General features: G+C 40.9%; 2 protein-coding genes, 1 long non-coding RNA gene and 1 pseudogene across 4 annotated transcripts; 3 read left to right on the top strand and 1 right to left on the bottom strand.

The window, feature by feature from the left end:
* The first annotated feature begins 15,183 nt into the window (after positions 1 to 15,183).
* Positions 15,184 to 26,972, top strand: LOC143104513 (inter-alpha-trypsin inhibitor heavy chain H3-like). 2 transcript variants are annotated; one of them, XM_076268614.1, is made up of 22 exons: positions 15,184 to 15,310; positions 15,415 to 15,444; positions 15,584 to 15,607; positions 16,007 to 16,161; positions 16,415 to 16,519; positions 16,625 to 16,787; positions 16,951 to 17,061; positions 17,190 to 17,318; positions 17,413 to 17,529; positions 17,633 to 17,801; positions 18,118 to 18,243; positions 18,430 to 18,611; positions 18,888 to 19,073; positions 20,250 to 20,386; positions 20,514 to 20,674; positions 20,975 to 21,001; positions 22,829 to 22,909; positions 24,201 to 24,332; positions 24,622 to 24,823; positions 25,201 to 25,373; positions 26,136 to 26,247; positions 26,571 to 26,972. In XM_076268614.1, the coding sequence occupies exons 1-22, from the start codon at positions 15,212 to 15,214 to the stop codon at positions 26,698 to 26,700; spliced, it is 2,751 nt and encodes a 916-aa protein (XP_076124729.1). In that variant the 5' UTR covers positions 15,184 to 15,211; the 3' UTR covers positions 26,701 to 26,972. The 2 variants fall into 2 exon arrangements, with proteins under 2 accessions (XP_076124729.1, XP_076124730.1); XM_076268615.1 differs by having other exon boundaries at positions 22,832 to 22,909.
* Positions 26,973 to 32,745: 5,773 nt separating this feature from the next.
* On the bottom strand, positions 32,746 to 35,749 carry LOC143104516 (uncharacterized). Its single transcript, XR_012983083.1, has 5 exons — positions 35,676 to 35,749; positions 34,105 to 34,351; positions 33,826 to 33,984; positions 33,633 to 33,728; positions 32,746 to 33,125 (listed from the first exon to the last, which is right to left on the bottom strand). It is a non-coding gene; the product is annotated as an uncharacterized LOC143104516 (long non-coding RNA).
* A 1,668-nt stretch (positions 35,750 to 37,417) lies between these two features.
* On the top strand, positions 37,418 to 53,868 carry LOC143104569 (inter-alpha-trypsin inhibitor heavy chain H3-like). Its single transcript, XM_076268686.1, has 17 exons — positions 37,418 to 37,575; positions 37,873 to 37,977; positions 38,167 to 38,329; positions 38,425 to 38,532; positions 41,060 to 41,188; positions 44,003 to 44,027; positions 44,643 to 44,815; positions 45,341 to 45,531; positions 46,347 to 46,463; positions 47,625 to 47,785; positions 49,563 to 49,589; positions 49,674 to 49,721; positions 52,246 to 52,359; positions 52,556 to 52,757; positions 52,909 to 53,081; positions 53,536 to 53,647; positions 53,739 to 53,868. Exons 1-17 carry the CDS (start codon positions 37,481 to 37,483, stop codon positions 53,866 to 53,868), a joined length of 2,073 nt encoding a protein of 690 aa, XP_076124801.1. The 5' UTR covers positions 37,418 to 37,480.
* Positions 53,869 to 69,809: 15,941 nt separating this feature from the next.
* The window catches only part of LOC143104570 (H-2 class II histocompatibility antigen, I-E alpha chain-like), a 4,295-nt pseudogene continuing 2,015 nt past the window's right edge, over positions 69,810 to 72,089 (top strand).

Genomic DNA, 72,089 nt, shown 5'->3' on the forward strand with positions numbered 1-72,089 from the left:
GTAAATGCACATTAAGCAGACTACATAAGAATAAGTATATATACTCTTTTGATCCCGTGGGGGAAATTTTGTCTCTGCATTTATCCCAATCCATGAATTAGTGAAACACACTCAGCACACAGTGAGGTGAAGCACACACGAATCCCGGCGCAGTGAGCTGCCTGCATCAACAGCGGCGCTCGGGGGAGCAGTGAGGGGTTAGGTGCCTTGCTCAAGGGCACTTCAGCCGTTCCTACTGGCCGGGGTTCGAACCGGCAACCGCCCGGTTACAAGTCCGAAGCACTAACCAGTAGGCCACGGCTGCCCCCACATGCGCAGGACAAGCAAATAAACGAGAAAAGCACACCATTTTTCTCTCTCCTTCTCCCTCATACATGACAAAACCAAATTTGTCTTCATTCCCGTTCCTCCTCTCCCTCTGTCTGCACGGGAATGTTTTCACAACACTGCGCTGCATTTCCTTATCCATACTGCAGGTGTCCTGCTGCTCTCCTCTCCAACATGTTTCATAATGGGCGGCTCTGTTCACCCCCCCCCCCACGCCCCCCTTGATTAACGTGATTGATTTGGGCTTCTGAAATGTGCCTGTCACCTTGACTGATCTCCCCATCCTGTGAGTCATCCTCCTCCTTCTCCTCCACCTCTGTTTCTCTCTCTCTGCGTACGTTTTTGATGAACGGCAGTGATGAGCTCTTGACAGAGGAGCAGTTATGGCTTTTTTAATTTAGCCTCTGCTTCCCCCTCCTCGCTCTCCCCTGCGCAGTGACAGAGACGCATGGCGAGGGGGGGGAGGGGGGGGGGGGGCGCTGGACAGTAATGGTGCGTCTCAGTCGTAGATGCCCATTGCCTGTAATACTCCCTCCAATCTCCGCCACCACCCTCAAGAGGTGGTGGTGGTGGTGGGGAGGTGCAGAGAGGAGTGCTGTGGCTGTTTGGTGCGTTTCCTGCGGCGTCTCCTGCGGCGGCCCGAGGTGTGAGGTGTTATTGAGAGCCGGCGCGTTATCTCGTCCCGCGCCCTCCCACTCTCCTCCCCCTGCTTTGATAAAGCTAACTACCACCGGCAGGCTCCTGGGCAGCCATCAGCCACAGCCTCTTGTGTGGGCCATAACTCATCTGCAACACAGCTCTTATCACTCTGCACTCGCTCCCTCCCCAGCCCCACCGCCCCCACACACCCAGCCCAATCCCCCATCTCCGCCACTCATTTCTCTGTGTTCCTGTGGGTCTGAGGTTGACGGTCTCCGCAGAGGGTGTGAATAAGCGAATGAGGCATTGATATATGAACTACGCTATGAGTGTGTCTATTTGTGTGTACGTGCAATTGTGTGTGTGTGTGTGTGTGTGTGTGTGAGTACGCTTATATGTGCTTTCGCACATGTGTGCGCGCACAAGTGTCTGTGCACACATATTTGTGACCATGCCAGGTTGAATTAATGCGGTGTGCTGCGCTTGTCTGGGTGTTACTTTATCACGTGAAGGGCATCGTTACGGCTGCATCTCTGTCTCTTCCACTGCAACCTCCAGCGCCGCACCCCACCCCACCTCACCCCACCCACCAGCCCGCCAGCTTCTGCTCCCATCTACCCGTGCACGCGTACGGCTCTTCCCTCTGTCATCTCGGCCTATCAATCAAAAATGTATTAAGTCCAAAGTGGGGCCGATCAAAGGCAGAATTCCTCCAAGGAGAGGAGATAAGCCCTATCTCATTAATAAGTGCTTCACCATCAGAAGGGGCCAGCACTTCCCACCACACCCATGCTCCTCGCCTTTGATATCTAATTATCCATCCCTTTCACTCCGACACCCTCAGGAGGAGAGCAAAGTGACGGCTCGGCGCTCAGCACCCCGATCACGTGTACGCCGTCGTGCATAAGCACATGTTACATTTGAAGAAAAATGGAGAAATAAAAAATGTGAAAACATGCTGGAGACTTGCACGATCATCCTTTAGAGTGGAGCTCTACTACAGTGCGGAGAGATTCTGTAGCCAAGACTACATACAGTAGCTAGTGTTTGCGTCGACGTGAATGGCTTTGCGCCTGAATGAGTCTGAATGACTAGCCTTTGTTACCCAGTGATGTTACCCAATGACTGCTGACATCCCCCGCTGAACGAAGGCGAAAGGCAAACGACATGCAACGAGATGACACTTGGGCCTGGGCCAAAATGTCAGCGGCTCGTCCCCCTCGCTCAATTTACAATGCAAGAAAGGGGGGGGGGAGATAGTGCAGTATTTTAGCATGTACAATGGAAACATCCACTAGACTGGAGTGGGAATTCAGGGGCTACAGTTTCCTCCTTTCTTTCTTTTTTTTTTTTTTGAAAGATGGATCCATTTAGGGGTGAAGAGAGATGCGAGATACAGAACCATAACAGAGGGATGCTGATTGGAGGAGAAATACGATGGTGAGCTACAGTACAGTGATAGCGACTGCAATGACGAAGAGAGAGAGAGAGAGAAAAAAAAAGACAGAGAAGGACAGAGAGCTGGGGAGTGGAGGGATTGAGAGAAATGGACAAAAGAAAACAGGAGAAATGAAATGGGGTGAGACAGGGAGACAGAAGAAATCAGAGAAAGGTAAAATAGGGGAGAAAGAACGAAAGACAGAAGAAAGAAAGAAAGAAAGAGTGAGGGCCGTTCCCCTTCCCCACCCCACTCCCGCCCCTCCTCCACCCCTGCCTGGCTCTCCTTGGCTTTCTGTAAGAGTAGCTTGGAGAGATAAGGGCTAAAAGGGCCGTCAGTCTGTTTTTGAACAATCTGCTCTCAGTGTGCCTCTCTCTCTCTCTGTCTCATCCCCTTCACTCAGCTACTGTTACTCCCTGGCTAATGGCACCACTCAGATTTCCATTGATGCCGCGGCCGATACAGTCCATCTCAGGCCTGTACAGTTTTACTGACAGGTCCCACGCCAGTGCTCGCTCGGTTTGAGGCCTGACAGCACGGCTGTCTCGGAAAAAAACAACAACACCACAACAAACATACAGTACGGGACTTGGCCATTCGTGTGACTGATGCAAAGCGAGCAAACTATGCAGAATGAATGGACACCACATCGCTATTGCTACAATCCTTTAGCTGAAAGTGAGTGGTGGGCCAAAACTCACACCGATGAGTTTCATCTGCAGCGGTGAAGGAGACAACTTCCCATCCATCTGTATCACTGCGGCAGGCTCACCAAATACAGGCCTGGACTCTCGTTTCACACACAGGCTCCTCATGCATTGCATTAAGCAACCTTAAAATCAGGAGAAAAAAAAAGACACATCACAACATTTGAAATCATTCCTCGGGTGAAATGTGTTAAGTTGCTACAGTCGGAAAGTGCCATGTGCCATTAAGACACACCGTCACGTGCCATAGGGGCCTGCAGGCTGCTGGATTGCCATGTCTGTATTGCTTGGTCATGGCTGTGAGTGTGTGCGTGTGTGTGTGTGGAATGTAGAGCGCACATGGAGGCACAAGCCAGCATTTCTTGTGCCGTGACGACCCCGTAGCAGCGTGACAGGACCGTGATAACGCGGTAAGCGAAAAGATGACTGCGACAACATTTGTAACATTTCGTTAAAGAAAATCCCACACACATTGAGGATTTACATGCTGGTCACCCTGACAAAGTATGCAAACACATAGCCTCTGGGTCCTTGTATAACATTCATGTTTACTAAAAGGAATACATATATAATTACACATATTTAAGCACACACACATACAAAATGACAAACACACACACAAGGATTTGTAATTGTGTGTGTGCACAAGGAGGTACAAATAGAAATTCATGGCGTGTTGCAAACACTACTCCCTAATCACTAAAGGCAGAGCGAAGACAAACACACACACCCGGGACTTAAAACCAGAGAAAAAAATACACAAGAAAATAAAACCCCATGCAGTGAACAAAAACTCAAAGACCCGCTTCAGAGACACGTGCGTCTCTTCATCTTTTTCCATTCCGCCTGTGAACATACTCCTTTTAAACAGCCGTGTGTGTGTGTGTGTGTGTGTGTGTGTGCGCGTGGAACACACACACACAGGTCGCAATGTTTACAAAAAAGGGAGAAATTTTAATCCAATCAGAGACTTTTTTTCTACTTCTAACTTCTCTTTCATTTCAGCTTAGGATTGAAATAAATAATAATGAAACTAATTAAATTATAGAAAATATCATCTTAATGTGTGGCTTTTTAAAGAACAGAAAGGCACACAAGTAAAAGACAAATCCTTCTTGAAAAGGGCTGTGAGAATTAGTTTCTGTGGTTTTAAATATTTCATTAAATTAGACTGTTTTCAATACATATGGCATACTTCTTTGACCATAACATAATGAAATATTTAAAAACAAATGTCATGGAAAACCTTTTATGAATTACTGAGCAAAGTGTTTGCACAGTGTTGTTTCAAAGTTTCAATTGTTTGCTTGATCGTTCGGTGTGTGTGTGGCAGTCATATGAATAACGAAACAGAATGAAGTGCAGTAACATTTAAGCATGAAGAATGCTCAAACTGCCCACCCCCCTCCCCTCTCCACCCTGTGACCTGCAGTTGTTCTGATGGCCGGAGGCTTGAATAACTGTCTGGTGCCAGCCTGCTGGGCCCAGGGGCTTCTGGGAGATGAGGCAAGGGTCGAAAAGAGGGCTACGAGCAGAGAGAGGGAGGGATACATGGAAAGGGAAAAAAGGGGGGCGTGTTAGCAGGAAAAGTAGTTGTTGGAAGGGCGTAGAGAGGGGCTATGGAAAGTGGCAGAAGAACACTTTATTCTCAGCTCATCTTAATACATTTACAGCTGACCTCTGACAGAAGTGATGGCAGAAGTGTGTGTCTGTGTGTGTGTGTGTGTGTGTGTGTGTGTGTGTCTATGGGAATAAGGAACAAACAGTGACTTCAACCCAAACACAAAGAGCTTGTGGAAAACAGAGGAGTGCAGGACAGGTTCACACTCTTACCGATACTAGGCACGATTCCAAAACCTCAATCACCCCTCACACACATAGGGATCCACACCAAGATCAACCTTTAAAGGAACATTCCGGTATTTAGCACTTTAGTTCATCCAAAACAAACCAGAAAAGGGACTCAGAGTGGTGGACACCGAAATTTTGACGATTGGTCCTGTCTCGACTTTTCTGACTCGTTTTGAATCGCTTTTGACTACTCAGTGGCTGCCAACAGGTATACTGTAGTGTAGGCTACTCAAACATGTCCTAAAACAACCCTTAATCGCTTTTAAACTGTGCAACTCACCGAGTGGTTAGTGGTGTTCGTTGATTATTAAAAGCAAATATATCGGCACAATGTATGATTTCCAGCCGTCTTATTTGCTATTGTGGAACTATTTATTCAGACACCTCACAACCGCTCAATATTTGAACCTGAAGCATAGATGGTGGCGCAGTAATATCAACGTGCAATGAGTCTTCCAACAGAAATCAATGGGATTTTACAAAATGGCAAATAAAACACGACATAAACTGTATTTTGCTACGCTACTTTTTTTGGAACATCAACGAACACCACTAACCACTCAGTGAGGTGCACAGTTTTGAAAACGAACGTTAAGGGTTGTTTTAGGACATGTTTGAGTAGCCTACAGTATGCCTGTTGGCAGCCACTCTGAGTAGTCAAAAGCGATTCAAAACGAGTCAGAAATGTCGAGACAGGACGAATCGTCAAAATTTCGGTGTCCACCACTCTAGTTCATCCAAAACAAACCAGAAAAGGGACTCAAAGTGCTAAATACCGGAATTTTCCTTTAAGCCCAAGACAAACTTGGGGATCACACTGATAAGACGTGTTGCTGGTCATGGCACTCACTGTGACTATGTGACTGCCCTTCCTCTCTCTCTCTCTGTCAGACACACAAGAAGAGGCATCCCCCTCAGGGCAGGTTGCTAAGTTCTGACTCTGGGCACATGGGGGGTGGGGGTGAGGGGTGAGGAGGAGGGTGAGAGGGAGAGTGAGGGGCTCCCTGGGTGGTTTGGCCCGGATGACAACGGCAGGCCCTGCTTCAAGAACGGTCTGGTTGTGATTTTGGGTCAGACTCCAAGCTGTTGCTGTCTGATTGTTTTCCCCAGGATTCCTGGGTGAAAGAGGGGTCAGGGGGTGGTTCATTCACTGTGTTCTGGGGAGTGAAGTTGGGAGTGTGTGTGTGTGTGTGTGTGTGTGTGGGGGGGGGGTACTTCAGAGGGAGACACTCACCACCCTATTCCTTTCCAAAAACAAACAAACAATGTTGTCCTCTGGTCTGGCTGGCCTGATCTGATGTGTGCCTCTGGCCAAAATGAAAACTGGCACACTAAAAACATTCAATGCTTTCATGACATGGGGATGCCCTCTAGACATGCCTTAAGAGACAGACTGTGATCAGAGGCAAGAGCATATCGTTTACTAAACAAAAAAAATATCCAACAAGGTAGCTCTGCACCTCATTGAAAATGTGTAAGATTCAGTCTTTTGACCTCAGACACATGCGAGGACACTAACAGAATGAAACTCTAGACAACAAAACAAGACATCTAACAAGAAGCTAACCATCAAGATATCCCTCTCCAAGATCCTTATTCTGTAGACATTTGTCATGTCTTTAAACATGGATGACTCTCCCGTTTGCAAACTGTTGTCACTTGCTAAGTGACTACATTGAGGAGAGGCAGAATATGATTAGGTCTCTGTGAGGTCACTCGGAGGTCAACATAACGCCAGGAAAAAATGGAAGCAGATGGTGGTGGCTGAACGCCTCCGAATCAACGCTTCACATCTTCAGAGCCACATATTTTCTCTGGTTGAGATGAGGGCTTATGTTGGTTTAGGGCTGAAGGTAACTCACATGTTTTCCTGTAAGACCAGACAGTCTGCCGGTGCGACAGGGCTCTCAATGATGAAGAGCAGTCAGTGCTTTTTAAAGTGAGCGCCAACTGTCTGCTTCTACAACTTCACTGCGCTACACGCAAAACATTCTGGAGGGAAAAAAATTATTGCGTAGTACGAGTAATAATTCAGATAAGCAACATTTAAGAAATGACAAATCTTCACTTTTGAGTGAAGCATAGCGACCCAGGGTAGCCACACGCCCACGCACAAACACACACACACACACACACACACACACACACACACACACACTTTCCTCATGCGCAGCAATCCTGTCGTCCGCCTGTCTGCCTTCTCATTTACTTTCATACTTTCTATTTTTGAGTTTTTGTTTGCTTGTTTTTTTCTTATCACGCCATCTGGAATTCAACTCCATGGTTCTGATAAACATGGGCACCATTCCGTCTCTCTCTCTCTCTCTTTTTCTCTCTCTCTCTCACTCTCCTTCTGCTGTGCCCAGATGTAATTGTGATTTAACAGAAGCATGACGGTGAGGGCAGAAGACATTCAGCATGTGAAAACAAACAAACACGACACCAACATAAATAAATTTGAAATATGTACAGCATCTTATCATCAGAAAACAACACATACACACACACAAACACATCCAGAATGATATGTGTTTCTGTGTGTGTGTGTGTGTGTGTGTGTGTGTGTGTGCGTGCACATGTGTGTGTGTAATCGGGAACCTAAGAAACAACTTCCTTGTCCTCCTTGATTAGGAGTTAAGAGGATGACCTTCTCTCACAGGGGTCAATACAGAGCTGCTTTCTAAAGCAGCCTGACCCCCCGAGGGCTGGTTTGTGCTCCGCTCCACGCCGAGCCGAGCCCAGCAGACTACTGTACACTGTGCCAGCATGGAGGAGGGCCCCAGCAGAAGGCACGTCTCACTCGGTGCAATCAACCCTCCATTAACTCTCACAGACGAACAACACCGCATTAAAAAAAGGGTGTAGGAATGAGAGAATGACAGGAGGGGTAGAGGGACACATAAAAAGATGGAAAGAGAATAAGACATGTGAGATATGGACAAGTATATAGAAATATATGGATAGTTTTTTGTTTTTACAGAAAGAGGGGGGAAAGCATGAAGCTGCTTAAATAAAGATAAGAAGTAAATACCAGAGAAATAGTAAGCACAGGAAAAAAGTTGTGAGAAGAGAGAAAATAAGGAGCGAAAAATTTGAAACAGAGAAATAGTGAGTGAGAGAGAGAGAGAACGAGAGTGAGGGTGTGACTCACATGGCTGTGCATGGCAGCTAAACTGAACTTTATTAAGAAATAAAGAACAGAGAAAAAGTAAACACAAGAGAAAAGATGTGAGAAAAGAGAGAAAACAGGGAGCGAAAGAAGAAAGAGAGAGTGAGAGAGAGAGAATAAGAATGAGAGTGAGGGTGTGAGTCGCATGGCTGCGTGGCGGCTAAACTGGGTCAGATAAAGTGCGCGGCGTCGGCGGCAGCAGCAGCAGCAGCCATGTGGGCGCTCGCGGCAGCGGCGGTCAGGTGTGTCCAAACAGCGGCGGCGTGAGACAGACAGGCGGGCCGACTGGCGTCAGCGACCACACGCGTGTCCCCCGTCGCGCCAGGCCTGGCCGCACGCCTCCGAGGGGGCCCGCATACCGCCGCTCCCACACACTATGCGTGCGCACAATGGGCGCTCAGTCTCCCGCATCACGCACCAGCGGCGCCAGCAATGCCAAAAATTCAAACGGGGACAAAAGGTAAAACACGGCGAGGGAGTGGGGAGGAGAGGCTGCAGGCCAGCAGAGAGACGTGGGGAGGGGTAACAAGGTAGAAGTAGGGGTCCTGGGGCCCCAACATGAAGCCCAGCAGAGAGACGTGGGGAGGGGTAACAAGGTAGAAGTAGGGGTCCTGGGGCCCCAACATGAGGCCCAGCAGAGAGACGTGGGGAGGGGTAACAAGGTAGAAGTAGGGGTCCTGGGGCCCCAACATGAGGCCCAGCAGAGAGACGTGGGGAGGGGTAACAAGGTAGAAGTAGGGGTCCTGGGGCCCCAACATGAGGCCCAGCAGAGAGACGTGGGGAGGGGTAACAAGGTAGAAGTAGGGGTCCTGGGGCCCCAACATGACACTTGCCGTCTCTACTCACAGAGTTGTGTGCTCACACATACACAGATATTGGCTACTTACATTTCTACACATAGACACAGACAAACAGACCCACACACACACACACACACACACACACAAACACACACAGAAAATTCACACACACAGAGTGATCAAAGCATACTGATCAGCAGTCACACTAATGCACATGGACCTCTGTAACTGCTCATCTTCAGGCCTGTCTGTCTATCTCCTGCACTCCTTACCAATGGATTAAATTTCAAATGGGCTTGTCATGATGTGCTCTGTCAATGGCCTCTCCCCTGTGTATGGGTTTAAATAAAGCCTGGGACTGTTCCTACCTTCCAAACCAAGCAGTTCCCCTGAACGGCATGTTATTATAGTGACTGAAATTTGTTCAGATGCAATTACCATACTTGATACATTTAGTTGAGAATACGCCATGTATGAAATTACAGGTAAATGTTTTTGAAGTTAAAATGTTTAATGTATATATATATATATATATATATATATATATATATATATAATAAAATGAACTACATATAAGTAGAATAGTAGAACAGAAGTAGTACATAAACAAGTAGTACATAAACATATAAGACTGTTGAAATAATGGATTCTGTGCCCTGAAAAAAATGGTAAAAAAATGTTTTTCTCAAAAAGAAAGTTTTAGTGTGCTTTTGTTTGATTCTGCACAGGGCTGGATGAAGAGATTGGGAATAGTGCCACACCACTTCATGACCTAATTAATTTCAGAATTACACCAAAAATAGTTACATAAACAAACTTCAGAAAGCGGGGAAAAATAAGGGCCAATGTGTGATAAATTGGCATTTTTCTCTTTAGAAAATACTGATGGAGATGGTGTAGTTCTATTTGACTTCATCCAGCCTGGTTCTAAGCATTGCAGGGGAGTATGCGCATTAGTGTGACTTATGGCAACTCAAAATCCGGATGTCCACTTATGAATAGTTTGAGTTTGACAAAACAGGCAACCTGTGAATTTTTGTGCAACCTCATGTTAATTGATTTTTGCAGTGACCAATCTCTTAAGACAGTAAGCCCCAAATATGTGGACGCTTTTACCACACGTAGGCCATCATCTAAGTAGCCTATGGGTGACAAGTTTGACTTGATTTTTATTTTTGTGAATCACAGTTGCATTGAGAGACCATTCAAATAGCTTGCTATTTTTGGCATTTGCTTCATTCATGAATGATTATAAAGGTAGTGCTGGCTGTTTCTAACAAAATACAGGCACTGACATTGTGTGGCCTAATAGTCTACTTCATCCTACGCCCCCAAATCGTGCAGGTTTTAGTTACAATCACCTTCCCGTCAAGGCTCCATGAAATAGCCCACTAAAGAAAGTAGCCTAGACATCCTGAAGAAACGTTAGAATATTGAGAGGGAACACAAAATGAACCCACTTTAGCTAGCATATAATGCTTCCCTGCCAGGCATTACATTTGATAAGTAATAGCCTATAATGTTAAGTGACTGAATCGAGGAATATTATTTAGGCTACACGTTGATTGACCTCTTCAACGTGGTCATTTTCTAATTAGACAAGGCGATATTGTGTTTAACCACCAGATATCCTCAGGAAACAAAGTAGTCAAAGGACAAGCCAGTAGCAACTACAAAACATATACTTACACAAGCACCTGGCATTCAATTCGTGTCGTTGGTAAAGCGCCATGCTTTTTGCTTGAGGTCTAAGCTTCTTAATATTTATTTGGGCCTCTTCAACATGTGAACATGTGCCTTGATTGTAATCTTCTGCTGCCATCTTGTGGTGAATAAACATATTGACACGAGACTCAATTTATGTAGGGTAAATTTGAGTTTTTAAAAAGAAAGTCAAATTAGTCTAAAACTGACTCACAGCACAAACTAGAGTAGAGAGGACATTATCCACATGTATATATTGCCAGGTTATTTTAATTACTCACCAATATTAATGCAACAACAACCAAGACACATTGAGACAAGATCCTTCATAATATATGACAATGGGAGTTCTAACTTCTAGAATTTTTTTTAGACTACCAGTCCAGCAAACTAAAATATTATTGTGAGACAGAAATATTGTGAATATTAAAACATTTCATATATCATGCATATCAGAGACAAACACCTGGAAAACATGTTCTTGATGATATTGCTTGAAATATATTTCACAACATGTAGAATAAACTTATATATTGTTTGATACAGGGTCTGATGGTTGGTTCCTCCCACACCTTCAGTCACTCAGGAGCACATCTGGTCTGAATTAACACGGCTTAGAACCTCCCCAGCCCCCCAGATTTCCCAACTCCCTCTAAGAAAATCCAGCTCAACTCCTGAACTTCCGACATGACTTGGGTCAGCGCTTGTGTCCTCGACCCACAAGGAAACACATCACAGGCATCTGATGAAATGGAAATGGACTGCATTTATATAGCGCTTTTTTCAACTCCTGCGAGCACCCAAAGCACTTTAAATTCTCATGCCTCACATTCACCCATTCACACACACACACCAATGGCGGAGGCTGCCATGCAAGGCGCCAGCCTGCTCATCGGGAGCACTGGGGTTAAGTGTCTTGCTCGTGGACACCTCAACAGGGTCAGGAGGAGTTGGGCTTGAACCAGCAACCTTCCTGTTGCTGGACGACTCCTCTACCGCCTGCTGCCCCTGATTAGGGCTGTAGAGAAAAAACACACTGTAGAAATCGCACGCACACATGCACACACACAAATACAATCTCTGTCTCTTTCTCTCTCTCTCTCTCACACACACACACACACACACACACACACACACACACACACACACACACACACACACACACACAGGCTATTGCTGCATGGGTTCACCCAATAACCAATGTCTCAGCTCCCGCGATAGGCAGTCTGCGCTTTTTCCTCCCTGCAGCCTGTTTGTACATACATGTATGCCTGAGGTGGGCGCAAAAATGTTAGTACATCTGGCCCTGAGCACTCACTCAACCTCAGCTGCTCTCCAAATATGCATTGTGTTACTGACATAAAAATAGCTGTTACATTACATTACAGGTAATGATTTATGTCCTTCGTGTGTGTGTGTGTGTGTGTGTGTGTGTGTGTGTGTGTGTGTGTGTGTGTGTGTGTGTGTGTGTGTGTGTGTGTGTGTGTCTGTGTCTGTGTGTGTGTGTGTGTGTGTGCGTGTGCATGTGTGTGTATCATATGTGTACTGCATATGAAATAGATTTAAATTGTGTAAAAATGTTATGCAAACCAGTTATGGAATTGTATTATACTGTCTCTGGCAGTCCAGAATATGACAGATAGTGGCAGTATCTAGCAGAGAGTGTAAGTTTGACTGGAAGAGGAGATGTCATTCCAAACATATATCCTCATTTCACCTATGTTACACTGTGACCATGCTGTCTGGATATTGTTATGAGTATGACTCCATAAAATGATTATAATCTCCAGTATCTCCTCTATAAACATTTGATTCTCAGTGCATGCCTGAAAGCAGCTGCAACGCATACTTTGCATGAGTGTTTGTTTGTGGGAAAGTGATGTCTAGGTGTGAAGTATTTTTGAGAAGCTTTTTTTATCCCCTCTGATGACCCTTGGCCATAATATAACAATAAACAATATTTGCTATTATGTTTTAGGTGGTGGTGTTGAGGTTGAGCATGCATACACAACTATCCTGTTTCACACGTCATAGTCTGGCTGTTGCCTGCCCGTCCCGGTCCCACCGGGTTTGGTGACACAGAGGGGAGGGGAGCCACACCCATGGACTGGTCGAGATGCAACGTCTGTCTGACCCGAGAACGCAGTGCTGCCTGAATCACTCACGCACACGCATACACACACACACACACACACACACACACACACACACACACACAAACACACACACACACACACACACACACACACACACACTCACACTGGATAGTGTTAACACACAGATAGAGAGGACGCCTGTCCTGTGTCTTATACTCTCAACCCCATGGGAGTGCTGACATTAGGACCTCTTGGGGAAACAATACATATATTTGGGACAGACACTTTTGTGTTTGTGAAACATTTGACGGCACAAACTTTGTAGATTTTACAAAAAAAACAAAACAATTTATGTTATGATCAAAACACAATGTTTATGTCTAACGCAGTGCATGTAGGCCTAGGTTCTTGAAAACTCGTACACCAATCATATGTCCGGCCACAAGCTGGGAGATGATCATGCTTTTATAAAGGCACATACACTGATGCATTGTGCTGTTAGCAATACTGTAATGGGACAGCGCTTCAGTTTACAGTCTTCAGTCTTATTAAGTCTAATTTACGATCTTCTCTCACTCTATTACGTTTGCTTTATCCATTAAGTAGGCCATTCTCAGCACAGCACAGTACCGTATATATGGTATGCCATTTAATTTCTACTTGTTCATATACCAGCTTAAGTTTTTATCATTCACATAAGGTTGACTTCCGATCAGCAAGTATGTTTGACCATAAAAAGGCTGGTGATTCAGTCTGGCTAAAAGTGGGGTAGTTGCCTTCACTGGTCTGTAGTATCCTCCCTGGCAGTGACATCATATCTGAGAAGTTGACTTCAGCCTTGTTAAAGTAGGAGGAGTGAACAAATATAAGCTGGCAAACAAAAACACCCACTCTCATACTTTACATGTTGCATACACACACACACACACACACACACACACACACACACACACACACACAGAGCAAAAGCATACACTTTCCCTCTGAGGCTCTGGCAGCCAAGCGGTTAGATCAAGTCTGCTGGACGTGGTCCTCCAGTCTTAGCACACAGACTCATTGATATCCTCCCCTCCCTCACAGGCCACGTGTGCTCCCTCTCTCACTCTCTCTTACTGTTGCTCTCTCTCTCTCTTACTCTGTTTTACTCTCACTCTCTCTTTTACTCTCTCTCTCTTTTTCTGTAGCCCTCCAGCTTTGCTCAATACAGATATCACAGAAACTTCACTTTAGAACCGCAGTCGAATGAATGGCAATAATTGAGATAAATGAGTCATTTGGACACAAGTTACATAAGCAGTGGCCACAGCAGAAGATTAGTAAAAGCATGCCCAAAAAAGTGTTCTGAGGTGGGAGGCAAGGGGTACTATCAATATAGGATGCCAACAAAACGGCTTCTGTGAGCCGTGAAGTGAGGTGATGGCTTGGGCAGCAGAATCGTGAAGCGGGGGCCTTCTCTCTGTACTGAGGTCTTTTTCAGCTGAGCTGAAGACATTATGGGCATTGGGTGAGAAGGTTGGGTGGCACGACAAAGCTGCCACTGTTCTTACCTCACGATCTGGTACAGCTGAGTCATATTCCTAAACTGGAATATTACCCTGTATTTATATTACTGTATGCTAAATAAACAATATGTGTGTCGGTTCACAGGGATGCAGGATAATAGAAAGTTATCACAACCTCTATTTACAGGATCTTGTGGGATTTTCTATCATCATCAAGGGAATGCATACATCAACTATCTGCTAGCATAATAGGAGTGTATATTTGCATGATTGAAGTAGTTCCAAAGCATGTCACAGACAGTAAGAGCTCTGTGACCACGAGTCACCTTAGCACTTGACTACAACAGGAACCAATTTCAGTTGAATAATAAACTAATTGGTTATATAAATCTATAAACCAACTCATCCATATGTATACCTTTGTTCACAGAGCTAATTCTGTCGGCATCTGGAAAGTTAACTTTAAACTGACTGTAAACTGTAAACTGACTTTTCTTTTTGTCAGCCCATTGAGACTACTGTTGTAAGACTGCAAGGACATTACTTATGCCGTCTGGATATTCAGTGAAAAAAAAAAGTTTTTAAAGTCTACAACAATTCTAAATGACTCACTAAAACAACTAAAATCTGTTATTTGGGTATACTGAGGTAGGGGAGCAGACGTTAGAAAATGATCTATGTTACAGTACTGCTTCCAAAATACTGAGAACCTCTTAAAAAATCGACAGTGCAACGCTTTGAAAATAATGTGAGTTTATGGCCAGTTCAAATACACATACAAGCACACACAGACACATACCTAAGTGTAAGTTAGATTTTCTGGTCACTACAAAGAACTCAGTGTTAGCGATCTCCGACTCTCTCTCTCTCTCTCTCTCTCTCTGCAAAGGGGGCACAGGCCTGAGACCCGCCCCAACAGACTGCAGTAAAGCAGTGGTGAAGTAGTGCAGTCAGTGAGTGTTGAGCTCAGGCTGAATCATGTCTGTAGTCAGGACTGTGCTGCTGCTCTGGGTCTGTGTAGGTCCATGGGTCAGTACTTATGGCGCTCTGGTTATCTCTAGGGACACCAAAGTGCAGGTAAGTTGCCAGCAATATGCTATTTAATGACTTTATCAAGTATGGGCCCGGTAATTGGCCTAATATTTGAGAGACAGAGATGTTGATGGTTTGATCTCTTTCAGGACAATCCTGACAGGACCAGACATATTACGGTATGATGTTTCACTTTTCAAAGTTGATAAAACTGCTAAATGTCAGAAATTTATGGTCAGTTCTATCACTCTCAGACAGTGAATTTGTAACCAAAATCACTGCACCAAGTGGGTTGACATTTTTTATTTTTCCTGACAGAAACGCAGTGTCAGTGATGTAGAGGTAAGAGACTTGTGCTCCGTTTATTATTTTAAGAGAAACAAACATGTCTTTTAGTGAAAGTTTTGAGGTCGAAATGTTCATACAGTCTTAAATTTGAATTGGTATGGTAATGGTACACTATGTTATATAATATATAATTATCTTACAATCAAGTAACATGTATTTTTTCAGTTTATTCCAATCGATTAATCATTTTGCTTGTCCCTTGGTCAGACAACCACTGTTGTTTTAACACATTGACCAACACACTGCATGTTCTCAAAGCTGTTCACACACCCAGATGTTGGTCAGGCTTTGAGTGACTCATAGGGTTTCTTCTGTGGAACAGCTTAGGTCATTGTAATTCTCTTCCGTTTAATGATGCTATTATGGTAATTAGGGGATCTTGCTCTGCAACAGATTGAAGTGCAGAGTATGAAGGTCGACTGCAAGGTGGCGTCTCGCTTTGCTCACACGGTCATGACCACAGTGGCGAAGAACAAGGGCAACTCATCGAAGGAAATATTCTTTGAAGTGGACCTTCCAAAGACTGCTTTCATCACCAACTTCAGCATGTTAGTCAACCATTGAGAATCCTGATCCCATTCCAGAATGTACAGGATGTTTAACAGGATACAACTTCGATGACCCTATTAAGATAGATTTAATTCTAAACACTATTCAATACTAGAGACCACATTTGGTCACACAGTTGATGTCCTAAACCTCTCATTTACTGTAAATAGATCTGTTTTGTTATTGCGTGTTATGTTAGATATCTGTGTCCTATAAGCATCTGTTTATCGAATGGTGTTGTTTGCATTGTAGGGAGATAGATGGAGAGACCTATGTGGGAGAGGTGAAGGAGAAGGAGAAGGCCAAGAAGCAGTATGAAAAGGCTGTGTCTTCGGGACAGACCGCTGGACTGGTCAAGTATGTTGATTTAGACGTGGAGTTCTGACATCTTGGGTGTTTCTTTCATTCTCTCTTGTATGTATTGTTTTACATGTTTGTGTGTTTTTTCTTGTAACACACCAGGGCATCAGGCAGAAAGATGGAGAAATTCTCCGTTTCAGTGAACATTGCGGCCTACAGCAACGTCACATTCACACTGACCTATGAGGAGCTGCTGAAGCGGCGGTTGGGCAAATATGAGATTATGACCCGGGTCAAGCCCAACCAGTTAGTTCAGAATTTTGAGGCGAGTTTAAGATGTTGTGAAATGATTTTCCATTACCTTTTTAGAGTAAAGTATGCTTATGATGCCATGAATTAATTCATACATATATAATTACTTATACATACTGTATGTTTTCAACTTTTCATCATAATGACTAATAACAACTGGTATGCTACATTATTAGATTGTGGCAGACATCTACGAGCCTCAAGGAATTGCCTTCCTGGATGCTTATGGGACATTTATTACCAATGAGCTACTGCCCCTGGTAGAGAAAACTGTGACTGACAAAAAGGTAGGGGAATACCAAAGACGTGAGGGAGTCATCATGCCATTTTCATTCAAGAATATACACATCCATTTTGCATATACCGGTAATCCAGAATTTAAAAAAAAATTCCAATTCTCTCGGACCTCCACCAGGCTCATGTGTCCTTCAGTCCAACACTGGACCAGCAGAGAAAATGCCCTGACTGTGACGGCACTCTGATCGATGGAGACTTCCTCATAAAGTATGATGTGAACCGTGCTGAAAGTTTTGGCGACATTCAGGCAAGAAAAATGTTGACATTTTCATTTAATTATAATTTTCTTCAGCCTCAAAATAAAATCGGCTTCATCTCATGGATTATCATTCCTATTCCAGATAGTTAATGGCTACTTTGTGCATTATTTTGCACCTGCTGGCTTGCCCCGAGTTCCCAAAAATGTCATGTTTGTGATAGACATCAGTGGATCAATGAGTGGGCAGAAAATGGACCAGGTGAGAAAAGATGGAACTTCAACTGAATGTCCTCAACAAATAATTTGCTGTTTCCAAACCTCCTGGTCTTACTGTCTGAATCTTGTCCATTGCATTTCCTCAGACGAGAAAGGCTTTGTTGACCATCTTGAATGAGCTGCATGAAGATGACTACTTTGGACTGGTTCTATTTGATGACAACATTGAACCGTGGAGGCCATCCCTGACCAAGGCCACAGAGGGCAATGTGACAGCGGCAAAGGAATTTGTCAAAACTATTGAGGATAGAGGCAGTGAGTATGTCCAAAATATTCAAAAACAGAGCTCACACATTCTAATTAAACAACAACAGCAACAACAATAATAACAACAATAATATTAACAACAATAGCAATAATAAATTATAACATTATTTATTTAGTGGTTTGCTTGTATTTATTTTCATATTCATTCAATCTTTTTTTCTGGAGTTTGAGAATCTAACAAACCAAAATGACATTAGTAAGATCACAGGAAATGGGTAAATATTAAGAATGAAACAGAATATTGTAGAGATTGCACTACTTACATTAACTTCCAGTTGTTTTGTATTGCTGCCGCCTCCCAAAGCTACAAACATCAATGATGCAGTTCTCAAAGCAGTGGAAATGCTGATCACAGACACACAACAGAACCTGCTCCCAGAGAATAGTGTATCTATGGTCATCCTACTTACAGATGGACAACCCACTGCTGGTACGTAAGATCACAAAGAAAGCATTCCCTAATTTGCATTTTGAAACATAACAATACATAGGCTACAAACTACAGACTAATTAGATGGTGTCATTAAAAACAAAAAGAAATCTCTGCATGATGAGATGTCAAGTTTTTGTGTTCCCAGAAAACACAAAAACAACATTGATTTCTTTCCCTGAGCAGGAGAGACAGACACTGTGGTAATCCAGGAGAACGTCCTGGCAGCCATTGACAATAACGTGACCCTGTTCTGCCTGGGCTTCGGTTACGACCTGGACTACGGCTTTCTGGATTCCATGGCAAAGCAGAATGACGGACTGGCCCGCAGGATCTATGAGGCATCAGATGCGGCTGTGCAGCTGCAGGTGAATTTCCACTCAAAGAGCTCTTTCATCATTCATATACATTTCCACAATTATAAATATCATAGAAATATATTCTTATCTCATTCCATTCATTGAATATAGAAGAAATTCTACTTTGGACACTACATTACTGGTATATGTTCAATATGACTACTCAGCTCACTACTAGCTTATGATGATGAGCAACCTCAGGAAACAAAAAAAAAGAAAAACCTAAATTCAGTTAAAGTCAATGTTACACGCTTTCAATCAAACTAAACTAATGCTTTCCTCCAGGGATTTTATGAGGAGGTGGCCAGTCCCCTTCTCTCTGATGTGCACTTCAGATACCCTGAAGACGTGGTAAACTCCCTCACCAACAGCCACTTTAAGCAGCTTTTCAATGGCTCCGAGATTGTGGTGGCGGGACAACTGAATGAAAATGATGTGGAAAACTTCCTCATAGAAGTGTCAGCACATGGGGTGAGAATCTCCAAGGGCTTTATATGAGTGTTACTATAAATCAAGATTTTGGGCATAGTAGGCTAGGCTATAAGCCTGTGATTGCACAATTACAGGCTGATGATTGCCGATAGGAAGAGACTTGGAAGAATAAAAGTGTGCACATTGTGTTCAGTTTAAGTCTGTAAGAAAATACACTAGGAACTATTACTATTACTATTACCTCTATTTGATCCAAAAATGTCCCACAACACAACACACTGTCCATGGGAAAACTTATTTTGGTGGGACTGTTTCTGCTAAAGATGGTGGTTTATGCAGGACCTTAGGGGCAAAGAATAACCTAAAGGCTAACAAGCTAATTTTGGTGATGATTTGAAAATACAACTTCAAAAGATCTGGAGGGGAGGTCTACATTTACATTTATTCATTTAGCAGATGCTTTTATCCAAAGAGACATACATGTTTATTATATGACAGGGGCCATTGTCCCCTTGCAACTCGAGGTTAAGTGCCTTTCTCAAGGGCACAATGGTGGAAGCTGGGAATTGAACCCACACCTTTTCAGCCTACTGCATGCTAGCAGCTTCTTAGCTACTACACTACCATAACCCTTATATGAGGTCTATTCACAAGTTTCCTGGGAGGTTACTGGGGAAATGTTTGTGGGACACACTTCCGGTGGAGTTGTGTGGCCGCCCACTACGCCTGATGCCTCAGCTGTGTATTTAGCTGATCAGCAGCTGGCAGACTAATCAAATTGCTGTATAGTCGCTCTGTTGCTGAATGATATTATGGCTTTAAAAGCTTGGGAACAACGTGTGCCGTTAGAGGATGTACTTACAACCGGACAAAACTAAATAATTGGTTGAAATTGGAGTGTTTTGTCCACAAGCCGAAAAAGAAAGCAGAGCGTTCGTGCCCGAAATGGTACAGCTTCCATCCACTTCCCAATGACGTCGAGGCTAAAAGAAAATGGCTGAAAAACGTGAACTTAAAACATCCTCTGAAATGTTATGTCTGTTCGTTTCATTTTGTGGACAAAGCGCTAACTGAAGAAAACACTTACCCAACGATTTATCTGGTTATGTGAAGCCACTTGAGAAGAAACGGTGGAAACTGAACTTGTGGATACTGCAACACCCAGACTGGAAAGCAGTTTGTGTTGCTCAATCACACCTCTGCGTCTTTGTTCAGGTGGACGAGTATGTGGTCCAGGGCCAGGCCACAGCACAGGAGTGGGACATCATGTTCCCAGACCAGGAGTACATCTTTGGGGAGTTTACAGAGCGCCTGTGGGCCTACCTCACCATTGAGCAGCTCCTGGACAGGAAGTCAGTTTTGTTTGTTTCTTCAGGGAGGCCACATACCCCATTTCTATAGAGGGATAATAGATAGTAGTCTCTTTCCTATTAACATTTATATCATAATATTATTGATGTCATCATGTTACTCTTTCAGAGATAAGGGTTCACCAGAGGAAAGGGCCAATGCTACTGCAGAGGCTCTGGACCTTTCCCTCAAGTACAGCTTCGTCACTCCCCTCACATCCATGGTGGTCACAAAGCCAGAGAACGAGGAAAATCCAGATGATGTACTCATCGCAGACAAACTCACCGAGGGTATGAACTTGATAGAGCTAAAACAAGGGAGAAGTAGACTAATGACACTGAAACTGGAGGGAAGTGAATGAACTCACCTTGAGCCGACGGTGTTCCATAAACTTTTGTACAGCAAATTGGTGCCTTAAGGTCAAAAAGGCAAACTATCATGACTTGGAAGATATACATAATATAATATGATAATATAATATTATATAATATGATGTGTGTGTGTGTGTGAGTGTGTGTGTGTGTGGAGATAGAAAATAATATTCCATGTGTCTAATGTCAACTCTAACCAATTGTTATGCCATCTTACAGACCAGAGAGTTGGCCCTCATCCCCCAGGTAGGAGTGAATATTGAGGAAAGCAGGGGTGTCACTAGACCTAAAACTCTACTGAGGCACAGTCCAATCTAATGATAATAATAATAAAGAGTGTCTATTTACACCCCTGGTGCGAATAGCCTTGGCCACACAGCTGAGCTATTCACACCCTGTGACATAACAACAAAAAGACGTTGCTCACATACACAAAAAACATGGTGGATATTCGTTTTTTCGCCAGCAGAAAGTGAAGAATTCTGAAAGGTTTCGGCACTAATATCTGTTCAAATTAAGTTTTAGATTGAAAAGTTGTGTTTTATTTTCATAATCTTGGTTCAGTGAACACATACAACCGTCAGTTTGTTAGTTAACAGAAATTTCGTGAATATGACGTTCAGGCCTATAAACTATAAGATTACCTGCAAACACAATCTACTTGTGAAAACAGTGCATGTGTGCATGTGTACCAACGTCTCTGGAGAGAGGCGTGCAATTTGAACAAGAAATCGGTTCTCAAACGGAAGTTTTGATTGCAACAATTAGCTAGTTCATGCACCAGGGTGTAAATAGCATACAGTATTACATACACCAGGGTACGAATAGCATCCACTTCTAACTATACATTGATGCAAACAGCATACCTTATTCAGAGTGTCTATTACACAGCTGAGCTATTCACACCCTGTTACGTAACAACAAAAAAACATGTTGCTTGTTTTTTTTATTATTATTACATTGTGTGATCAATATGCCAAAATAAATGCACAGGGGTGCAAATAGCATACACTGATATTTGTACCAGACGGGGTATTAATAGAACACATTGCTGTGTGCACTGGGGTGCAAATAGCATACATTGATATTTGTACCAGACTGGGTACAAATAGGACACATTGCTGTGTGCACCGGGGGACGAATAGAATTCACTTCTAATTGCACCAGGGTATGAATAGCATACACTGCTAAATGTACCAGGGGTACAAATAGCCTTACCCTAATAATAATCTGCTGCCAAAGAGGCAACAGGCAGGGATGGGCAAAATTACATCAACATTTATCTTAAAATAAAATATGAAATACCCTAATATGAAGTGTATCAAAATAAACTACACAATACAATAGCCACATCATGTATTAAAATAAAATACTGTATTTTTGTCTGAATTTATTTTCAGAACACTAAAAATACTTCAAAGGGAGCATCACTTTGCAAACCTTCCATATCTGTCTATTTAGTCTATTCCTTCACCAGTACACTGACTCTGTTGATTAACAGTTTGGTTAATTGATTGAGAGCAACAGCTTTTCTCTGCCAATGAGACATGCCATGAATCTGCAAACAGTCAACAGTCAACAAGCTACAGTATGCTGATCTGCCTGTTACATCTCATAGCCTAAATACTGTATCAGAGATTTACTCAAAAAGTCACAACTGAACTTATCAAGTGGTTCAAACTAACCACTGAACCTACTGAGAGCCACACAATGTGTGCGAGCTTAAAGCACCCCAATACTAGGCTATTACCTGAATCAACCACATAATTGGTACCATGTTTTCCGATTGGATGTTCATGCTTATTTGCCTATTGATGACTGATGTTTCCAAGAAAAATAAATTACCAATATGAAAGGTATATACATATTTGAAATACATGTATCATAAATACTGCCCATCCCTGGCAACAGGAGCTAGATAAAAACCTTAACTTATTTACTGGTGCACAGCAGTTCAATACTGGGACATGTGCCCCAGTAAAAGGGGTCTAGTGACGCCCATGGATGAAAGTTAAACATAGAGTCAAATCTGCCTATGATGCTGTCACTGACTGGGACTCTCGTCTCTTGTAGCAGGTGTGTTATATGCAGGTGGTCAACCTCTTGCCTTCCTCAGAGTGGGCTCTGCATCCTATCCTCCATCATCTTATTTCGGTAAGTGCATGTAAATAGCCTCCATCTCTCTTGCACAAAGGATCTCATCAAAGGATAATATAGCCTACTGATACCATGTGGTGGTGGTAGCGTAGTGGCTAGAAAAGTTGTGGGTTCAATTCACGGCTTCCACAATTTATAGCCTATAGCTTAGGTTTAGTCAGAGTTTTTCCTATTTTTTCCCCTTTTTTTTTCTTCAGTAGGCTAAATTTGTGTCAATGATTCATGGGACACTGAAAGACCAAGCTGCACGAAACTTGGTGGGCATGAACCATTGTTTTTCATTTTGATCTGTCACCCACCTAAGCCGCACCGGGCCCCCGAAAAATAGGGTAGGCCGGACACACTTTTCTGTGAAAATCTCGAGAACCGTAGGGCCTAGGATGACCAACTTTTTTTGGCTGACATGTTCAAAACTGTAACTACGAAATTTGTAGTGTAGGATCATTATGATACCCTCTGAATGCATGGTAAGTTTTGTGGAATTCCCATACAATAAGTAAGGGATAACAACCACTGAGGTGTCCTGTTATATGGAATTAATGGACGAGGGGAAGGCAAAGAACTGGCAAATTCTATGAATTCCGTATAACGGGACACCTCGAAGGCCCTCTTATCACCTGGAGAGAAGAACTACTCTTTTCTGATTGGCTGGTGGGGTGGCTATTAATTCTGAATAACAGGACACCTATGAAGTAGATCTGGTAAAAAAAAGTTTAATCACCGTTCCATAACAAATGAATGAACCGATAAATGAATATTATGTGTACATTTAGTGACTGTACACCAATCGGCCTATATGGCCGGACACAGTTTTCTGTGAATATCTCGAGAACCGTAGGGCCTAAGATGAAATCGTAGGTATCTTTGGCTGACGGGTTCAAAACTCCTGATCATTATGACACCCTCTGAATGCATGCCCAGTTTTGTGGAATTCCGTTCATGAAAGGTCATATCAGCCGCACACGCACACACACACGCACACACACGCACACACACAAAATAGGCTACACACACTATGCACACATTCTGTTACATACTGTAACCAAATGCTGCAAAAGTAGGGGATGGAGTTAGCCTGGGTGCCAGCCAAACCTAGCCCCGCCCAGAACATTTGAGGTACCGCTTTGCTGTACATCTAGTTCTTGCATGAGTTGCAGGAAAATTCAAACACTATACTATATTACACTATACTAACTCTACTACGCTAAACATGCGGCAGAATGGACATGTATCAATGCTGTTCTACATCAAATCTTGTGATTTCTAATGTTCATGTTGTTTATATAAGATGACTCCTATCCTCTTGTGGATGGAGACCCTCATTTCATCATTGAGTTGCCAGAGAAGAATGATGCCCTGTGTTTTAACATCAACGACGAACCAGGCACTGTTCTAAACCTGGTGAGAGATCCTGAGCTTGGTAAGAAAAGCCTTTATAGACAATTTTCATGGTACTGTACACTAACAATTCTCATTTCACCAATGCACATGTATGAAAATACACATACACACACACACACACACACACACACACACACACACACACACACACACACAGAGTATTAGAGAGGGGGGAGGGTAAGAAAGAGAGAAAGAGTTCACAGGATGTGACACTGTTTGAGGTGTACTGGCATGAAGCCGTTAAGTTTTCATTTACACAACTAAATTACTTTTTACATTTCCTTACATGATGTCACCCCAACACACAGGTATTGTGGTGAATGGTGAAACCATTGGGGACAAGAAGACTGATTCTGGGAGCAAAGTGAACACATACTTTGGTCGCTTTGGTATAGTTCATGAGAAGTTAGGCGTCAGGCTGATGGTGAGCACAAAAGAAATATCTGTTGCCCAGGACAGCAGAATGGTCAAACTTCAGTGGTCCCACTCAGCTTCCGTTAAAGGTGCCAAGTGAGTACCAAAAGTGTTAATTTCTTAAAGCAACAATATCACTTATTAGGCTATAGCTTCACTATCAGCATTGCAAGACACTGTGTTCTTTCCTGAAGTAACTGTTGTCCAATTTAGACTTGAACTGTGCAACATCAGATCCATACATAAGTTTCATACATAAGTTGTTAGCTGGATGAGTACTATCCCCATGATGTTAAAATAAGCTGATATTACTTGGTTGCTGTGTTGTTCCATTTAGACCTTACAATAGTAGTGCTGTGTCATGATGATGTTCACATTGGTTCACAGAAGCACAAATTGGTATAAAAGTGTATAAAATAGCATTCATGCAATACGCAACATGCCCATATAACTGGACATTCTCTGCCCAACAGCATAGACCTGCATATCACAAAGGATCGTAGTCTGACGGTGACTCTGAAAGACTCTGTGAAGTTTGTCATCATTCTGCACAAGGTGTGGAAGAAGCACCCGTACCACCAGGACTACTTGGGGTTCTACACCATAGACAGCCACCTGCTCTCCCCCAGGGTCCACGGACTGCTGGGTAAGAAGTGGCCTGGGACCTTAAAGGATTTTGTAAATTCTGGTGATTTTAAGGAAAAAAACAAACAAAAAAAAAAACAATCGGTTTTACTTAGCTCTGAAGATGCCTGTCGGCTTCTGTCAGCAACTTGAGTAGGTAAAACCAATTTTTTTTCTTACTTTGACCAATGGCGATCTAGGTGAAAAATCACTGTATCTATTTTGTTTGGCATATCATAACCATGTTAAGGGTTAATACAATACACACTGCCCATTCTGACCACCATATATTGACAATGCCACTTGTTCCATTTATTCTACCATATCAAACAGGTCACCTGGATCTGCTACATTTAAATACAATCTGTTAGCCTTGAAGATGGGGGTTTTCATTTGTTAATCCATTCCCTAGTTTGTTAAAAAATAACTGTAAGGTCATCATCATTATCGTCTGACATCAGTATAGTGCTATCTCTCCTTGCAGTTCCATAATGGATCATATTCTCTATGTTTACATATCATGTTTTGTTTGATTTGTTTTCCTACATTTTTTTCTAAATTAAATCACTGCAACTCCAAGATAGAGATTCTCATGACCTTGATTGCTCATTGTGCCCCTGATATGCTATACTTTATATATAAACACCATGTGAACATGTTAAAAAGTTAAAATTGTCTATGGAGAGGGTCTTAACAGCATTACTCTTGTATGTTTTGTGGTTGTGGATGTTAAATTGATATTGGTATGTTTGTATTAATAGTTTACTTTATCTTGACCCATCAGGCCAGTTTTATCATGGTGTGCAGTTTGAGGTTAGTGACACATACCCAGGGAAGGACCCAGAAAAACCTGATGCTTCAATGTTCATTAAGGGGAACAAACTAACTGTGACCAGGTAAGCAAACATAAATTAGAAGCATACAAACCTAATTTAAACATATTTGTTAATCATGTCTGGATTGTATTCAGCTGTAAGCCTACAGTCTGTATATCTTTCAATGTCTTGCTGTTTTGATCTGCATTTTCATAATATGGATGTCTAAGTTCTGACTTCCAGATTTACATTGCTGGTATCCCATGCAGTAAATCACCAGAGCCATTTTGGGCACTGTACAGTATACTTGGTATCTCAGTGGACTTACAGACTCAGTAAGCCTAGAGGATACCTTAAATATGCAAAGCATTGCAAACTTGAAATATGTAATTACTTTCCCTCAGAGGCTGGCAGAGAGACTTCCGTAGAGATGTGAAGAACGGAGAGAAAGTGCCCTGCTGGTTTGTACACAACAATGGAACTGGACTCATCGATGGGAGCCCTGAGGACTATGTGATGTCCAGCCTTATCTAGCTCGGTAAAAAAAAAAAAACCTCTATGTAAAAAGGACCAAGCACTCGTATCCAAAACTAAAATAACAGAAAATACATGAATTTGTCTCTTCAAGGTAATGTCAAAATGATTACTGTATAAGTGAAAAAAATGAATGGAGCGCAGAGTATTTAGTGATATAAGAAAGGACAAATGAAAAAGGCGATGGCATATACAGTAGTATACAGTATTTATGTATGAGATAAAAAGTAAATGATTTCTTATGTGTTACGATGCTTTCCACAATGTCACTCCTATTAAATGATTACTGTACTTATAAATAATTGTATCATTTATTTCACATCGTGTTTTACAATTATGCATAGGAAGACTTTAAACAACAGTAACTACAACATTACAATACTGCTTTGAGATCTCATTAATATTGGCATATGGAGTAGCCTACACACATGACATTTCAGTTGGAATGCAAAAAAAGTTCTAGTGCCTTTGATAGCTCAAATCTCTTGCATTAAGTGTTTGTACCTCTAGCTATTAAGTCATCTTTGTTTTCATGTCCCAAGGATACTGTGTAGACATAAACTATTAACAGCTTAATTCTCAATACCAATTTCAGGTGTTTGCCTGAAATTGCACAGTGCTTCAGAGGCCACGTTTCCCACATAATAAGGCCTTTAATCAAATTATTCTGATGCAGTCATTTTGAATTGAGACAAATAAGATCAATTTGATCATAAAGCACTACACATATTTTACATGAAAGATGTTGTCATGTATTGATTCCCAAGAGTCCAAGGTTTCAAATGGTGACAACACAACAATATAATGCATAAAAAGGACTTAGAATGTTGATCATTTGCACGAAAGCCTCTCAATGCGCGCGTTTGTTTCCGGCAGAGCCTGGGCCCACTTCCCCGAAAGCATCTTAAGCCTAAGAGCGTCGTAAAGTCCCTCTTACGAACGTCTTAAGATTTGCCGACTGTTTCCCGAAACCATCGTAGCTTAAGAGCGTCGTGAAAACACTCGTAGATCTACGAGTGCTCCAGAGTACTCGTTACCGTTACCGAAAACCCTCTTAAGAGCGTGTCTCCGTCGTTATCGGGTACCAGGGCCCACTTCCCCGATAACGACGGAGACACGCTCTTAAGAGGGTTTTCTACGATTCATCTTACGATCGTTCGTTTGGTTTTTCCGACTGTTTCCCGAACATGCTCGTAGCGTGAACGCGCGTGCACTGCTCTTAAGATGCTCTTAAGGGGAGCTGTCCACGTGAATAGTTCTGAAATATCCTCTGATTTGACGGTGATGATGTCAGGTGACTCCACATCACACCTATAGGCCTACCATTTAAACTTCGGATCTACACATTAATTCACATCAATACGAAAATAGAAACACTTTGACATCTGCATGTAAGCATCCCAAGTAGGTTATATAGCCTACCACACAGAGACATAAATAATTGTAATTATTTTAAGATGAGATTGTTGCACCATGCAATAATTTTTCGCAGTGCCACTTAAGAACACGTTTGAAGATAAGAAAGAAGTCGAGTAAGAAAGAGAGGAAATGTGCTTAGATTTTGATGCAGTAGGCTACAGACTAAACCACATGTTGCTTTCTCTGCTTTTTACCTCATAGGCCTAATAAAATATTCACTTAGCAAAGATAATGTCAAACTATTCTGGCAACGTCTCGTTTCATAACTTTATTGCATTTGTGTCCGCTTTTCATCACATTATTATGACCATTAAATGTAGGCTATTTTGCACGCTAAAATCTGATTCATCACAGGTAAACACAACAAAGAATGGGAACGTAAATTGGATTATGTATTCTAAATTGTAATTCCTCTGTATGTCCTGTTGGTGACCTCAGTGAGAAGTACTGTTAAGACGCTCTTAGCCGGTAACGAGTAGCCTACTCTGGAGCACTCGTAGATCTACGAGTGTTTTCACGACGCTCTTAAGCTACGATGGTTTCGGGAAACAGTCGGCAAATCTTAAGACGTTCGTAAGAGGGACTTTACGACGCTCTTAGGCGTAAGATGCTTTCGGGGAAGTGGGCCCAGGTGTGTTTGAACCTGCCGCTAGTGTTAATGTAATTAGTGTCTACACAGACCCGGTTGGGTGTTGCCCTAAGTGAATCAGCACGTTACAATAAAAGGATTTATGCGTGTGTTGAAATTTTTATTATTGGGCAAACAAGATATTCAGTGTCGGAGTGAATATAACAGAAGTTGCCGTTACAACACAGTTAACGCTGCAGCGGAAACCAAACGAGCGCACTGAGAGCCTTTCATGCAAGTAGCCGATTTGTATTCAATCATTATGTCTTAATTATGTTAACATTTTTCAGATCATGTTCATGAAAAAGGTAGGGGGAGGAAAGGCACAGTGGCAACAGCAGTGGGTGTTGTATTTTATTTTTCTTCCATGTCATGAACTGTTGTGAATTTACATGTGGTATTCAGAGTGCGAATTACCCCACCATAATTGGGGGGTACTGCTACTTCACTTCTTCTATGACCATCATCCACTACCATATCAATCCCCATCGTGACCGCCAAGTGCAACATGTGTTGTGCAACACACATACAAGGTCTAAACATGCGACAAACTGATAATCAGTAGGCTACAGAATATCTCATTGTTATTATATATCCAAAAGAGAACTGTTTTGATCACCTCTCAAAAGTTAGAAGTTAAGTGCACTGAAATACCATTCTAATTCGTAAAAGTAATAACTTACAAGAAGTCTATTGCCTATTTCATGACATTGATTTGGTTAATTTTTAGATTTCATAAGACCTGGAGGTAAGATCCAACCCTCTCTAAGCCTACTGTATAAACAGAAACCAATTATAGTCTATGGTAGTCAGTGTCAAATCAACACAATTGTCTAGAGATATGTGAAACCTGAGCAATCTTTAATGTAAATCGACTTGGCTCTTTTTATGTTTCCACAGGTTTCACTGATGTTATTTAGGCTTAGCTACATCAGACCCTCTTGTGCATAATATAAAAACAACACAGGATCTGTGCCAAACTAATTTCAAAAGGGCACAATAATTTATTCAAGATAAAATGAGAATGGACACCTAGGCTATGGACTGGAGTTCATCTCCTTGGAAATGACAATCGATTTTACCTCACTACAATGTAATTCTTGCTTCTTGCTTAATTCTTGCTAACTAACCTTGGTAACTAACCAAGGTCCACTTTACTAGCCTCAGTGGGTAGGCCTAAGTAGCAGGTAAGCAGCCGGTAATTAAATGTATGAAGACGTGACATGAGCTATGAAAGAACAAAACACGTTAATACATGAAGGTTGTAAAATAGCACATTTTCAACAAGCTAGACGTCTGCTAGCAACTTACATTTACCCATGCACGTCAGCAGCAAACCGAATTTAGGCTAGGCTACTGGAGGAATCTAACTAGCGTGTTGTCATTCAAAGTTGACACTTGGTTGAGAAGTTGAAGTCGTTCTCTATCCATAGACAGTAAAATAAGTCTCTATCTCCGGTGCTTCTAGCGCCACGGTGGTTATAAATGGTACAGTCCATTATAGGGGTTTCTGAAATTGCTTTACCTTAATTTTTTCCTAGTGAAAATAGGAGTTGACTTGTATTGTAGCCAAATGTAATGATATTTTTTCACAATATCAGAAAACTTATCTGACCCCCCCAAAACTGATATTTCTGTCTCTTTGGGGGGTACTGGGTCTTCATTGGGGGGTATAGTACCCCCCAGTACCCCCTGTAATTCGAACTATGGTGGTATTTAAATTAGTAGGCTACCCTCTGTAAAATATCACATATTAGCCCTTTGAGGCCTAGGCTAGGCTATGTTATGTTGCTAATGCAACTGCAAGAAAGAGGTCACATGACTCACAGGCAGTCATTTTGCTTCCTCTGACTGCAGGTGTCTTTCCCTTGCGAAAATTGCATTTCGCAGTCATTTTCTTCCAGTAAATCAGCAAGAAAAAATATGAGCAAGCATCATTGATGAGTAAAGATTTATTATCAACAACTTTTCATAACATATCAATGTAGGTGTCATAGGAAATACAAAAAACTGCATGATGTTGGCCTGAGGCGGACGGACTCGCATATGGCCATAACAAATATACTGTACGTATATATATACAGTATATAAGTAGGGAACCAAGTGCATTATATTTGTAAGTAAATTGGCAATGCAAAAGCAGATACATTGCCTATACCTGTAAGTAAATTGGCAAATGTATTGCTTGTATTTGTTAGAAACAGAGTAATAATTATGTAATACTCACCAAAAATAAAAAAGAGCCTGTTTTTTCGTCTTGTGATCAGAGTCCAGGTTTTGTACCCTGGTTTGAGGCCAGGTGGGGTGACTGCTTTAATTGCTGCATGATGCCAGAAGTGAAAGGGCTTGTTGTGATGCCAAAGTGTGCTCAGAGTATGAGCTGTATGAGGGACGGGGACACCTAGGTCAGTTTGACTCCTGTATGAGGGCCCCCATGGAAAGGCGATGCACTAGTGAGGCACCCTCTGATGTACAGTAGATGGATGAATGTACGAGGGGCGCTTGTGTGAAGTGCTTGAGTGTGCTTCATGAAGTTGTACAGAATGCCATCATTATGGTTGAGTATGTGCCCTGACATACCAACATCCATGGCTTTTTGATGTTGCGGTCAAGCTGCAGACTTGCTACCCCGTAGCCCCAAGTTTGAGGCCTGACTGCTCCCTCTGTGTAGGCCTTCCCCCGTGTTTCTCTTTCAAGACTAATTGTTTACTAAACTTTCAAAAAGTCAGGTGCAGGTCTCAAAGGGAACGTGGATGTTGTTATGTGTGTGTGCATGGGTATACATGGGTGTACGTGCGCAAACTCATGGATGTGTGTGGGTGCTTATGTGTATGTGTATACCTGAGAATGTTTGGGGAGATTTATGGATCTTTTAACTAGTAAAAAACAGTGATTTCATATGATGATTTCATATGATAATTTGTATGTTTTCATTCCGCAATGGTACGATGTTGCCTGGGGGCAACAACTGAATTTAAAATGAGATTTTTGTTAAGTATGAGACTTGTAATGCATTGAAAACCAGATACATATGTTTGCTGTAGTGTTAAGTTATAAAGATAGGTTGTTTAAGTCATTAATAAGTTAGCTTTAATTATTAAAAAAATAGGAATTATTTCACTTTTTAGCATTATGGTACAATGTTGCCTTGAAGCAACAAATCTTAAAATATAAACATTTAAAAAATTCTAAAATTAATATACATTTTTATTGTTAAAGTGTCCCTTTTTTTTTTTTTTTTAGCAAAAATCACTGCCAATATTTTTTTTTCACAAGGATATCATAATGCGTACCATAGAGAGTTAAGCTCTTATCTTGGTCATACTCAGGGCCATCTATACATGCTAGTCGATGTTTTTTCAAGACAGTCTAGGCTACCCATATGTGGGAAAGAATGATGTTTGTTATCCTTGTCTCCGCCCCTCACCTACCTCTGATCACTAGTCCTGTTAATCCCTTGTTAAATTCACCTTTCTCTTGTTACCCTGTTGGCCCCCCTGTATTTAAACCCTTTGTCTTCCATTAGTCTTGGTCGGTCTTTGTTTCGTGTTGTGCACTGTAAAAAAAAAATCATTGCTAATATAAAAAAAAACAAGGCAACACATTGCATTCAGATTTTTATGTTTTCCCAACGATTAGCAATGTGATTACCACAATTACAATAGCGCGTTGTCTTTACTAATATTATTTAGTTCTGATGAGGGCAGCGCTTTAGCCATGTAATTACCCCAACTACAATAATGTTGTTGTCCTTACTAATATTATTTAGTTCTGTTGATGGTAAATTCCTCGTTCTACCAATTAATATATGTTTGCTCAGTCAATAGCCTCGTTCACAGCACTACGAAATGTTGATCAAGAATATATGGATTTCTCTTTCCACTATACTGAAAACTCACTTATTTTCCCTTGCATAATTTTTAAATTCACAAACTAAAATAAATCCATAACATACAATGTTGTACATTTCAAGTATTTTATTTCACTGTGACCAAGGGTGTATTTTACTGATTAAAAACAAAAAAAAGAGTGCCACTATGTTAAGCCTCTTCAAAATAATATGAATGAAAAATAGACACAGAAAGGCCAGAGAGTGTATATGAGTGAGTGTTTGTGTGTATGTGCGAGAGAGGGTGTGTGTGTGTGTGTGTGTGTGTGTGTGTGTGTGAGAGATCTTCTGGGTAGGAAATGTTGAGGGCGTATATAGGTATGCCACTGCAGTGGGAGTATCCGCGATGTCCTGTAGAACTACAGATTCCTCCAGAATCAATGAAATGTTTTGCACCTTTGGAGAGGAGGTTTCCACAGCACAGTCCTCAAAGACATAACGCACCCCCACAGCCACTCCCTTTACAGCCACATCATCTGGATCAGTTTCCTATAACAGAGATGACAAAAGCATTCAAAGGTGATTTTCAAGTACACACAACACACATATCATCTTCATTTTGTAATTCTAATGGGGCAGCCGTGGCCTACTGGCTAGGGGTTCTGGCTTGTAACCAAAGGGTTGCAGGTTCGATCCCCGACCCAGTAGGAAAAATGTGGGCGGGGGAAGTGGTTGAGCACTACTCTCCCATGCCCACATCCATGACTGAAGTGCCCTTGAGCAAGGCGTCTAACCTCACTGTTACCCGAGCACCGCTGTAGCAAGGCAGGCTCCTGGGTTAGTGTGTGCTTCACCTCACTGTGTGCTCTGTGTGTTCACTAATTCATGGATGAGATAAATGCTGAGACCAAATTCCTTGTATACATAAGTATACTTGACCAATAAACCTGATTTACATTTTTAAATTACATTTGTAGCTGAGGCAATCTTCTTCCATCCCATCTTTCTATGTTAATTTTTTCTCCATATATTTCTGTTATGATAATTGATACTTACAAGACATTGCTTGACAAGTTCTCCAGGTTCCTCACAGAGAAAAATGGGAAGTCCTCTGAGTGCAGCATCTTGGCGGTGCCGGATAATATTAGAGGTCTATCAAAAGACAAAAGAAAGAGGAAAAATGTTTAATATCAGACAAAGAAACATTCACCTCAGTGAACAGAGGTATTTTCTCTACCATAACTCATACCTCATCATCAAGCTTCATCAGGATGTGTTCTAGGTCCTGTCCAAAGGATGCTTTCCGGGAACGGTAGAGCCAAAGGAGTTTCGGAGTGTATTTCTCCACTGCAGCTCAAAATGTTCCCAGTAAGTTCTTGTTGATGATGCGAAAAAACTCCTCACCAATCTGTTAACATGTACAGAAGAACAGTGAGTAAAGCAATAGTGTTGCTCCGAATATTACCATGAAATAAATGAAAGTCTACAGCTGTTTAAATGACAACCTGTCAATTTTGTAAAAACACACCTGTTCTTTAAAGAACTAAGCAAGCCATCGATTTTGTATCACCATCACCATGGGTTGGTCCTCAACCACCTGAGGGAGAATGTCAGGTCCATCTTCACTCTAAGTGTGTCATCTACTCGGGCTTTCTTTGATGCTTCCATCAAGAGCATTCTTTGTTCCTCAAGTGAAGCATCTTCATCTTCATGTTCATGATGGTGAACAGATGTACCTTTCCTATGATTTCTTGAAAGATATGACCTTAAAGCTCCTTGGGTTTTGAAGACACACACACAGTTGGGGTGAACACACAGCCAATGGTTTGGTCTTCTGTGGTTAAAGCAACACCAAAGAGTTTTTTGTACCTTAAAATAATGTTTCCAAAATCGTTTCAGTGGTTCATCAACTCGTAACAGGGTGAACGGCACTTTCTGCATTCGCTTCGCGGCCCTCTATCGGCTATTACCGCACTATGTAAGTTTGCTGCATCGGGTAGCGGATCTGTAGTTCGATGGAATGAGACATGAGAAACTACAAATTTGACTTGCATCTGATGTCACAATACATCGTACTTTCATAAAATCATGCAACTTATTCTACCTTGTCTGTGGACATTGTTATTTGCAAAGCCGGTGCTCGATAAACAAATAGTGCGTGCGACAGATGAAAAGTTCTTTGGTGTTGCTTTAAGCTGGTGATGTCTGATGAGACCGTCTTGGTCTGCAGAATAATTGCAAAACTTGCAATACATGTGGTGCCAATTCTCTCACCTGAAACATATCATTATGACATTCAAAGAGTTAATATTACATAAGGACCCACACAATGCAAAAAAATGCTTAGGCTACATCAGGTTGGAGGCCATATTGTTCCTTCAAGGAAATAACTAAACTGGCAGTTTACTTTAAATAAAGTGTGTTACCATAGCATGTTTTACAAGTAAATAATGTGATTTTAGTTCCATAAAAGAATAAATACCATAACCAAAATGCAAGGCCATTAATCACATTTTTTAAGGTGTAAATCAGATTAAGAGTAAAATCAGTAATATAATATTACAATGACAAGTTGGCTGAAAAAATATCTTCACTAGCCATAACATTGGTTACTCCGAACAAAATAGGTGAATGCTGGGCTAACTGTTACCAAAGATCCCTGATTTCATGCTAGTTAGCTAGTCTAGTGCTATGATTTCTACCTCATCAAGTTTAGCTCAACTTAGAATGTGGTGCAATTAGACGAAATGTACTGAAACAGTAGTACTGAATGTAGTACTGAATGTACTGAAATGTACTGAAACAAATATATTTCTGGCCACATAAGTTTAACCACTGAACACCACACTTTAATGGTAACGTTAGCAGCTAAGTTGTGGATAAAACCGAAAAAAATAAATGGGTGGGATGTTAGCAGCCTGCGCTAGTAATAAAAGTGTAACCAACGTGCAATTACTGTGCAATTCAAACTAACGTTGGCACATCTTCTGACGAAATATTTTCGATGAAATGCATGTTTTGAAAATCATACAGTTCTTCTAAACCACTCCATAACTAAGGTGTAGTTTCAAAACGTAATTTAATACTTGAAATACTTACTTTCACACTGTCAATCCCGATAATCCGACTCCTAACTGGATATTTGCAGATGAGACTGAGAAAAGAGAACCTCGAGGGAGAGGAAAGCCCGCGTTGAGATCCATGTTGAAACCCCGGATGTCAGGCAACATGCGCATGCACTTTTCTCATTGGCTGATGTGCTTAATACCTTTTTTATGTTCAATTTATTCTCAAAAACATGTTTACACATCATTGATGTGCAAAACATTGGTCTAACATGGTTTTCTGCATGCATGTTTTTTCATTCAAATTGGCTGTTGTGCTTAATACATGTTTTATGTTCAGTTTATTCTCAAAAACATGTTTACACATCATTGATGTGCAAAACATTGGTCTAACATGGTTTTCTGCATACATTCATAATAATACACATTTTCCTGTCTGAAATACTAAAAATATCAACTCTATTGAATAAAACACAGTTTTGTTTTTTACAGTGTGTTGTATTTATACACGTGGTTTGTGTCTAAGTAAAGATTCTCTTAATTTCACAATTTCCTGGCCTTGCCTTACCCTGCATTTGGGTCCAATTCTCCCTGCAAACCATGATATTAAGACTGACCGAACCATGGATCCGTCTGCCATACTGTATACCCAGGGGTGGCCACTGGGGTGGCCAGAGTTTGTGTTGGGGGCGCCACTGCTTGCTTATCTTTACTTTATGTACTAACTGTGCTGTGAATGAATTTAGTGTTACTGAAATTTGATCTTTGCTCCTCTCAGTTGATTTATCAGACTGCAGTGAAGTAGTGCTGTGCAGTCAGTGAGTGTTGAGCTCAGGCTGAATCATGTCTGTAGTCAGGACTGTGCTGCTGCTATGGGTCTGTGTAGGTTCATGGGTCAGTACTTATGGCGCTCTGGTTATCTCTAGGGACTCAGAGGTACTGTAAGTACCTAAATACAGCTATTTTGCATCATGTGCACCACTTGTATCAGGCTCACCCGAACACCCTGTCTCAGGACCAGAAGTTGGTTCATTTAGTTCTGTGGGGAATGCAACTTAGTAGGTAGAGTACTCATCTGAGATGGGAAATCAGACTGGTTTTCATTTTAGTTTTGCTCCTGTGGGCTAATTATTGATGTAAAGAATGAGGAATTTAAGTATAATCTCAGAAGAAAGAAATCCTAAATCCTATGAATATGCTGTTCTAAGATTTCTCAGCTACAATCTTGGTATTGTAATCAGCTGTTTTATTTTTTAGATGATGACTGGCAGTACCAAACATATTGAGGTACTATTAAGTTAACGATGCAACACTTAATTTTCTGCATGTGTGTATTACTGAGCTTTGTTTTACATTTTTGATAACTGCTTTTTTATGTATTATTTAGCCTGTTACTTTTGAAAGCCATGTTTTTTATGCTAGGGTATATTTTTGAGCAGTGAGGTTATCAGACTTTTTAATCAATAATGCTAAACCTGTAAGATTAAAATCAGTTTGACCTGTATTATCACTTCTGTTATTAAAGAAACGGAGTATAAATGATAAGTGTTTGTTAAACCATTTTAAATGTTGTCGCTGTTGAACTCCTTCTGGTGTTTGTACTGTGCCACACGCGCATACACACACACAGACACATACACACAGACACACACACTTGCTGTTGATTTTGGCCCCCTTCTAGTGTTTGTACTGGGTCACATGCACACACACACACACACACATACACACAGGGTTTAACTCTCAAAAAACAGACTAACAAAAACTTGCGGTTCGGAACAGGTTGAAATTCAGAGTGTGAGGTTGGACTGCAAGGTGGCGTCTCGATTTGCTTACACAGTCATGACCACCAAAGCTCTGAATAAAGGCAACTCTTCTAAGGAAATATTCTTTGAGGTGGAATTACCAAAGACAGCTTTCATCACCAACTTCAGCATGTCAGTTGTCATTTATACTTATCCTCTTTGGTAGTTCGCCATATCAAAACTTTCTCTGTTTGCCACAATATAGCCCTATGACATACACTATACCAGGGCCAAAAGCAGCTTCAAGTAGGCCCACTAAAAAAATAGATGCATTCTGCAATAAATGTCTTATTTATTTACACATTAAAGTACAGTATATTCAGTGATGCATCTACTAAATAAATAATTTAATGAATTCCTGTTGATTTCCACAGTATTATTTCATTAATATTTCCTCTATTTTTGAGCTTGTCTCATTATTCATTTTAGGGAAATTGAGGGGAAGACCTATGTGGGTGCAGTGAAGGAGAAGGAGAAGGCCAAAAAGGAGTATGAAAAGGCTGTGTCTTCAGGACAGACTGCTGGTCTGGTCAAGTAAGCTGGCTATCTTTGTCTCTTACTGTCACAACTGTTTGTTAATATGTCGGAGTGTGTGTGTGTGTGTGTGTTTGTCTGTCTTTCGGCTAGGGCCGAGGTAGAAAAATTTAGAAATTCTCAGTGGAGTTCTGAAGTGTTGTGTCACTTTCATTTCATCACTTTCATGTGTGTGTATGTTTCTGCTAGGGCATCAGGCAGAAAGATGGAGAAATTCTCAGTTTCAGTGAACATTGCAGCCCTTAGTCCGGTTATATTTACACTGACGTATGAGGAATTGCTGAAGCGTCACCTGGGAAAATACGAGATAATGACTCGTGTCAAACCAAAACAACTAGTCCAGCATTTTGAGGTACAGTAGTACCAATCTCACTGCCATTGTAAACATCTTTCCATGATGGTTATTTGAAATAATAGGTCAATATGTGTCACGTTCCTTATTGTTAGATTGCCGATATCTACGAGCCTCAAGGAATTGCCTTCCTGGATGTTTATGGGACATTTCTCACCAATGAACTACTGCCCCTTGTGGAGAAAACTGTCACTGACAAAAAGGTGGCCAAAAAACAAGTCAATACAGAGATTTCCTACCTTATCATAATACCTTAATGCTTCTGAAATGTTTGCATTTTTCCTGTGTTATGAACATTCAAATCAGGTTTAAAGTCCCTGTATACCAAAAGTAAAGGCAGGTTTTCTGACTGCGCTGAAGCCACAACTCAACTGTCCTTCTACATAATAGGCTACAGCCAAAAAATGTGTTCATGAGATCAGCTCAAAAAACAAATATATCCCGCAGTAACATGATTGCATTTTCGTGTCATCTTTACAGGAAACGCATAAATAAGTTAGAACTGCTTACTATGGTTGAGCAAGAAGGAGAACATCTCAGGCAAATGTTTATTTGTAGTTTTCATTTAGTGATAAATTACCTTGCCTATTTGTAATGAGAGTGAGGTCCGCTGCATGTTGATTTTGACACCAAGTCTAGGCACAAGATTTCTGTGTGAATCTCCGAGCATAAAATCCAACCCGACTTCGCATTCAAGTCATTTTTCCTCAGTCAGAGGTCGGAATTTACGAATATAGATGTCATGAAGGCACCAATAGTTCCATCCATTCTCTAAACTAGCTTATTATAATTAGCACAACTCTTCAGACACACAGATGAGCTAATTTCTGAAAACACCTGTAATTAGCGTACAAAATGCATCTTGTGGTAATCTACTCCAGAATGTAGATGTTTGTAGCTTTCTGGCTTCCATGGAAAACAGATGTAGGATAAGGCATGGAAAACAATCCATGACTTTATGGTCTAAGTCCATAATTCAGAACCACACAGTTTACAGTCTTTGCTCATATTTTCAGAACTACAGTACAGTACCCTCTAGAATTATTGGCACCTTTGGTAAAGTTGACTAAAAACAGGTATAAAAAATCCTTTGGTGATTTATTGTACTCTCAAAATGAAAACAATGAGGAAAAATCCACCCTTGAAGGGAAGCAAATTTATTCTGAGAAAAAGGAAAATCTCATAACGAAATAAATATTTTTTAATGAAAACACGTTGCTCACAATTTTTGGCCCCCCTAGAAAAATCTTATACAATTCAACATTTCCCTATCTAATTTCAACTTTAATTTAGTTTAATTTAATCAGAGTGTCTGTGAACTTTAAGTAGTAGTTCACAACTTTTTTTTTCACTAAGGTATGAAAATGAAGTGAAACAGAGGTTAAATCCTCTAGTCATTTTTTCAATATCAGAAAGACAAGAGATCACACTCAATTTAAATAAAAATAAAGTATGTTGACATCTGTAAGTCAGGGGGTGTCTGTAAAAACTAGGTACTTTGTTAAAAATGCCTATATTTACAGTTAAAACAATGATTAGCAGGTTGTAATCAACTGGAAATGTAACAAACATGCTTGGACAACGACCCATAGTTATCTTGCCCCCACGTACAGTATGGAGGATGGTAAGATACGCAGATATAGGTATCATCTTGGGGTCACCAAGTTCCCCAAAAAATCTTCAAAAGTGACTGCTAATAAATTATTTAGAGGGCATGCCAGGTAAAAGCCTGTCCAGTCATTTAATTACCAATGTAAATGGCAGGAGTTACTGAATGGTACAGTGACTTTGTCTGGAAGTGTGCTCTATTGTCAGATTAAATGAAAAATGTGCTCTTTGGCTAGAAAAACTTTAGGTGTGTTTGACATACATAGAAGAATGACTATACTGAAAAGACCACCATGCCTAATGAGAATTACAGTGGAGGGGCTTTGCTATTGTGGGGCTGTTTTTATTCCCAAAGGCCTTGGGAACCTAATTAAGGTGCATGGTATCATGAACACCAAGAAAAACCTGAATATTTTCAAAGGAAATCTGTCAATCTCTGCCAAGACACTAAAAGTTGGTCATGATTGGATCATTCATCAGGTCAATGAACCAAATCAATCGTCTAGATCCAAACAAATATGGTTTACTGAACACAAAATCAAGCTTCAGCTATTGCCATCTCAGTCCCCTGATCTAAACTCCATAGAAAAACATTAGGGTGAGTCAAAGAGGAGAATGCACAAGTGTGGACCTAGGAATCTGGATGATCTTGGGAGATTTGGTAAAGACGAACGGTCTTAAATCCCTTGCTTTGTATTCTCCAACTTGGGGTGTCATAGGAGAATATTACAAGCTGTTTTATTGGCAAAGGGAGGCTTAAAAAGGTATTACAAGCAGGGGTGCCAATAATTGTGAGCGACAAATTTTTGGTAAAAATATTTATTGAGATTTTTTTTTCCCTCAAAATAAATTTGCTTCCTTTCAAGGTTGGATTTTTCCTCATTTTTTTCCATTGTGAGATTATAATAAATCACCAACAGATTATTTTATATACAGGTTTTTAGTCAACTTTAGCAGAAGTGCCAATAATTCTGGAGGGTACTGTAGTTTTTCAACCTATACAAGGTTTCCAAAACAAGTTTCCAATTTTGGTTTACCGGGAATTTAAGACATAATAGAATGTTTTGAAATGAAAACATTGCTAAAGAATTTTTGCTTCCAATCCTGTCTGACCCTTACCAGGCTCATGTGTCCTTCAGTCCAACACTGGACCAGCAGAGGAAATGCCCTGACTGTGACGGCACTCTGATCGATGGGGACTTCTTCATAAAGTATGATGTGAACCGTGCTGAAAGCATTGGGGACATTCAGGCAAGAAAAAAAAATCAAGTAATTTTAGTGGTTGTTGATCAACGTGAGGTCATATTCTTATGTAAAATCAAGGTACTCTTGAGTAATTTCTTATCATTACAGATAGTTAATGGCTACTTTGTGCATTATTTTGCACCTGCGGACTTGCCACGAGTTCCCAAGAATGTTGTGTTTGTGATAGACGTTAGCGGATCCATGTATGGACGGAAAATTGAGCAGGTGAGAGAGAATGAACTCCAATTGTGTTCCAATGTGAAGAATCTACCATTTTGATATCTTGAAGCAAGCATGTACAGTACTTCTGACTTGCCCAGACACGTGAGGCGCTGCTGACAATATTGAGTGACCTGCATGAGGATGACTTCTTTGGACTGGTCCTGTTTGAAAGAGAGGTTACATCCTGGAGGCCATCTCTGGTCAAAGCTAACGAAAGCAATGTGTTGGCAGCAAAGGAGTTTGTGAAAACAATCAAAGTAGCAGGATGTGAGTCTTTTTTGAAACATTTTAAAGAACTGTTTTTCCACAATCCTTCTAGATGATTAGGAGAAATAAGTCTGCTTCTCAGTCAAGCAAACCAAAATGAAGGCAGACTCTGGACATATAAAACTACACACAATTCATAATTTATTAAGCCTTTGTTACTTATTAGTTAATGGTTTGTTCATCATTAGTAATTTCTTGTTCATACATAATTTATCATCAGTAAAGCATTTGTTCACACAATTATAAATGGTTTGTTCATAGTAAATAAGCCTATATCTGAAATATATTTATACATTATTGTTTATATTTAATAAATGATGCAATAATATGTTTTTGATGAAGAAATATTTCCATTATTTAACAGTTGTTACATACACATGCACTAATGATTAGTTAGGGTGAGAATACATATTTTGGTATATTCTCTCAAAAATGTACATACAATACCAAATTTAATGTTTCGATACCGATACCATATCAAGAATTGCGATTTCAATACTTCTTCGATACTTTTAAAAAATGTATTTGATTTGGGGGCCCCCACCACCTCGACGTCATCAGTAATATTGAATATACTGTAGTGTGATCATTCACACCAGTGGCCATCCTAGATTCTGCTTGAATCTCTCCACACACACAAACACACAGAAAATGATGTCATATGTTTTTATTTAAGAGATTTTGACATTCATAATATGAAGTGTATTTAGTTAATAATGTATAGTATTTTATAATCTGCATAATTACTAGTAGCTAAACATATTTAGTAATTTGAATACTTCATATTGATCTTTAAGCTATTACACTTAGGCATATCTTTAATGTGGTGTGTAGGTCTAATTGAGTGCACATTGGTGATGTGTAATTGAGTGCCTGTCACTTTAAGAAATATGTGAGAGAACTTAGCCTTCAGTCTCACGGTTTTAGACTAGTGAATAAAAGTTGTGCATAGTGCATAAGGATATGTGGATGCAATTCATTATGTTTTCTATGTCATTAGATAAAATAAATGTTAAAAAAATGTCAAAGGAAATCTTTCTGGGATCATAGAAGAGATAAGTGTCTTGCAATGTTCATTAATGATTTTAGTGAGCATTATTGACAGACGTGACCTGAGCTAGCGGGATAATTAGCAAGGAGCTTTCCCAGAGGAAAAAGTTTGCCATGGTTGCATAGCCTATTTCTTAATCACATTAAACCCAATAGTAAGCCTAAATTACCTAAATCCCACAGCAACACAAACTTGAGAGATGCAAGTGAGCAAATCAACTTGATATTAGCCTATTATTATGTGTTACCATAGCATAACTAGCAGCCATGTCTCGCTGTTTATGTCACGACAGCTGCGCATACGTGTGTGAGGAGAAAAGACGCACAGCCACAGGCTAGGGGAGGAGGCGCTAGAAGCATGCCTTGCACACACGCATGTTGCTTCAAAACAACACGGTCATTCAAGTATCGATACTAATAAAATTAGGCATCGTGACATTTTTCATTTCAGGGTATCGCGATACTTTTGTAGTATCGGTGCACCGTGCAACAATACACCATAGGCTACATGTCAAACATGAATATCTGAGCAGTGACAGGTCAGTTACAGAAGGTGAATCTCTGCAATCACTATATTTCCTCTGAGAAAAGGAGAGTCCGATCTGAAGAATGCTATTGAAAACTGTCTCCTTTATTCCAAATTGGAGACACTGAGTTGATCCAATGTTGATCCAATGTATCTAGAGCAGGTAAAACTTGAGGCTGGGAAAGAATACCGTAAATCCTCAAATTGTGGTTTATTTACTTAGGCTGCGCAAAGCACAGGCCTTTAATTGGGGCAGGCTTGAATTTTGAGGCAGGCCTTTATTTTGTATTAGGCTTCTGTTGTAGATTCTAGAAATTCTTAGAAATATAGCAAAAGGCTCTTAAAGTGGGCCAACACTGTTCAACACTTCCTGTAACTGGCATACCGGTAGGCTATCAAAAGCAGAAGATTTTCTGTTTGGTTTGAGATTTAATTTACTTTTGGACTGTTTGATTATATTGCTAAATATTGGGGCTGATGGGCACTGAAATCTGGGTGGTATTTGATGGTTCACTATTAAGTTTTATGTAGTTGAAAGTGTCAGGATTTCCACCCGCTGTTCATTGCGAGACAAGGCAGCCGCTTTCATTCATTCATTGAACATGTGCTGCACTGTAATGGAAACCTTATTGCGTAACCAACTAGCCTAAATTGAATTATTTTTTAATTATGCATGATTTAGGCTACTTTTTATTAAATTTGTAGGCTGAAATGCCTCGCGGCAACAATTGTGTTTAAATGTTGTACTGCTTCAGTCTCTGGCAAGCTCAGAAGGGGGCGGCAAGCGACTGGTAGCTTGAGAGCGACGTGTTGGAGACCCATGGTGTAGGACAACGACTTTTCATTGGCAACAGTATTAAACCAACCAACAATATACTGTAAAATAGGCTATTAAGAAGAGCTCTTTTATTTCATTGAGTTAAATCGAAACAATGTATTCTAGTGCTCGTGGACTGATAGCCCTACTGATAGGCAATTATTACCCTGGCTTGTATTTGGGGGCCGTCCTTTATTTGTCCGAATCGACCATGCCCCTGGCTATTATCTGAGGCCCGGCTACAAATAGAATCCCGGCCATAAATTGAGGATTTACGCTAGTTCTTTATTCTGGATGTTACAGCAGAGTTCTGGTAGCTCTGCTCCACGCAAAGACAATGAACCCAGATCTAGAACCCTCATGACATAAGATATAATGACAGAATATACATTCCGGTCTGGGGTCAGGTAGTGATGTAGCCTTCCTGGGTAAATTTAATTAAGCTATTTCTTCTGGGGCGAGCAATTAGTTAGGTACACTAATTGCGTTCTGTTTGCTTACAATACACATTCTGTTCTCAGCCATTTCTGTGGCTGAGACAAAAAGACAGCAAAAATAAAATCACAAATATTCAACAGGAACATCCAGGGTCCAACACAACGTCCGAAATGCCATCAATGGGAGTTTCTCCCTCTTCTCTCTGGGCTTCGGTTACGACCTGGACTATGGCTTTCTGGATTCCATGGCAAAGGAGAATGACGGACTGGCCCGCAGGATCTATGAGGCATCAGATGCGGCTGTGCAGCTGCAGGTGAATTTCACTACTCAACACTCAAAGAGATCTTTCGTAACTATCCTTATACATTGGATAAACTGCACTAGAGCGCTGGTGGCGTGGTTAAGGACCTGGTCTAGCACGCAGTAGCATAGTGGTTAAGGAGCAGGGCTCAGTAGCATAGTGGTTAAGGAGCTGGGCTAGCGTGCAGTAGCATAGTGGTTAAGGAGCTGGGCTAGCGTGGAATAGCCTGAAAAGTTGTGGGTTCCAAAAGTTGTGGGAATTTCCAGCTTCCACCGTTGTGCCCATGAGCGAGAGACACTTAACCCAGAGTTTCTTGGCCCTTGTAATATGTAAGTTGCTTTTGGTAGACGCTAAATAAATAATTGTAAATGCACTGAAACCCCAAACAACTCCTCATTACCGGTCATCATTAGTCTCTTTCGAAAGAACACATAACAGTCACTCCTGTTTTATCTGGCAAGACAATGATAATGGTTGGAATAAGTTCAATAAAGGATTACAGCTAAACTCATCCTGACCTAAAGCTCTCTCTCCCAGGGATTTTATGATGAGGTGGCCAGCCCTCTTCTGTCTGATGTGCACTTCAAATATCCAGACAATGCAGTGAACTCTTTGACAAACAGCCACTTTAAGCAGCTCTTCAACGGCTCAGAGATTATTGTGGCAGGACAGCTGACTGAATACGACTTGCACAACTTTCTCATAGAAGTGTCAGGAAAAGGGGTGAGGCGTTGTTTTCCTTCTGTCATGCCATCACATCCTAAACATTCTATTTTTTCTCAGGTCTAGAGATACTACAAGTGAACTCTCCTGTTTTTGGGGGGTTGTTTCATATCAATGTTAGCCTGATGTAGCCAACTCAATTCAATTCAGAATTTCAGTCTGGAACTGGAGCATTGGGACGTGATTATGGGGTTTCAACCGATACAGGGGAAAAACGCCTCTGCACACAATTGGATAGACCTAACCAATCAGAGCAACAAAATACCTTACCGTGAATCTTGTAGGGACAACAGCCACAACATCCTTCTTCTCGATAAATGCCTTAATCGCTGTTTTCTGTTTGTTTTTTATTGTTTTTAACGTTTTTGCGCAGTCAATATCAGTCAGTACAACAGACGTGATAGTGACATCTAAACATCTAGTTTCTCTAGCGACAAGCTTTTTGCTGTAAACAAAATCAACCAAAGCATGCTCATGTCACGTGAATGAATAGGCACCATTGCATCATCTGTCCATCATTGTATAAAGCCCGCCCGGACAATTTCATTGATCGGCTGATTTTTATATGGGCATAGAAGCTTGTCAATGGAGCAAGTCCAGACCGAATTTCCCGACCTCAACTTTTGTGCAGGGTTAAATTCTGGCTGGCTTCCAGGCTGTATATCAGTGTAATGAAACTGTAAAAATAAAAAAAAAATCAATGAAAGGAAATAAAAACATGAGCATGAAAACTGCCACATTCTCAAAGACATTTGCATTGATTAATTAACTGCTCAGTGCTCACTATACAGTAACTATCGATTCATATCAACTTTCACAGCTGGATGACTATATGCTACAGGGCAAAGCAACTGCCCAGGAGTGGGATGATACATTCCCAGAGAAGGAATACATCTTTGGGGACTTCACAGAACGTTGAGCAGCTCATGGAAAAGAAGTCAGTGAACCTTGCAATTATGTTGTTAGTTTTTTATTGGCTGCCTCTCTCTAAAATTGATTCTGAAACACGGTGACTATTACTACACAGTACACACACACATCACACACACGCACACACACACACCAATTCACATTTTTATGCTTTAACATACTTTTTAATTTTCTTAATTTTCTTTTTAATTAATTACTGGTTATCTGTTCCTTACATGTGAAGCAGACAGGTCCTCAGAAGGGATGGGCTAATTATTTCATTGGTGTAATAACCTGCACTGATAACAGGGATGGTGGAATCACTGTGTGAATTGAGTTTTACACAGCGTGTAGTGTTTTTGGGGTTCTTCTCTGTTTTCTCCTTCTCTGACAACCTTGAGCCACACTGAGAGGTTTTCTTACATGCCATTGCATGTACACCTCCACACTCTGCTAACAGAATTTAAACAAGTATACAGTTTTAATGAAAGGATGGAGAGTTTTAATTAAAGATAAAAAATACAGAAAATACTACACAAACACAACTGAGGAAAACACACAAAAAAGGAGACGATCCTTCTATGGGAAAAGAAGAAAGCTGTATCCTTCTGAGGGTCTGTCAGGTGCTACACTTCAATTTTGGTTTTGTTTCCCCTACACATATACTGTACAACAACACACAGCATTATAGTGCTTTTGTTTCCCCTACACATATACTGTACAACAACACACAGCATTATAGTGCTTTTCAAGGCACTTTTACAGTGAAAGGGGAACCTCACTAACCACTGTGTAGCACCCACCCGGGTGATGTACAGAATTCATTATACGCCAGAATACTCACCACACACACACCATGGGATCTTTTATGGCCACAGTGAGTCAGAACCTCACAGAGGATGGTATCTCCTACAGCATAGTGTCCTCGTTACTGTATTGGGGCCTTGGGATTAGAATCTTTGAGGAAAAATTGCCACGCACTAGCCGCACACCAACACCACATCCAGCAGCAACTTAGTTTTCCAATTACTTACCTAGCCCCCCTGCTTAGCTCCAGTAATTCAGCATAGACAGGGTATCCATTGATCTGACTGCTGGCTATATCTAAACAATTGACCTACTTTCCATCATTATTATTTTTTTAAGCTGGCTGAATAGCCTGGACTGAAAAAGAACTTTACACTTTCAGAGATAAGGGTTCACCAGAAGAAAGGGCCAATGCTACTGCAGAGGCTCTGGACCTTTCCCTCAAGTACAGCTTCGTCACTCCCCTCACATCCATGGTGGTCACAAAGCCAGAGAACGAGGAAAATCCATACGATGTAATGATTGCAGACAAACTCACTGAAGGTAAAAAATGTGAAAGAATTATATGGATAAATCAATATAACTAAAAGTGCACTTCGCCAATGCCATTCAATTGAGACCTATGCCACCAGATCAAATTGGGAGGGTTCATTGAACATATCATTGAACAGATTGCGTCCACACAATAGAACTGTGGTGCTAGTGCTAAATGTTTAGCAGTTTTCACACAGTTTGCATTGTTTTTTGCATTTTGCACTGTTGTTTTCACACAGTCTTGTGAACTGAACTGTTTAATTACATGTTCCAATACGGAACACCGAGGGTATGTTTGCAAAATATTTGTTTGTGTATATGGAGGGAATGTGCTTTACTAAAGTGTGTGTGCTCATTTTACTAAATTGTGCTCTCATTTTCCTAGATTGTGCACTCAATTTTGTAAATCGTGTGCTTGTTTTACTAAATAATGTGTTTATTTTACTACATTGTGGGCTTGTGGTGAGAATTAAAAATGACATGGAAGCAAAACCGAACTGAGATGTGTTAAGAAAGGGAAACGCTCCCAGGTTCATTACAAGCCGGCTCGGAGGAAAAGATGAAACAAGTTGCCTTTGTTCAAGTCACCTCTCGACTCTCCTATGTCACTGCCTTTTATCCTGTTAGTAGGTTCTTTGTCTGCTCCAGTGGAAAAGTTCAGACACGCCCCGGACATATGCTTGCTTAATTGGCGCCGAACACCTATGGTGAAGTATGGCATAAGACAAAAGCTGGGCCGTCGTACATGACAAAAGACTTGATTTGCAAATGGTCGAGGCGTGTCTTCACCAGGCAATCATCAGTTAATGCAAATATGAGGCAGACAGATGAAGTTAATCACATTCGTTTACAGTATGTTCTTACAAATAATTTTTACTACAGGCTCATTTGTTAAATTGCACTCTCATTTTATTTAATCATATTCTCATTTTAATGTTTGGAAAATGAGTGCACAATTTAGTAAAATGAGTGTACTTTTTAATAAAACAAGAGCACAATTTAGTAAAATGAACACACTATGTAGTTAAATGAGCGCACAATACACAACATTGTGTGCACAATCTAGTATAACGAGCGCACAATTTAGTAAAGCGAGCACATGATTTAGTAAAACATGTGTATGTTTTCTCAATACATAGAAAATCTTGCAATGACACCCCCCAGGAGATGTCATTGCAAGATTGTTTTTGTATATCAAGATAATATACGCTCATTTTACTGAATTATGCACTTATTTTACTAAGGGTGCGTTTGTAAATTGCCACTCCAAGCGCTCTGAGCACACTCTGAAACTTTTAACCGTTCATAAATTTGGAGTGTGGGTGGAATTATCGTTCGTTTATTCAGAGTGTCACACTCTTGGAGCATCCAGAGCGTACTCTGGGCACTCCAGCTAAAGGGACGGAGTGGTAGAGTGTGACGTCACACAGTATGTTTAGAGAGTGTTATGCTAAGGAGAATAGATTGTAACACGGCTAGTACGGAACCCTAGAGGGGTCATTGCAAGATATTTTTTGGTAAACAACACTCATGCTGAAAATTGATGATGTCATTCCAACAAATCCGGCCCACTGCCTAATATGAGTTTGACCCCCAGGATTAAGGTGTCCATACATCTATTGGGTAGTGTTAGGGATGTAGTAACCTATGATATGTGTATTGTGGTGTGTACCAGGTCGTCATATACTTGGACATCACCCTGACCGTTATTATTGGTATCATGATGGAGAATGATTTGTATGACAAAACACTTATCTAACCAGATACGTTTTGTGTTGTCAAACAGAACAGAGAGGAAGGCCTCAAGATCAAGGTAGGAAACAGCTGCATGAATTTGCACAGTTAAGCCCTATTCTTGATTCAAATAAGGCATGACTAAAACTATGTTGTTTTCAAGATATTAGGCGGGTCCAGTATCATCACCCTGCTCCTCCAACTTATTATGGTAAGTCTTTGTACTGTATGTCCTTTGAAGGGTTTTATGACATGATGCAAAAAAAGACGGATCCAAGGCGCTTATCTTCATATTAAAAAAGCGTTAATAGGCTAGTTTGTGATAGATAAAATCGTGCCAACTTGTTTCGGCCAAAATTGCCTTCATCAGGCAGAACAAAGAAGAGAGGTGCCACTGATCTAACTATCTAACCTAGGTAGTACTTGGTTTAATGAGGTGCCACCTAACTATCTAGTACAACCCCAAATCAGAAAAAGTTGGGACGTGAATGTGAATAAAAACAGAATGTAATAATCTGCAAATCTCTTAAACTCATATTTAGTTGCAAAAAGGACACAGACAACATATCAAATGCTGAAAATGATAAATTTTACTATTTCATGGAAAATATATGTTAATTTTGAATTTGATACCAGCAACATGATCTATGACGGTGTGGAGGTGAATTGGTGCCTACAGCATGGGCATCTTGTACCCTATGATGATAATTTTGATACCATAGATTTAATAGAGACCCAGTCAGACCAGTAGTATGAAAAATCAGGCATGACTTCACCTAAAGATCCATCAGCTGCTCTAACTAGACAAGGAAATAGTTAGGGTTTAAGTATCCTTCCAGGCTGACGGGAGATGGCGTTGGTCATCTCATCTCACGTGGACTACACAGAATCAGACTCTGATTAGTGGTAACCTGGCAATCCGGAGCAGATAGCTACTGACGCAGCCATGCAGAACAGTGAAACACTGCAAAGTCATAATATTCCCGCTTATCTCTAAATACATAGTCACACACAGATATACTGTACACAGGGACAGTACAGATATCATACAGTCATTACATAGTATCATAGTTTTAGTATCAAAGTGACCCACTAATGAGAAATGCAGTTAATTAAACCACATATTGGAATATTGGACATAATGTTCTATTCCACTTTCTCTCACCTAGAAATCCAGAGTTCTCGCGAGAGCACAATGGAATTGTCTCTGCGAGACACTTTGGCAATGAGCATTGATGCATGTTACTTTTACCCCTTGCATCCTGTGGAACCAATCAAATGGGTGTATCTGATATAGGCGGGCCAGAGGCGAGCTAAACTGTTGATGACGACAGTGCTGCAACATTGGAGGTCAGTAAACGTTGGTCAGTGTTATCCAATTGCGTCGAAGTCCGGAATCATTCAGAGTAAACATTGGTATAAGTATAATATACTCTTTTGATCCCGTGAGGGAAATTTGGTCTCTGTATTTATCCCAATCCGTGAATTAGTGAAACACACTCAGCAAACAGTGAACACACAGTGAGGTGAAGCACACACTAATCCCGACGCAGTGAGCTGCCTGCAACAACAGCGGCGCTCGTGGAGCAGTGAGGGGTTAGGCGCTAACCGAAGCGCTAACCAGTAGGCCACGACTGCCCCTAGTGTTGGTCTGTTGGTCTAGTGGTCTAGTGTTATCCAATTGCGTGCAGTGAGATTTTCAAATGCATGCTTGGTGCCGCCCCTCGAGTTGGGCCATTACATTGTTCGTGGCAAAACCCTTAATCTTTCTAGATTACCAGGATCTGGATTTTCCAGGCTAGGCATTTTGTACATCTGACTAGGCGCAATCAATTTGGAATGATGTATACAGGTTTTGAACAACATATAGTGCCATCCAGGCAATGCTTTTTTCCAGGGAAGACCTTGAATATTTCAGAAAAACAATGACAAAATGAATTCTGCACATATTTAAACAGTATTTCTCCATAGAGGAAGAGTCCAGGTGCTAAAATGGCCTGCAGTCCAGACTTGGTGCTTCATGGAATGAAAAACATGATTAAGAATAGCTTATACTGTTGAGCAACTGAAATCCTATATTGGGCAGGAATGGGACAACATTTAATTCTCAAAACTCTAGCAACTAGTCTTCACAGTTCCTAAACATTTACAGACTCGTGTTAAATGAAGAGGTGAAGCAGCACAGTAGTAAACATTCCCTGTCCCAACTTTTTTTGACACATGTTGCTGACATGAAATTCAAAATGATCATATATTTTCCATGATATGTTGTCTATGTCCTTTTTTGCTGCTAAATATGGGCTTACAAGACTTGTATTATCACACTCTGTTTTTATTTGCATTTTACACAACGTCCCAACTTTTTCAGATTTGGGGTTGTACTTGATCTAATGACGATCAGTTGGTATAGGAGGGGCAAGCTCAGGTAGAGGTGCACCTACTACTTGTCAACTGTCACCTAAAATAAATACATGAAATATATCACTGTAGAACAATATAAACATTTATTTTTCAGCATTGACGTTATTAAAAAGACTTGTTAAAGAAAAGTGACCATACTGTATCTATTGCATCATTGAGCCCTGGGAAGACCATTCAGTTTATTTTTCCATTCGTCCATGCAGTGAATGAAAAGAGTTTGAAAAATTATATGATTGATTGATTGAATAAATATGTACTGTAGAAGTATATTGTGAACATCATAGAATTAAGTTTAAGTCAATATTATTTTGCAGTGGATGGAGACCCTCATTTCATTATTGAGGTGCCAGAGATGAATGATGCGCTGTGTTTTAATATTGATGAGAGGCCTGGAACCATTTTCAACCTAGTAAGCGATCCTGTGCTGGGTAAGGACAACTTTGAATAGAGCATGCATATATTAAATACATATATATATACAGTAAGCTAAATTAATAATTTAGCTAAACAAATTCATTAGTCAAAATATCAAGTCAACAGGTACTTCCAATGATCGAACAATAGCCAATAAGTCCTTGAGCCAAGAGTCCCTAAATAAAGGTATTGGTTTAATTATATTCACAGGCATTGTGGTAAATGGCCAAACCATTGGGGATAAGAAAGTTGATCCTGGGAGCAAACTGAATACATACTTTGGTCGTTTTGGGATTGTTCATCAAACGTTGGGCATACAACTGGTGGTGAGCACAGATGGGATCACGGTGTTCTTGAACAAGAAGACGACGCAGTTTGACTGGTCGGAAACAATCTTAGCTAAAAATGAAATGTGAGTATTGACTGTTTCAGTCTTCAACACAACACTCTGACACAATTATTTTGCCAACATCCTGTAGACACAAGTATTATATAACTGTACACTGTTTCTACAACACTGAGCCATAATTGATTTTAAAGTGATGTGAAAATTTGACCCACAGCATGGATCTGCAGATCACAAAGGATAGTAGTCTGACGGTGACTCTGAAAGACTCTGTGAAGTTTGTCATCATTCTGCACAAGGTGTGGAAGAAGCACCCGTACCACCAGGACTACTTGGGGTTCTACACCATAGACAGCCACCTGCTCTCCCCCAGGGTCCACGGACTGCTGGGTAAGACAGCAGCTGCACTCCAGCAGATGGGCTACATGTTTGGCTACATGTTTGGCAAAAGCACTAGATGCCCATAGTCATGTAAACAATGCAGAATTTATAAACACTAATAATGATAATAATATAATAGTAATATTATTATATTAATATTATGTTTCTTTGCTTTATAAACAAACAAACAAACAAACAATCACTGACCAAATGATTTATCATGCTATAAATATTTAGTGAGTAGGAGGTCAGAAATGACTGTAAAGCAAATGTTCAGTTAATCGACCAACCCTTATATTAGTAATATAATATACTGATATATTAAATAAAGCTAAAATAATTAAAAATACAAATATTGATAATGGACTGAAATATGTCTGTATGTTCACCGTTTGCTGTGAGACACTATACTGTATTGACTTATTCTACTGTATTGCATTGTTGTTCTTATGTAACACTACAGGCCAGTTTTATCACGGTGTACAGTTTGAAGTGAGCAACCTCCACCCAGGAGAAGACCCTGAAAAGCCTGATGCCACAATGGATGTTAAAGGACACAAACTGACTGTGACTAGGTAAACAAACATCTTCCATTTAATATGTTCAGGGAAACTAAAACAGAAGCTGTTAAGTGTTACCATTTCCTAAATACTTCTGTCTCCTCAGAGGCTGGCAGAGAGACTTCCGTAGAGATGTGAAGAACGGAGAGAAAGTGCCCTGCTGGTTTGTACACAACAATGGAACTGGACTCATCGATGGGAGCCATGAGGACTATGTGATGTCCAGCCTCTTTTAGTCTAACAGAATATATAAATAAAGTTCTTGGAGAAAAACCTGATTGGATTGGTTTCATTAACTGAATAAAAGTAATTGATGACTCAACAACTAAAGTTCAAACAAATATAATTAGATTTCTTAACATTTTGCATATGTTCAGTGCATCTCTCTGTATCCCACTTACTGTTGTCGTTAGTGTGTGTGTGTGTGTGTGTGTGTGGAACTATACTCTCATTCTGGCATAATAATCTGCTGCAGCTCAACCTTGTTGCTGGAAGTTATAGCCTACAGGGACTATTTTCAGGTGCTGTGTGATATCATTGTGCTGCTTGATGCTTGATTATTACGCCGGAATGAGAGTATAGTTCCATATCAAATCAGCCAAGAAAATCACCACGTTTAATTTCCGTTAGTCTTATTACACTTTCTCTCTTGAGGAGAGACAAGTGTTAAATAGGAAAATTACCGGAAATCTTATTCACTTTTAAGCGTGATGCTAGCGGGCGAGATGCTAATGGTCTAATCCGATTCAATGATCTATGCTAGGCTGGCACTAAAAGTGGTATAGCCAGACTCAGAGAACGGCCAGATGAACTGGAGAAAGGTAAAAGGTGGAATATCCCTTTAAGTGTGTACTTTTACATTGCGTACCTGTGTACAGTACTGTATTTTCCCCTTTACTCCCCATTTCTAAAATCTATCAAAGAATTATTTTCAGTGGGCCAATGAAAAGTGTATGATCACCAACCACATACAGTACCTGCATGCCTCTTTCGCAAGCAATGAAAGGGGCATGCAGTGACATTGAGGTGGGGTGGATTCAAGGGTGGATATGGCACACAAGGTGATATTTTCCCCGTTGCCTAGCCTGAGAAGACACCACCTGTGATGTCCACAAGGACTTGTGGCCTGCTACAAGAAGTTTAGGTAATGGGGCTGTAGGCTAACACATGTCTGATCATGAAGAAATACATTTTCGTATACACAGCTATTGATGGAAAATCTAAAGTAAAGTTTCATCGTATCTCATTTCCAAGCATGTTGTATCTTCATGGTATAGCCTGGGAGAACCCAGACAAACCTGTTAGCGAATTTGAGTTCTCTCTGCAGGTCAGTCTGGTAAGGAAGCCATTGACACCCATTTCCAACATTTCAAAAACTCAGGAACCAATCACAATCGTTTTGATGACAGATAGAGCAATGCATTCAACACAACCAATAGCTGCTCTGATGGCGACAGGGTTAAACAGATACAGACCTGAACTGAATTAACAACTGCATTCAAAACCTTTGTTTAAAAAGATTTGATTGCTGCACCAGGCAATTTTTTGAGATTGAGATCTAAAATGCCTGATTTTCTAAAAAACATTATGATGGAAGTTGTGGTGTTTTTAGTTGTTTGTTGCGAAGAAATTGCGGGAGGAAATGAAAATTGCAAAAATAATTGCGATTTTTTTACAATTATTTTTAAATTGAGGGCAATTAAGGTTAGTAAGACCAAAATCACACTGATCATCTTGATGCGTATTAAAAAGGATAATAAAGGTAAATAGTAAGGGTTACAGAAAATCAAAGTAGGCCTACTTTATTTGTGTAAATACTTTGATTGGGGTAATTAACCTTTCATAGAACTGTCCAAAAAAGACAGCCCCTTAAAGAGATGGCATCATGTCATATGTTTCAATACATTCATATATTTTGTAATTCATATTAAGTTCATATCTTTTTAATAATTCATATTCTGTGACCTGCATAATTACTAATAGCCAACTAAGTATCTAGTAATTTCATATTGATTTAAACTATTAGACTACACTTTCTTTAATGTTGGTGGTGTGTAAGTCTAATTGACTCTGAATGCATGCCAAGTTTCGTGGAATTCTGTTCATGGGGGGGGGGGGGGCTGACAGGTTCAAAACTGCACAGAAGTGTAAGATCATGATTACACCCTCTGAATGTATGCCAAGTTTCGTGGAATTCCGTTCATGGGGGACCATACAATAAATTAATATATGTGTACATTTAGTGACTGTACACTATGCATGCACACACACACACACACACTCTCATGAACACACACAAACACACAGATACGTGCACACACACAGAAAAACACACACACACACACACACACATACAGTAAATGCACGTGTGCATTTGTGTGATTTGTGTGCGTGCATGTGTACTGTGTGTGTATATGTGTTGCGAACTATACATCATGTGGAATTTAGTAGCCGTATAATAAGTGGGATAATGTATGGAACACCAGTCATTATTGGTAAAATAAGTCCCTTCCGGGCGAAGCAAGGTTCGATTCGCCCTCTCAGGACTTATTTTCCCGATAATGACCGGCGTCTTATCAAGACAAATTTACTCAACGAACTGGCAAACAGATTTGCTTGTTTTCAGGATGAGATGTCTTAAAATACACACACACACACACAAACACGCATGCACACACACGCATACACACACACAAACCAGAGACTTTCTAATGAGGAGACACAGCACTCAAAAAATCCTCCATAGAAATGCATGGGGTTAGTTTGTAACGCCAATATGGCCGTTGTCTACACATATCCCACCCCTTCCTCGCCAAAATGTCAACATGTATATACATTGAGCCAATCATGTGGTGTGATGTGACTACATTGAACCAATTATGTGCTGTGTTGTGCAGTCATCGTGCCAATCATGTGTTGTGAACTCGTCGCTTAAGCACGGTTGGTGTCGTGAAGCCTTGCGCACGCACAATTCTGCCGAATAGGATGCCCGATGAGTACCCAAAAAGCATTGCAATATGGCCGCTGAGTGGAGGGACTTGCCTAAAAGGACTTTGCTTAAACACACGCACACACATGCAGGCACACGCAAGCACACACATGCACACAGACACAAAGGCACGCACGCACATACACATGCACGCACACACACATACACATAAACACACACACAGGCACGCACGCACACACACATACATAAACACACAAACACAAAAAGACACACACACACACAGTACACATGCACACTCACAAATGCACGCATGCATGCACACACACAGGCACGCAGACACTCACATGCACACACACACACAGGCACGCATGCACACACACACACACATACACAAATGAACAAACCCGCACACACTCACACACACGCATAAACACACGTGTGCATTTGTGTGATTTGTGTGCATGCATGTGTAATGTGTGTGTACTGTCTGACACACACATAAACACACACACACGCACACACACACACACACACACACACAAAGACATACTTGCAGGCAAGCACGCACACGTCCATACAAACACATACACATGAACACACACACACACACCAGCACGCACACACACAAATGCACATCAACTCACACACACACGGTACATCCAGTTTTGACTTGAGTTGAGTTGACTTGAGTTACTGGTATTTCCACATATTTCACTGGTTCACTTTCAGTTCATTATGAATTCATTATGTGTTCAGTAAGTACACATTAGGAATTATGTATTAATTTGCTACTTGCACATATTAATCGTACCCTTAGTAATATAGATGTAACTATTTAGGAAATGGGGAATTCATAATAATAAAGGAAAACACACTGATAACACCTAGTAAATAAAACTCTTTTGATGAGGAATGCACAATTGTTAATCCTTAAGTAATGTTGGAAGCATATTTAATAATGCTTAACTTAACTAATGCTAAATAGTGTACCATTATTATGACGTATCATATAGGGATTGTCAAAGTTTTTTTTTTTTTTTTTTCCCCGTCATCTACTTCCTGAAATTTTGGTCAACGATACCCGGGGCACCGAAACACCGGGGCACATGAAATTTGGTAGGTATGTAGCCCCACTAGACTTTTACGGAAAAATTTCGTTTGGTCCCCGGGGGCCACTCCCCCTCCGCGCTGGGCCCCCCGAAACCCAAAAAATGCAGTTTTTCCTAAATAACTACCTGAACCGTGGCACCGAGGATGAAGAAATTTTTATGGTATGTTGGTCTCAAGGGCCCACATCAACTTAGCCCATAATCACTCATTTGTGGTAAAAAATGAAAATGCAATATCATTCTGCTTTAATCACCCCTCTCTTCAATAAAGACGTTCAGAACTGCACCAAATTTTATGTGTATGATTAACCTGACATTCTCTGGGGGTATGCCAAGTTTCGTAGAATTTCATCCATGGGGGGGTCTAATAAATTAAGTTATGTGTACATTTAGTGACTCTACACTCATTGGCCTGTAGATGGTGGTGCACACATATACACATGCACACACACACACAGGCACCCACATACTATCGGTATTAGAACGGCCGATACATAATTACAAATTCAGTAGGATTAAAAGAAAGCCAAAATAAATATTCATCATCATCATCATGGCTGCATTTCCAATATTGGCGATAAGTAGTCGTTTGTTCACTAGATGGCGCATCGTTGCAGTGAGACGTAATTTTGTTGGAAGTTAATCTAAAGTGGGTTGGAAAGACACTATGCTTCCTACAAGGACAAGACTGTAGGCTACAGTAGTTTACCGCAGAGAACGTCTAAGGGTAGGATGATTTCTGCATGACATGTAATTCCCATTTCCTCTTGAAGCCGAAATAAATCTGAGAATGTTTATCGGACATGCTTGTTTTTTACTGCAGGTAGGCTACGTTAATCCTATCAATAGCAGAATGTAGGTAAAATAATGTTACCGTTAGCATGGTTGAGTGATGGAGGCCAATTTGATTATTGATGTATTTGTAGAAAACCACAAATGCGTTTATAGGCTACCAAGCAAATCGATAACAGCACTAATTGTATCTTTCGACTGTCATCTCATTTGCTTATGACCATAACCTAGGCTACTAACAGGAGCTAAGTGAGTTAGCCACAACACGTTCGCTACGTGATGTTTTTTTAATGGAAAATATATAGGCTACCTGAAAGATAACCTGTCTATGATCCCGTGATGATCTACATCTCCATTTAAACCAGATGTTTTAGAGCGCACGTTGAGATGTATTCAGGACAGGGCTGTACCTACACATATTTGTTGCACGTGCTACAAAAATCATTCTTTGCGATGGATGATTTAGTACCAACGTTACACCGGTCAGATACAGTTTTGCCTATGGCTATTCCGTGAGACTGAGGCGCTTTTTGTTTGTTCGAAGTGCGTGTTTAGGGTGTGAGAGGGGAGTCGATGTGCTTTGATTCCAGCTTGGTAGTTGTAGTCTATGCGATTAAAAAACACGTGTGTGTGAAGTATATAACAATGATAACGCTTTCATTATGGCTGCTTTAGCCACAGACCTTGAGCTACTGTACAGTGGGTTGGGTTCCATTTAGAAGTGTCCACTTCATTCGCCCTTTCCGTGATTCACAGCTACGTGAAATGTATTACTACTGATATGCAAAACTATTAACTTTTCGCCAAGAGGTGGCAGCTTGATACTGTACCGTGGTAAAGTTGGTTTTATATTGGACGTTGGATATTCGACACATTCGAAAAATCTATTTAGCACTGACTACGAGGGTCGAGTTTGTGTCAAACCAACTTTAATGTGTTTAAACAAGGCCTGCCTATATTACACAAAGCTTCTTTTGTCAAAAAACCCATGTTTTGATTTTATGAATTTTTTATGCGGATAAAAGATTTCAATCTATTATGCGGCTTCACCTTTTGACTTACCCATACTAAAACACATCTCCTGAACTCGCCTTACTGCCCTTTCTAGTACACAAAGCTTCTTCTTCCCTAAAACCTACTCTTTGATTTTATACAATTTTTAATGTTAAATGTTTCAAATCTATTATGCGGCTTGCCCTTTTGACATACCCATGTCAAAACACATCTGGTGAACTCAGATTACTGCTCTATATAGTACACAAAGCTTCTTTTTCCCCAAAACCCATTCTTTGATTTTATAAATATTTTTTAATGTAAAAAAATGCTATAAATGCTTTAAATCTATTATGCAGCTTGACCTTTTGACCTACCCATGTCAAAACACATCTGTTGCACTCAGCTAACTGCCCTTTATAGTGCACAACGCTTCTTTTTTCCAGAAACTCACTCTTTGATTTTATATTAATTTTTTACTTTATAAAAATGCTATAAATCTATTATGCGAATTGACCTTTTGACCTACCCATGTCAAAACACATCTGATGCACTCAGCTAACTGCCCTACATAATACACAAAGCTTATTTTGTCCAAAAACTTACTCTTTGATTTTATATAAATTTTTTACTATTCAAAAAATGCTATAAATCTATTATGCGACCTGACCTTTTGACCTACCCATGTCAAAACACATCTGCTGCACTCAGCTAACTGCCCTACATAGTACACAAAGCTTCTTTTTTTCAAAAACGCACTCTTTGATTTTATATTATTTTTTTTTACTATTCAAAAATGCTATAAATCTATTATGCGGCTTCCCCTTTCGACTTACCCATGTCAAAACACATCTGTTGCACTCAGCTAACTGCCCTGCATAGTACACAAAGCTTCTTTTTTTCAAAAACACACTCTTTGATTTTATATTATTTTTTTACTATTCAAAAATGCTATAAATCTATTATGTGCCTTCACCTTTTCACCTACCCATGTCAAAACACATCTGTTGCACTCAGCTAACTGTCCTTCATAGTACACAAAGCTTCTTTTTTTTCAAAAACGCACTCTTTGATTTTATATTACTTTTTTTACTATTCAAAAATGCTATAAATCTATTATGCGGCTTCCCCTTTCGACTTACCCATGTCAAAACACATCTGTTGCACTCAGCTAACTGCCCTACATAGTACACAAAGCTTCTTTTTTCCAAAAACTTTTTTTACTGTAAAAAAATGTATATAAAATTCAAATAAGGAGTTTTTGGAAAAAATAAGCTTTGTGTACTATTTAGGGCAGTTAGCTGAGTGCAGCAGATGTGTTTTGACATGGGTAGGTCAAAAGGTCAAGCCGCATAATAAATTTATAGCATTTTTGAATAGTAAAAATTACATTAATACACAGGATTAGATGTTAAAATCCCTTGTGCCAAAATCCAAGGTAAAAACACATTCAGAAGCCCCTGCTCAAGTTTAACTTTAAAAAGCACACTACCCACAAATCCGCCAACAAATGGTCACAAGCACAATGCAAATGGCCTATCCAACAGCAGTAGCCTATATAGTATGCGGCATGTCATTGGGGTTATCAAGTGGGCACCCTCATTCACCGATGTTTCGTTAAGTTAGGCCCACGACACCTCATGAAGGCTTAACAGTGAAACCAGCGTCCTGGAGACACTCCCCTCCATGCTACCACCATATTACCACATTGAAATATCCAATACTCAAAATACTCTTAACCAGCCCAGGCATGGTCTAAGTTGGCTAGGTCGGTCCGTCCCGTTGATGTGGACTGAACCATAAACCATAAAGAACCTTAGCCAAGTACCATCACCCTAGGCACAGCCCATCACAAACACAAAACAAATTAGCCAGTTAGCTTAGCCCATTATCTTAGGCCCCATCCCAAACACAAAACAAATTAGCCAGCAGTTAGCAGTTAGCTTACGCCCCATGCTGCCCCATATTACCACAACAAGCATCCAAATACCCTTAACCAACCTAGGCATGGTTTAAGTTGGCTAGGTCGGTCCGTCCCGTTGATGTGGACTGAACCATAAACCATAAAGAACCTTAGCCAAGTACCATCAACCTAGGCACAGTCCATCACAAACACAAAACAAATGAGCCAGTTAGCTTACCTTAGCTTGCGCCCCAGGAAGGGTAACTTCTCCTTACCCACCACCAAAACAAATGAGCCAGTTAGCTTACCTTAGCTTGCGCCCCAGGAAGGGTAACTTCTCCTTACCCACGACCAAAACAAATGAGCCAGTTAGCTTACCTTAGCTTGCGCCCCAGGAAGGGTAACTTCTCCTTACCCACAACCATTCGTTTGCCCGTTCTGCTGCTAAGGACATGTTACTAACCACCTGCCTTAGACTTCGACCACAAATGCCCAATTCAGACAGCAAGCCAATAGCAGATCTGGCCACAAACCCACGTGCACCGATTTCAATAGGCCTTAATCGTGCACTCCAAACTCGCTTAGCTGCCTCCTCTGCTATTTCAGTATATTTAGCTCTCTTCAGCTCATTGGCCACTTCCACTCTGTCTTCCCAAGGAACAGTGAGTTCAATGAAGTAAACTATCTTCTCTGAATCCGACCATAGAATTACGTCAGGACGTAGCTTAGTACTCACTATATGTGGAGGTACCGCCATCTGCTGGCCAAGATCAACCTTCATTTCCCAGCCCGCCCCATTTTTCAACTGGCCGGTTTTACACCTGGCCTTCGCGGAACAAGGTTTATCCCCCTGACGTACAAAGTTAATTTGCCTTACCCCTTTACTAGCTGCTAATGAATTCACTTCTCTTCTTTTATCCTCTATTGCCGCTGCCACACATTTCAATACCTGGTTATGACGCCACGTATACCGCCCCTGGGTGAGACTTACCTTGCATCCTGATAGGATATGGTGGAGACTGCCTACACACGAGCAAAGTATGCATTTATCATCCTCACCAAACCATTGACTTAAATTCTTGGGAGATGGGAGCACATCATATGTAGCACCTAACATAAATCTGATCTTACTAGCTTCCATGCCCCATAGATCTTTCCATTTAATCTGTCTTTTTTCCACCCCTTCCCAGTTCACCCACTGCCCTTGTTTTGCCTGCGACACTGCCTTAGTACATCTTACAGCCTCCTCCTGTCTATGCATTTCCTCCACTACCATTTTCCTCTTTTCTCCTGCAGAAGCCTTACTCCACAAGGGTTTACTTGCACCCACCCCTAGACCCCCCCGCCCGTGCTGCACATGGCCCATTATATCTCTATGCTTCAATGCTGATTGAGCTTGCTTAACTGCCTGTTCTGGGTTCCACTTCCTCCCTGCATTAACTGAGGGTGCAACTTTCCTCACCACTGGGTCCTTGGACTGAGTAAGAGTCAATTCCAATCTAGCCTTAGCACACTTAAATTCCTCTGTCAGACTAGATATTGGCAACTCTACAATACCCTTCCCATACAAGGCTACACTGCTTAAGCAGCGTGGGACTCCGAGCCATTTTCTGACAAAGGAGTTGATCATTTTTTCCAACCTCTCTACCTTTGACAGAGGAACTTCATAAACTGTCAATGGCCACATTAGCCGAGGCAACAAACCAAACTGCAAGCACCACAGCTTGAGCTTACCTGGCAGCCCCGACTTGTCAATTTTTGCAATACCTTGCCTAGTGACCTGTCTTAAGTCTTCAACCTGTGATTTATCACTAAGGCTTGCATCATACCACCTTCCCAGGCTCTTCACTGGTTTCTCCAGAACTGTGGGAATCACCTCCTTATTTATAGCAAACTTCTTATCTGTTACCTTCCCTTTAATAATTGAGAGACTCCTAGACTTACTTGGTTTCACCTTCATTCTGGCCCATTGCAGATTACTATTTAACTTACCCAGCAACCTGTTGGTGCATGGAACGGTTGTCGTCAAGGTTGTCATGTCGTCCATGAAAGCCCGAATCGGGGGGAGGCGTGGCCCTCCTTGCAACTTCTCCCCGCCCACTACCCATTTTGAGGCCCTAATAATGACCTCCATTGCCATTGTAAAAGCAAGTGGGGAGATGGTACATCCGGCCATGATTCCTATCTCAAGTTGTTGCCAACCTGTGGTGTAATCAGCTGTAGTAAAACATAATTGAATATCCAGAAAGTATGCTTTTACTAGGCTTTTAATGCTACCTGGGATTCTGAAATAATCAAAGGCCTCCCACAACAGACTATGCGGCACAGACCCAAAAGCATTAGCCAAATCCAAGAACACAACGTGCAGGTCTCTCTTCTCACGCTTTGCTAATTGAATTTGGTGCCAAATCATGCTGGTATGCTCTAAGCACCCGGAGAAGCCAGGAATTCCAGCTTTTTGCACCGTGGTATCAATTAGTTTATTCCTTTCAAGGTAATTTGTCAGTCTCCGTGCCACCACACTAAAGAAAACCTTCCCTTCAACATTCAGTAGACTAATTGGCCTAAATTGATTAATCTCCACTGCGTCCTTTTCTTTGGGAATAAATATTCCCCCAGCCCTCCGCCAAGCCTTGGGAATACTCTGCTTTTTCCAAACTTTATCTTCATTAATTGCCATAAAAATCTTAAAACATCTGGTGCACTCTTATACAACCGGTAGGGCACTCCATTAGGTCCCGGGGCTGAAGAGGCCCTTGCACGTTTTATTACTTCTTGCAGCTCTTTCCACCTTGGTGGACTATCGTCGCATTGGCTACTTAATTCACCAATAGGTGGGATATCAGCAGGAAGTACCATCTCCCTGAACCTCTCCCTATCTTTGTGCACTCCCTCTAAATACTCCTCAAGCTTCTGCTTAGGTTCCAAAAGACTACCACTCTTCTGCATTACGAATAAAGACTTAACAAACTTAAATGGGTCTTTATAGAATGCTAGTCGGGCTCGTGATTTCTTCTTCCTATTTTTCCTAATATTTTCAGCTCTTCTTAGCACTACTAACCGCTCCCTCACATCTGCCTGTAGACAGTCAATACCTTCCTTCTCATCATCTGTAGCTTTTCTCCACTGCTTCTTAAGCTGCCTCCTCTCCTTGATAAGTTTATCTATCTCCTGCTGGCGCCTAGATTTAACTACCTCATGTAGCCGTTTTGTCCTTCTCTCAATAGTCCCAAATCTTTCCTTACCATAGCTATAAATAATGTCTCCCATTTTCTCTAATTTGCTTTCAGCCATCCCCTTGAGCTGACCCAGGATACTGACCAAATCACTATTAACATCTTCCCACATTCTACATTCTGCTGCGCCTGGCCATCTAACCCCAGGCCTATGACCATTAATCTTCTCCCTCCTTGGCTGACTGGCCTCTCTCTCTGCCTCAGTGCTAGAACTTACCTCAACAACAGGGGTACTGATGTCCTGCGAACTGTGGGTTTCTTCCTGTCGCTGGACTTCAACCGACTGACTTGATGCACTTCTTAAGAAATAGCTATCAATGCGGGGACCCTGTGTTCCCTCTACCAAGCACTTCTTTTTTCCCTAAAACCTACTCTTTGATTTTATACAATTTTTAATGTTAAATGTTTCAAATCTATTATGCGGCTTGCCCTTTTGACCTACCCATGTCAAAACACATCTGGTGAACTCGGATTACTGCTCAATATAGTACACAAAGCTTCTTTTTCCCAAAAACCCATTCTTTGATTCATCTTCCGCCCCTGCTCTCGCTGACTCTAGGGGTATTTTTTCATTATGTCGTACTGTAGCTTAGTAGGGTGCAGCCCATAGCTTAGTGAAGCCTGGGCTACTGCCACAATGAGCTGCTAACCCATTGTAGCCCCGGCGGGGTCTATTCCCTCCTGTCAGCCGTCTTTCCGTGCTGTCACAAGGTCTTTCCCTAGTTGCCAGCTGCCCTATTCACAGCAGTCACTAGCCTACGCTAGCTTCAGCATTCAGCAAAAAATAATATAAAATCAAAGAGTGCGTTTTTGAAAAAAATAAGCTTTGTGTACTATGTAGGGCAGTTAGCTGAGTGCAACAGATGTGTTTTGACATGGATAGGTCAAAAGGTCAAGCCGCATAATAGACTTAAAGCATTTATAGCATTTTTTTTACATTAAAAAATATTTATAAAATCAAAGAATGGGTTTTTGGGAAAAAGAAGCTTTGTGTACTATATTGAGCAGTAATCCGAGTTCACCAGATGTGTTTTGACATGGGTAGGTCAAAAGGGCAAGCCGCATAATAGATTTGAAACATTTAACATTAAAAATTGTATAAAATCAAAGAGTAGGTTTTAGGGAAAAAGAAGCTTTGTGTACTAGAAAGGGCAGTAAGGCGAGTTCAGGAGATGTGTTTTAGTATGGGTAAGTCAAAAGGTGAAGCCGCATAATAGATTGAAATCTTTTATCAGCATAAAAAATTCATAAAATCAAAACATGGGTTTTTTGACAAAAGAAGCTTTGTGTAATATAGGCAGGCCTTGTTTAAACACATTAAAGTTGGTTTGACACAAACTCGACCCTCAGTGCTAAATAGATTTTTCGAATGTGTCGAATATCCAACGTCCAATATAAAACCAACTTTACCACGGTTGATAACCGTAAGGTGTAAGCCATTGGTTCCTACGGAGATTTTATTTGGGTCGCCAGCATAGCCTAGTGACAATTTGTGTTGTGTAATAGGCCTAGCATAGGGCCTACCTTATATAGCTTATAGTTTGTTAACAGTCACGGTTTTGTCATAACTCCCTCTATGCATTTTTGCATTTAGAATAGCTCTAAAACCGGGGGGCGAACACGTCGCAGGGGGGGCGCCAGTGCGTGGATATCTCAATCGCAAAATTAAACAATATTTCTATCGGGCGCCTACCATGGACTAGGCTGGGTGAAAATCAAAAGATTGCGTCAAAAGATTGAGCTTAACCATGGACCTCATGGTTGCAAAATGAAGGGGAACATGAATCATTATATTATTTGCACAAACAATAACGGAGAGTAGCTCTTCAACTTTGCCCGTTAAAATGTGTATGAACAGTCTCGCAACGCATTTCATGAAGGCCCTTTTGGACATGTCAGTTATTTGCACCACTGGGTAAAACGGCATTTTGTTTTAGACTACTGGTATTTAATTTGTGCATTGACAATAAAGCTGAATATCATTTGAACTAGATGACTAAACTTATGCATATGTAGAAGAAGAAACATTCACAAAAATCCATGACATGACCTCTCTTCTTGATAGCTGTTGAAAACTGCATGGAACTGACAGGGATTGTTTTGTTTAATAATAAATAAATAAATACATTATGCTGCTACCTTCTGCTTTTCCCAAATACAATGTAGCCTACAGGTGTACCTTTCATCAGTCCAGTTGCAATGGATGGACTGTGATGAACTGCCCTACTTGTGATTGTTTAGAGATTTTAAAGGTTTTATAACAATGTTACAGATTTTTTGGCCCAGAAACAAATCTATTCACCTTTGCAGCGCCAGTAGGCTACTTTGTGTGCGGAATGTGTGCAAACACACATTCCAAACAAGCATACACAAAAGTTTCAAGAGTGGGGGATGGAGTAGAAGATGGAGACAAATTCATTAATATGATTTATTTTCGCGGAATGGATGTGCAGGACTGAGCGGCGGTCATATTTTGTACCGCTACGCGGTACATCTAGTTGTAAAATTGTTACCCATTTTGTTTGTTCCCAAGTTACCATTAGCTAAATGTTGTTTTCTGTACCTCCGGAAATGCCTTAGGAATACACATGTTTGTTTCTGCAGTTGAAAGGGTACATACATTTATGTAATCAGTATATCAGCAAATGCTAGCTGATCAGTCAATGACATTGCAGTATATAAAAAACAATGTTGCCTGAAAGATTTTCAGCAACTGTGCAGTTTTTCTCTCCAGGTTTCTCTAGAAGTTATTACAAAATGACATCAATATTTAAAATCAGCTCAACAAATGTCACAGTGAAAGAAAACAACTGGTTAGTCCAGTGCTGATGTGGTTGTGGTTGCCTGGAAGAGCTTGGTGTAAAGTGGGCCACTGAAAGGCAATTTGAGGGTGTGGCACTACCTGTCCTATGACCATACAGCTATTATGAGAGGCTTGGGGAAGTGATATAAACAAGGCCAGGCACCTTTTTAATTCTGAAAAGGGGGACTTTATCCACAGCATCAAATCGAACATGATATATTAACTTTAATATCCATGACAACCTTCATGTTGAACAAGACTGACTGATCCATAATTGTAAGGCACTTCTTATAATGATGTTGGAAGTAAATAAGACACCACTTACAGCAGGACATGGACATTTACTGTAGAAATGCAGTTAAATGGTGTGGGCCCATTTAAACAGGGTTGGCCCATTTAAAACCATCTACAGGAGGCAGACAGGTGTAGCAGTGAATCAGAGAGGCACTTCCCTTCCTGCCAGTAAACTTAAAAATAGGAACAGGTCTGTTTATTGTGGGAGTGCTTCTATGGGAACAGAGGGGTATTTCACAAAGGCAGAATTAAGAAATTAGATTAGATTAGATTAGATTAGATTCAATTCAACTTTATTGTCATTTAGCAGAGTACAGGTAGAGAGCCAATCAAATGCAGTTGACATCCAACCAGAAGTGCAAGCATTAAATACCAAGTGCATATTGAGTACGGTATTCTGCGCAGTTGTGTAGACAATAGAGATTAATAATGTACAGTGTTGGATAAATACAGGTTTTCCAGACGACATGTCTACAGAGATAAGTAGAGTATATATGTAGAGTATAAATAGACATTCTATAACTATATATACTGTATGGGCAGGTGATGGAATATAAAAAAATAAACATTAATATAATGTACAGTACTGGGTGTTAGCAGGTAAACAGGGCAATGCAGTCAATGTAAACAGGTAAACAGTGCAGTAGTAAAAAGTAAACAGGTAAACTAGTAACAGCTAAAGTGCAAATGCTAGACAGGAGGTGTAGTTTTGTTCAGCAGTGTTACAGCCTCTGGAAAGAAGCTGTGCCTGAGCCTGCTGGTGCGGGAGCGCAGGCTCCTGTATCGCCTGCCAGACGGGAGTAAACTGAAAAGACCATGGTTTGGGTGGGTGGCATCCTTGACAACGGATTTGGCTTTGTTTTTACAGCGTTTATGATATGTGTTGTGGATGGAGGGGAGTTGGGAGCCAATAGTCCTTTGGGCAGATTTCACTACTCTTTGTAGTGCCTTGCGATCAGCAGTGCTGCAGGTGCCGTACCGTACGGAGATGCAGTTAGTGAGTACTGTATGCTCTCAATGGTACAGCGGTAGAAGTCAGTTAGAATCCTAGGACATAGGTGTGCTTTCTTCAGGGTTTGTAGAATGTGAAGGTGCTGATGTGCCTTCTTCACCAGACTGGAGGAGTTGAGAGACCAAGAAAGATTTTCAGTGATGTGTACCCCAAGGAAGTTAAAGCTAGACACATGTTCCACCTCAGCACTGTTGATGTGGAGGGGGATGTGTGCTCTGCTCTTGGCTCTCCACAATGATCTCCTTGGTCTTCTGGGTATTGAGTGCAGGTTATTGTTTTTACACCACATAGCTAGGGGCTGAACCTCCTCTCTATTATGTTGTTTCATCCTCCTCTCTGATCAGGCCCACCACTGCGGTGTCATCTGCGAACTTGATTATGGCATTGGACCCATAAACATAGACCTTATATTGTCTTTATAACCAAATTAGTTGAAAACACCTTCGAAAATTGCCCCTCCACTTCCAATCATTCATAAAACGTCTATCAACAAAAGAAGCAAACGAGTATGTTAATAATTATAAGGCTAATAATTATAAGCTACCATAATTAAAATGATAACCATATGGTATTAGGCAGACAATCTGGTGTGTTTTGCGAGTAAATACATGTAGCAAATAGTATATAAATGGAATAAATCTCATGGAGGTCTGATTTTAATGACAGCTGACTGAACCAATAAGACAACATAATAATTAATATTAGAATTAACTAAGCCTGGCTGTTAGCCTGGCTGGGACCAGGCGCAGAGAATAAATCCCCATATAGTAAGTTAATAGTAACTTATGTGCCATCTCTTTTGTGAAACCAAGTCAATGCTAAATGAATCCAGGATATCCCCAAAATCCCAGCTTAATCCCTTGTCTAGGTTTTGTGAAATACCCCTCAGGTTGGTTTCTGTTTTTATTGTGAGAGCCTCTATTGTGTTTGCCTGCAGTGGCTGGAAACCCTGCACTTACATTTGACAGCATTGTTCACCTAGAGACAGATAATGCACCGAGGCTCCTATTTATCTGACTGGTTCTTGGTGCATCTCAGTTGAGTTTGCCTATAGCCCGAAAGAATCCACAGCAGTTACTGCGAAGATGACTTTAATAGGGATCTTTATCATCGTTGCTGGGATTCGCTACACAGAGGCCAAGAGTGGGTAAACTGGCTGTTTTTCTACATAGAAAAGCTAAGAGGTTATCCAGAGCAAGAAGTTCAGAATATTCCAGAAGGCTATACTGTAGTATATGCCTAAAATTTCCATGTTAAAATGAATGCTTTGTTAAATCACCACTGGATGCTAAAATCAAAAGTAACATCACATTGGTTTCCATAAACATCAAGTAAAGTACATCACTGAGACATTATACAACACTATATATAAGTCTGTGTGAGCTCTTAATTAGTAGTTAAATGCATGGTAGTGATGTCATATGAAACAAAAATGAACAGCAAAGAATTATAAATGTTTGGTTTTTAGATGTACAGAGAGGTTATACTGTATGTCTTCTGCGAATTGCCTTTGTCCTATACATGCATTGAAGGAAGCTGCACTCACAGCTGGTATACTTTTATTCAGTTGTACATGTGGATGTTGGTCTGGTTGGATGCACAGCCTCAGATGGAGAGTATATATTTGGACTGGATGGGGAAGAGATGATCCACGCAAACTTCAAGGCTGGAAAAATGGTGATGACACTGCCTAGATTTGCTGATCCATTTCAATATGCAGAGGGTGCATATGAGGTTGCATTTAGACATTGCCAACAATGCAAATATGTATTGGAAGAAAGCATTAAAGCCTACAAAAGTCCAGCCGTAGCAGAGGGTAAGTCGGAATTGTTTAATTCATTTATTTTCTTCAGCAAGCATTACATTAATCACTGCTCATATACTATGATATACTCATAGCCTCGTTGACACTAAACTCTTCTCAATTGAGGGTCTGGAGAAGTTTCACGGATTGGGTCTGGAAAAGGTTCATTGACTTCCAGCAGGGGCGTAACTAGCAGTGAAATTACAGAATTTGACATTCACAATTGATAAAACACTAAACTCCATTCTCTGAACCAAATTCTCAGTTGCCTGAATGCATTTCTTGGATCGATCCCCCTTTTGGTAAAACCTTAAAGAATTTTCACATATAAAACACAATTTGCAGATCTCATAGACTCAGGACAAGACACATTTTGCATTGTGTCACTGGTGACACATAATGGTAAGCACAAGAGGCAAAAGGTCAACTCAAGCAGAGCACAGATGTCATACACACAACTATTCAAAATTGATCACACTTGTTTCAAATGATGTGACACAACCAATATAAGCTAGTTCAGAGTCTAAACAGGTTGCTGAACAGTGCAGGTTCATATCAACAATGGACAGAAGTGAGGCATTCAGAGTACATTGTAGGCTGTAGACTGCAATGTACTTCTCCATGTACTGAAATGCCTGTGTTTTCCGGTGTACAGTTTTCCACAATTGCTAATACACATTTTTTGAAACCTTCCACCTTTTTCTCAAAACTGTAAACAGAAATCCACATTATCAATACTTTATGTTCACTGGATTTACAGTAAATGTTGAATCCACGGAGTTCTGAGAAATCGCTTTGCTTTGTTTTATGTAAATCAGGTTTCTAGGCCAAGTATACTTGCGTATACAAAGAATTTGGTCTCTGCATTTATCCCATCCGTGAACACACAGAGCACACAGTGAGCTGATGCACACACTAACCCGGCGCAGTGAGCTGCCTTGCTACAGCGGCGTTCGGGGAGCTGTGAGGGGTTAGATGCCTTGCTCAAGGGCACTTCAGCCGTTCCAACTGATTGGGGATCGAACCGGCAACCCTTCGGTTCCAAGCCCGAAGCCCTAACCAGTAGGACATGACTTGTTGTACTGTGGAAAGCCTGGTCACTTCTGAAGTACCTGTACTGAATTGATGGGGAAAGCCAAGCCCCGTCCAGCCACAGGAGAGCTGTGACGGGGTTACTTCATCTCCTGAGTTTCCTGCCGCAGGATTCTTTGCCTCAATTACCATCTCCTGGGGCCAGCAGGAACACAACCTTCAGGCCTTCATAGACTCCAGGGCGGCAGGCAACTTCATGGATCTCTCCCTGGCACAAAGTCTTGCTATCCCCACTTCCAGTCTGGATCCCTCTCTGTCAGTGTGACTGCCTTGGATAGGTGGCCTTTGGGTCCAGGCTTAGTTAACCAGACTTCCTCTGCAGTGAAGGTGCAGATTGACAATCACAAGAAGGAGCTGTCTGTCTTTCCATCTAATCCAGTCTCCAGAGTTTTTTGTGGTTCTAGGTTTCCCATGGTTGATCCGGCACAACCCTCACCTCGAATGGGTCTCTCGCACCATTCTCGAGTGG

The sequence above is a fragment of the Alosa pseudoharengus genome, unplaced genomic scaffold, assembly GCF_046254945.1.
Source record: "Alosa pseudoharengus isolate Yale_2024_CS ecotype anadromous, Long Island Sound unplaced genomic scaffold, YU_APseudo_1.1 YU_APseudo_1.1_scf_5, whole genome shotgun sequence".
NCBI lineage: Eukaryota > Metazoa > Chordata > Actinopteri > Clupeiformes > Clupeidae > Alosa > Alosa pseudoharengus.

Bases quoted from the DNA above. Each gene is read 5' to 3' on its own strand.
- LOC143104513 (XM_076268614.1), top strand. From the start codon at position 15,212: ATGTCTGTAGTCAGGACTGTGCTGCTGCTCTGGGTCTGTGTAGGTCCA. The intron at 17,319-17,412 runs GCAAGAAAAATG...TTCCTATTCCAG, and splicing joins AAAGTTTTGGCGACATTCAG to ATAGTTAATGGCTACTTTGT. The intron at 22,910-24,200 runs GTAAGTGCATGT...TGTTTATATAAG, and splicing joins TCCTCCATCATCTTATTTCG to ATGACTCCTATCCTCTTGTG.
- LOC143104569 (XM_076268686.1), top strand. From the start codon at position 37,481: ATGACCACCAAAGCTCTGAATAAAGGCAACTCTTCTAAGGAAATATTC. The intron at 38,330-38,424 runs GTACAGTAGTAC...CCTTATTGTTAG, and splicing joins AACTAGTCCAGCATTTTGAG to ATTGCCGATATCTACGAGCC. The intron at 47,786-49,562 runs GTAAAAAATGTG...GTTGTCAAACAG, and splicing joins TGCAGACAAACTCACTGAAG to AACAGAGAGGAAGGCCTCAA.